The sequence below is a fragment of the Rhea pennata genome, chromosome 2, assembly GCF_028389875.1.
Source record: "Rhea pennata isolate bPtePen1 chromosome 2, bPtePen1.pri, whole genome shotgun sequence".
Taxonomy (NCBI): Eukaryota; Metazoa; Chordata; class Aves; order Rheiformes; family Rheidae; genus Rhea; species Rhea pennata.
Window position 1 is genome coordinate 130059167 of NC_084664.1, and position 68365 is coordinate 130127531.

At 38.7% G+C, this 68365-nt stretch overlaps 2 protein-coding genes and 1 long non-coding RNA gene across 5 annotated transcripts in view; 1 reads left to right on the plus strand and 2 right to left on the minus strand.

The window, feature by feature from the left end:
• Positions 1 to 2268, minus strand: part of LOC134137423 (uncharacterized) — a 2967-nt gene extending 699 nt beyond the window's left edge. The window contains exons 1-2 of the long non-coding RNA XR_009957691.1: positions 2164 to 2268; positions 1648 to 1725 (exon numbers count right to left, since the gene is read on the minus strand). This is a non-coding gene — a long non-coding RNA (uncharacterized LOC134137423). The remainder of the gene's footprint in view (positions 1 to 1647; positions 1726 to 2163) is intronic.
• Positions 2269 to 8472: 6204 nt separating this feature from the next.
• CHCHD7 (coiled-coil-helix-coiled-coil-helix domain containing 7) lies at positions 8473 to 13005 on the minus strand. The gene is made up of 4 exons (XM_062570352.1): positions 12846 to 13005; positions 10216 to 10288; positions 9554 to 9652; positions 8473 to 8702 (listed from the first exon to the last, which is right to left on the minus strand). Exons 2-4 carry the CDS (start codon positions 10267 to 10269, stop codon positions 8601 to 8603), a joined length of 255 nt encoding a protein of 84 aa, XP_062426336.1. The 5' UTR covers positions 10270 to 10288; positions 12846 to 13005; the 3' UTR covers positions 8473 to 8600.
• A 187-nt stretch (positions 13006 to 13192) lies between these two features.
• Positions 13193 to 60141, plus strand: PLAG1 (PLAG1 zinc finger). Of its 3 annotated transcripts, XM_062568215.1 has the most exons (4): positions 13193 to 13394; positions 54320 to 54419; positions 57821 to 58179; positions 58760 to 60141. In XM_062568215.1, exons 3-4 carry the CDS (start codon positions 57938 to 57940, stop codon positions 60021 to 60023), a joined length of 1506 nt encoding a protein of 501 aa, XP_062424199.1. In that variant the 5' UTR covers positions 13193 to 13394; positions 54320 to 54419; positions 57821 to 57937; the 3' UTR covers positions 60024 to 60141. The 3 variants fall into 3 exon arrangements, 2 of the variants coding, with proteins under 2 accessions (XP_062424199.1, XP_062424200.1); XR_009957497.1 differs by lacking the exons at positions 54320 to 54419; positions 57821 to 58179; positions 58760 to 60141 and adding exons at positions 39513 to 39901; positions 42025 to 42540; XM_062568216.1 differs by lacking the exon at positions 57821 to 58179.
• The last annotated feature ends 8224 nt before the right edge of the window (positions 60142 to 68365 follow it).

Sequence of the window (68365 nt, forward strand, 5' to 3'; positions counted from 1 at the left end):
AAAGCATTTTGTGAACTCTTCTTGTCCCATAGCAGCCCTAAAAGAGCTGAAGTGTTAAAGTATTTATTAATGTAATTGAATCTCAGGGTTTTGAACGTTAAAATTTAAAGGGCAGAAACTTGAAAATTGCTTTTAACACATGGGTATGTAAAACCTACCACTGAGTTTACTGCATTTCTATTCCTCATACTAGTATGCTCACAGCACTCAACTGTAACACAACTACACCTCGGTGTAAGATGACCAGCATACTGTCAAGACTAAACTGGAGATACTAGGAACTATCTTAAGTCTTGGTTCCTTGCAGGTTTTAGCTGCTTGCCATCTTAAGAATCACAGCCCTTGTGCCCCTAGGTTTCGAAATCTAAACCCTTTCTTTAAGCACCATCCCTCTGGTTTCACCTGCGGTAGTTGCTGTGGCTTCAGCATTTGCTCCCCATGCTTTGCTGCTCACTCAGCCCCCTTCTGCCCCAGGGGCAGCAACACTGTTGCAGCCACACAGTGAAATGCCAAGGAACACACTGAGCTGAAAAGCAATAGCTGTCCCTCTGCCTTTCCCCCTTTTTCTGGGGGTGTTTTTCAGCTTCACACATTCCCCAGGCTCATGCCCTGCACCAGCATTCATGGTGGCACAGCAAGGACCAGCTGAGGGGCAGGGACAAGGGACTTGGAGCAGTAATTGCTGAAGGGAGTCAGCAGAAGTGCAGCTATCAAATAACGTCCTGCAGAAAACTAGATTACCTCTTTACCTGTCATGTAGAGCAACACAAAACCAGCATTTCTTGGACTATCAGTAAAGACTATCTGAATTCATTAACTGCTAGAACCAAAGTACTGAACACCGATGATGCAGGATATCTCAAAGTCACAATGTATGCCATACTTCACGATCTGTCCCTTCAGCTTTATTCCTTCCTTTTAGTACCTATGCACGTAAGGAAGAATTGTATTGTTAGAATATTCCAGTGCAGCAAACTTACTCAATTCTATTAGGGATCCAAAATCTGGAGGAAATACCATAAACTCAATTCCTGCCACTAATTCTCATGTGCAAATTTGTTGGCTTATCACTTAAAGTTACATGTGACTCTATAGCCAGTGACTACTTAGCTGTCGTATTTTTATTATATATGGGTCTCAATTCTTGCTTTGAGACATGTGGACCTCTATTTTAGTGAGAATAATGCAATATCTTTTTTAAAAACAATTGCAATATTTCCTCAAATAAAATAGTCTTCACAGAAATATGACAGTTTCCAAGCTTGAGCTAATCCTGTATCTACTACTAGTCTCAATTGGTCTTACAAGCATGAATTATGTTTAGTATTTAGCAAGTCCCTCTTGTATCTTCAGCACAAGCTCTCTTGGACATTTTGTACATTGGTACACCATACATTTTCCTATTCTCCTTGCAACTGCTTTCCATATTGGAACAAGCTCTAAAGTATAAGTTTCTTTTGCTTCGTTTTTTTTCTATTCATTGCTATAATGTGAAATAATATATTTTGAACATAGAATCCTGATTATTTGATTGACAGTAATTCAATTTTATAGCATGCATATAAAACAAATCTGATTCTTGACCCAAAGAATTCACAAGTTGCATAGTTTGAAGCTAAATTTCTTATTAGATCATCCAAAACTTACCTTCAACTGCTTGACTACTGAAAAGTAGTCAAATAAATCTTTCATTTTCATCCCAGTAAGAATAAATTGAAAAGATGGCTGTTTGGGGAAAAAAAAAAAAAAAAAAAAAAGTTTGTTGATTAGATACTTTCTATTTTAAACCTACCAATCTATAACACACACAAGAAAATATCTGGCTGCTGCAAGAAAGGTAAGGCAAAGCATGGTGTTTTGCAGTGACTGAGGTGATTATTCTTAAAGGGCAATGAATGACATTGATATTTCTTGGCACAAAGGACAGGTCTTGTGACAGGAACCCATCATGTGAAATGTTAAAAAACAAATTAAAAACTCGTAACCCAGCATAGTTAGGGTGCTGAAGTATAGGAATTTAACAGCACCTTTCCAAAAGTAAAGGCTGAATTTAAAAAAACATTGAAAAAGAATACAAACTATATAGGAGAGTGTATATACTGAAAATACTGAGTGCTGTACATAAAAGCACTGTATATAAAGAGCAGGTAGCCAGATACATACATTTCTGTGCTGCTGAGGACATCAGATACAAGAGCTTCACTAAAATGGAATGAAAGCTGTAACAAGAGAAAAATAAAATAGAATGCAATATTTGTAGTGGTATTATCATCAAACTATTTTCTAGGTAAAATCCAAGTCTGCCATTAACGGAAAATGTATGTTACATAGCAGCTTCAAAAGTTGGACCATTGCTTGAATCTACTGATGTAACCTAGAAGAAAGATGAAAGAAATTAAATAGGCAAGGTGCTTTTGAAACTGTTTGAAGATGGAAACTCTTAAAAAACAGTAGAGATTTTAATAATTTAGACACACTCACTTTTGTTGCAGGTCCACATTCTAAGTTACTTAAATATCAGAAAGTGTTCACAGTGCACAGCTGCTTATTAGAATAAATTAGGGAAAAAAGATAGCCCACAGGTACTAAGACTTTTGCAAAAAAAAAAAAATAGTGTAACACAATAGAAAAAAATTTCAGCAGTTAACACTTGTTTTTTTAAAAAAAACAAGGAGGTAGATTGTGGAATAATTCTGGTTAGATTTAAGTAGTGTAAAATTGGAGTCTCAGATAATCTATTCAAATTTAACTTTGTTAAAAAAAAAAATAGCAATCATGAAATAGGTAGACTGTGAATAGGAATTATCCTTAGAGGTATATAGTACCTAGGAGTTAGTGTAAATCTTCATTTACTTAACAAAGGGGAATAATGTTTATATATAAAGCCTAGATATAAAAAATTATTTTAGAAATAATTTAAAAAAAAGATGTTTCATAGAAAAACAGTATATGTCCAACAATAGCTATTTTATTAGCTTAAAAAAAAGAAACATCTCTCCTAACTGGTGGAAGAGCCATGACACTCCAGCTTGCCTCGCACTTTGTTAGACAATCTGTGTGTATATAAAAGTACTCCTGCAGACAGCATCAGGAGAGAGCACTTCATATTAAATTGCCCTCTTTTTTTTAAATGTCTCTTTGGAAGAGATTAACTTGGGAAGGAATTGCTAATAGTAATTAGGCTGTCTGCCACATTACTTGAATGTCAGAAAAACATTAAAACTTGTTGAAGCTCTCAGCCTAACAAAACTCAGCATTATTTTTACTTTTTCTGGAGTGCCGCAGCTGTGTATAGCATTCTACAGACTAATAAGAAATGGCAGGTTGCTGCTCAAGGAGCTGACAACCTGCATTAGACACAAGGCAGCACAGTATGACAAATGAGACCGGAAAGTTTTTGAGAAGGGGCTACCAGAACTTAAAAAACACTTTCACTAGCTAGCAATTTAGTTTTTTATATGGATACACAAATATTCTTAGAGTTTGCTGCTAGAATAGCCTTTTCTTTTTATCATAAGAAATTAGCTACAGAGTGTGCTTTCAGGTAGGAGTGGAAGCACTGCTGTAAGTTTTAGATGGACTTGTAAGAGAAAAATTCAGTTGACTAACACCTGTATGACCAGGGAAGATATTCCACTCAGAGCTAGTAAAAATCAGCTTGTGAAAGAGAAGACTAAGCAAAAGGTAATTGGAGAAAAAGCTGTAGAGAAATAAAACTTGAAGATGAACTTTGAACCTCACGCATATATGGAGATCATGAAGTTACAAGTCAAGTTGGAAAGCAGCATAATTGATAAAAGGAAAAAAGTAATACAGAGATTAGGACATGAGACTATATTGTAGCTGAGAAGTACAAAAAACACAGCAGAACAGTGTCCACAGGAAGAAGTTCAGCAGCATCAACATGAAGACAAAAGACTGAAATTGAAAGCAATATAGAAGGAAGAGACAGGCAGTTAAAGGGATTTCATATTACCTACATTCAGCTTAGCACCTTGGGCGTCAGAAAGGAAGTAACCATATATGACTTAGGGATCATTACGTGGAAACTGTTAAACTTGGAAGTCACTCAAAAAAAGAATTTGAGAAAGGAGGCATCAATTCAGAATATCCTTGAAAACTACTTAATTAAAACTCTTCGGGTTTTGAATATGTACAATATAAAAATATACTATGCTGTATTCTAATGACCTACTGCACTTAGTGGATATAAGTGCACTATATCTCTACATTTCTCTATCAAATATGTTGTTTTCCCTTTCCTAATATAGTCTGCTTGTTCTGTTTTTTTTTTTTTTTTTTTTTTTTTTTTTTTTTTTTAGTTTCAATGCTTACAAAAGTTTTTTGCAGTCACCTCAAGTTCTTATTAAGCTACAGAATAAAAGCCTGCAATAGTGTAGAACAGTCTTCTGGCACAGTAACTCTTTTCTTAAACTCCCCCCACCCCCACTGATTAATTTTTCCATCACTACTTTGGAAGACTGACTTGAAACATGCAGAAACCTTTATCCTGGGTTATGGGTACCCTCCAGAGGCATTAGAGCAGAATTACATTGCATATTCTATGTTCATCCCATCTGCTCTGAGCAAGTTTTACTGAAAACTTAAATACATATGCCCTTGGTCATATATACATGAGTCAAGAATAGCTTAAAGCAGGGATCTAAAAGTTTTATTCAGAGAAGACCACTAAACAGATGAAGTAAGGCTCAGGGCTGCTACACAGAGCACTTCCTGCCCAAAGAGCTCTTCAGGGCTCGAGAGTGGAATGTCTAATACATTCAAGAGTGCAGATTCATCCCAGTTCTGGCAGCATGAAATGTCCAAGGCCAAACATGCAGTGGCCTCACCCTGCAAGAAAACTGGTAAGAGTAAAGGGTACAGACATGAGGTGAATATTCACCTAGGCCTGGCAGAGAGCCTGTAGCTGCTACTGCTTCAATACTCAGCTACTTCTGTCAGATGACCAAAAAATATTGTTTGCGGACCATAATACAAGATTTTTAAGGCTGCATGAAAAGCCTTACACTTTCCAAACAATAGTTTAGATTCCAGTCCTCCTCTTTCCTTTACAGGACAATGCCAAGCTTCTTTCTGCCATATAACTTCTGTGACCTTGGTACCAAGAGGATAAAAAGCCTACCTAAAGGATCAGCTCCAGGAGTGCAGTGGTTTTGTTTTCATATGATCTTTCTGTTGTGCAACAGCACCATCCAGCTGTCAAACAAGAGTGAAACATCTTAGCACCACTATCCAGGTTTGGTTTTTGTAATACTTTGTAATCCAGAAGACAGAGCCAAGATGAAGAATTCTAAACCTATTACAAAAATGGAAAAATCTTCTCCTTGCTTCTCAATGAATCACATTAGTCCTTTTATGTTACATGCCTGTATAAGAACTCAGAAGTGTGCTTTAGAGAAATTAAGAACTCAATCCAGTTTATTTCTGTTCAGTAAGACTGGCAATCTGTGTTTCAGTGAAGTGTAGAATATAAACTCTCAGATATGAGGAAAAGACCATTATCTTCAGCTCACAACCAAAGACAATTAATCACACTTCAAAAAAAAAAAAAAAAAAAAAGAAAACAGGGAAACTCAACCATTGCATATGTAAGAGCCTATGTTTCAACTACCACAATTTACCACTCTGAGCTTCAGTAGTAAATAAAATAAAATAAATAAAAAAGACAGTAACCTCCAGGGAGGGAAAAGACATACCTAAGAAGAGACTTAACTAATAGGATAACTCTTGAGACACATTATGGCATGAGGAAGAAAACTTCTGTTTTCTAAAAATTTTCATTATAAAGTTGTATTGTTTGAAAGTAACTGTAAGGCATACTCAATGAAAATACATGAGTAGATCACATTCTCCAGACTAGGTACTACCTGGGAGTACCTAAATTAAACCCATTGGTTACTGCCTAAATTGTCCTCCAACATTCACTGATAAACCAGTTTTGCAATAACATCCTAAAGCAGTTTACCACACGTACTCAACAGATTAGAAAGTCTTTGGTATCAGAGACCGTTGTCATTACTTGTGCCTTAGCGCCTTAGCCTGTCCCATGATCTCACCTCAGTGTTGTTTCTTGTTTGTGTGGAGGAAAGAAAAAAAAGAAAAAAACACATTGTGGGTATTCTGAATCACAGAATGTATATCTATTTTTTGATTTTTTAAAATCCAATAGTTTACAAACATCCAATACACTCTGCAAAGCAGTACAGGCTTCTTAAGTCTAAAGATGCATCAATCTTCTATAAGAAAGCAAACAGAGTGGAGACTAGTAAGTAAAGAGTAGCAAAAAGAATTTGTGAGTGTGACAACCTAGAAAAAAAGGGGGGGGGCTTTTCTATACCCAGAAGGTGAACTAGATATGAAAACACCTGTGATTGTAAATTTAAAATAGTCATCTCACTTCTCTCTCATGCAAGGAAGAATGAGCATGATCACTTTAAGATGATACAGGTTTTTCACCATGTATTACTAAAACATACAGTAGATTTATGTGTACGTCCGTAAGAGTGCAACAACAGGAAAACAGCAAGTACTAGAATAGTAACTAAAGCCATAGGAGCAAAGAGAACATGGCAGAGATGCCAAATGACAAACCTGTGCCAAGTGGGAGAGATGGCACCATAAGAGAAGAGACACAGGAAGACCACAAGATTCCAGAGACACAACCCTAGGAAAAATGGAGCAATCAGCTTTCTGAAGACTGAATGAACAGATCAAATAGAGACATTGCCATTAAGGAAAAGGCATGGCTAAGCTGAATAATGAAAGGAAAATTCTGCTCTCACCAAGAGAGAACATACAGAAGTCTTCAAAAAGAGGACCTGTACTAGAAAAATCACTCTCTCCTTATGATGTAGTCCTGCAAGGAACAAAGTGATCAAGAAAAGGGTGGAATAAGATTACAAACTGAAGAGCTAGAACCAGTGATAGAAAATTTGGGCCAAGCAGGCAAAAAGAAAACGCTGTTAAGTAGAAGGGTACTGAAAGAATTTGGAGGTGATAAGCAAATTAGAGCTTTTGAAGTTATTACAGAAGCTTCTTCTCCATACAACACAAGACACGATAAACAATGACAGCAGAGTTCAAAGTGCAAGTACAGAGAAAAATCACTTAAAATTAAGAATTTGGCAACCTTTATTGGAAAAAGACTATTTCCCTCAACAGAGCCCATTAGAGAATTAGCTACATAGTTTGGAGGCTGGACAGTTATGCACTGGGAGCTGTATACTCAAAAGGCATAGAGTTACACACTTTCCAGTAACAGAAGAAAAGAGTATGATCAATCCACTGCTGAAACTCAAGTGAATAAGAACAGCCAGAAAGAAAAAGGAAAAGACAACATTACAAAAAGGGTAATGAAGAGAACTCATCTCCATTAGTTATTCCTCAGATCAAACAACAAGGGGAAGGTGGAAACAAAAATCCCACTAAGCACAGAAATAGGCCTCTAACGGAAAGAGATGAGAGGCCAGCCAGAAGGAGGAATTGGAAGCCATGAAGTCTTTCCAAAACACTCTAAATAGATACAACACTTTTACACCATCCTCCATGAGGTCAGCCAGAGTTCTGCCAGTTTCACTGCAGTAAGTCTTAAAGGATTTCACATGGAACTCGAGCTCATGACAGTGTTTTTTCCTCCATTTTACCACAGGGTGTAATTTTAAGCCAGAACACCAGAAAGTAATCAAGGTAATAAGGCAGTGTTTCACTAGATAGCAGCTTGATTACACTTACTAATTGTCCAGTTTAATTAAGGAATCAATCTTACGTAAGATTAGAGTTCCTGTTCAAACTGTATGAGTCCTGTATGAGTAAAGGTTTCCAAACTGAGGCCATCAGCTGTCCAGAAAGTCTTACACAGATGTACTATAGTTAAATCTGCAGTGTCACTCAGAGTATACATTTACATGTCTACTAGCTTCCCTCAAGCAAAGTATCTATTTACTATCCAGAGAAGGTACTATTACTACTCAGTTCAGATCGGAGTTTATCTTCAACTTCTCTAACCTTGTAACAAGCAAAGTTTACCAAATCTGATTTGTAGAAAGCTCCTGCTTCAGTGATGAGTGTAGTTGTAAGTCTTCCTAAGGACAGCTTGTTACATTTGGGGTTTTAGTTCATGAACAATCTTATTCAAACCAGGGACATGGAATAGTTTGCATGAAAATTCTGATGCAATCAAACATGAGAAATGCAGAACAATCATCAGAAAAGCTAGATACAAGAAATCCGCTGCAAAATCTTTCTAGATCTGCTTTATCCTTAGAACTATACTGCAACTCCCACTATAACCCCTTTTGAACAGACTTTTGGGGAGTCCCATTAATTTAATACCATTTCATAACAAGTTAAGTTTCTATTTCCAAAGTGTATAGATATAAGTTGTATCAGTACCCACAGTTTCCAGGGAAAGACCAAATTCCCATGAGGGAAAGTATGAACAGAACTAAGAAGTTCTATTTCAAAATTCAAGAGCTTATTTTAATTCCATATACAACTGTCAAGTTGCCAGTCTAAGTAGCTTGCTGCTGACAAGTCTTCATATGTACAGTGAGAAAAAGTAAAACAATGCAAGTCTGTAGTCAGTAGGGCTTCCCTATTGATTCCAATATTTTCTTTCTCTCTTCTGCCGAGGGCATCTCCGGTTTCACACCATTTCTTCTCCTTTCCATCTTAATATCATGCTGAAAACAAAAGAAAGTGAGAATGAGAACACAGATTTCTGAAGTCTTTGCCTCTGAGCTCCTACTGAATAAGGTTCTTCGCAAAAGAACTTATATATATATCAGAATCTAGATACTCTAGATCTGATTAGCTGATAACTTAAACTATGTACTAGTGCAGCTAGTTATCTGATGGTTCACCTTGCTGCTTCAGTATACCATGAAATCAAATACTCTTAAAGAACTACAGTATTCCCATGACACCATGTCAGACTAACATACAATTGTCTGGAAACAGTTTTTTCATGGTTTGCGCAGGTATTTAAATCAGCTAAAGAGCTCTTTACTTGCAAGGCATAAACAAAGAAAATAGAGAACATTCAACTGCAGTTAGTTCCTCATAAGACTTTTCTACCCAGAAGGAGAAGGAAATAAGGACATCAGAGATGAAGAATGAAATCTAAGCTTTATTTTAGGTTAAAGAAACATGACCCCAAAATAATGGAAAACTAGACAGGCATCTTACCTCTGATAGCTTTCCTTACATCAATTTAAAGAAAAACTTTTTACTAGAAGTATGTGACAGATTCAGCAGGAAACATATCAGGCATTGTAAGAACATTCACTTACAAATCTAAAAGGATAAACTTAGGAGAGCCAAGTAGAATAGCTTGATGTACATCTGCTTAAATCTTCCAGCAGGCCATATTAAGACCACCTAGGAACTATACCTTGGTCTGTAGGTCACTAAGAACAGGAATAGTCAGCACCAATTAAATCTAAAGAGTTCAGAAAGCAGTATATCAGAAGTAATATAGTTAGAGCAAAGTATAGAGTACATTTCCAGCTCTACTCTGCTTAAACCTGCTTACCCAGAATTTTCTGCAGCTTTTGTACTTCAAAAAATAATCAGTACACATATTCTTGTCATAGTTGTTTTCATCCATACATTTTCTAGAGGCATCTGTTTCCTTTAACAGGGAAAACATACTTCAGAGCTGAGAGAAGTTACTGTATTAGAAGCATACAATTTCTAAAGAATCACTGAATGTCTATGAAGATAAAAGGCAGCTACTCAGATGAAAGATGAATATTATTGAGAAGAGCAGGCTACAAAGCATACCACAAAGTATAGTAAGCAATCCCAAGCAATGACTTCATTTGGAAACAAAAATTAGGATGGAAGTCCGCAGGATAGCTCTTTGTAAAGATGCTTACTATAACTCACAAAAGACTTGAAATGAATCAAGCTTATCTAATCAGGATTTTCAGCCCTTATTTTAAGGGCAGAAAATTTCAGAAGATTTCCACCAGCTGCATTACTCCTATTTATGAAGAATTACTGGTTGCCATTTCACACTTGCTACAAAGCAATTTTCAGCTTATTCCCTCCATCACACTTTGCTTCAAAGTCTTCAAGAAACTTCCTATGCAAGATACCTGTGCAAAAGTGCTATCCATAGTGCAATTTCTAAAAGAATTATCTTAGTATTTTAGCCTGGAAACGTATGAGCAGAAAACAATTTGATCTTACCGCTACACATGGGTTTATATCATGGTCTCTAAGTTGTTGCACATGTCTGGACATTCTAGATGGACACTCACACCTTGGTTAGAAACAGAAAAGAAACAAGTTAAATACGTATTTTGTTGTATTGGAGGATTAAATTTGAATGTCCTTTTCAGCATCTAATGAAGACCTCAGTTCCACATATGAGTAGGTTATTAAAAATTAATGCAAAACAGTTGCTTTGCAAAACTATTTCAAACAGGGTGGGGCGGGGGGAAGAAAGCACTGTAACAGCAAGACAACTCAAAACACTTTAGTCCATCACCAAGATGATTCACTCCCTGTAGAAATTTATTGGGTAGTAAGCAATCATGGCAACCCTTATACCAGCCTGTCACATTGCTGAGGAAGTGACCATCTCTAGTATTTTGGACTAAAAGCTACATGGAACAGCCAACACTTTAGACACTCATACACTCATCCTTCAGTTAACAAGACTGGAGAACACAGCAAAAAAAAAAAAAAAGAAAAAAGAAAAAAGAAAGAAGAGAGAGAAAAACTCCACAACTTCCCCACACCTGTGCCTACTCTTTGACTGGATCATGATACCTGCATCCTTTACAGAGCTTTCCCAGAGGTACAGAGGCCCTCTATTACGTTGCTGTATCAGACAAGTATTCGACAACAGAAAAAGCTGTTTTCCTACAAGGAGACACCCACTTACAGCATGGTTGACAGCCTGAAACCTCATTTTTGACCAGTTTTGGTTTGACACTGAGTCTAGGAACCATGAGCTTGAGAGACAGTGAAAGTCCAGTGCCAAGAGCCTAAGTTGATTCAAGACTGTACTTGATATCATGAGCAGATCCTTTGTGACTTCCCATGCACCTCTGGAAGAGATGTGGTGGTGGCAGAAGCAGCCGTTCCAAACGGAGATTAACAAAAAAGTTAAATGAATGTTTACACATGACTGAGTGACACAGACACACAGAACTGAGGAAAAGACAGTCCTTAACAGCAAAGCCAAAGTACAGTTGACTAAGGACAGCACCTTTGCTTCATCTCTGTTTTTTCCTAAGGTACTGCTCCTAAGCCTAAGCTAAAATGTGTTTCTGGTCATATCTGTAATTGATTACTGCAGACCTGAATTAAAAAAAAAAACAATTTTGTGCAACAGCAGCTACCAAAAAGTCAAATACTGCTGGCAGTTATCAATAGCATCCTAGATGACGGGTTCTTCCTCTGATGGAAGTAAGCTAAGCAAATAAGCCTTAATTTTTACATTTAGAACTTAAGTATAATCTCCTACCAGTTGGAGTTTTTTTTTTTTTTTTTAACTCCCTACTGACACAAAGAAAATAAGCAAAAAAAGCATATCACAATACCTCATCTAAGTCAGTACTATGGACACAACACTTTTGGGGAGAAGTTTGTTCACATTCAGTTGTAAGTCAGTGATACATTGATTTTAGAAATGTTAGTAAGTACCACCAAAGTATGTTTTAAGGCATACAGAATTAGACTGACTTCAATCTACTTCTCTGAAAGATGATTCCCAGATGATTTGTGGATGTCACCAGCACTGTTCATTATATACACTGGAATTAACATTTTCACCCTGATTATGCTATTAGAGTCTGAAGCACCCACATCTAGGAAACAATGCATTGAATACACTGAACACCTACCTAATGAACAGGCAGTTTGGGTTCCCATGAAGCTGCTAAGTTCAGAGTAGGCAAATGCTTAAACATGCACAGCACTATTAAAAGTCTGATAGTTCCTGTACACATTCCCTCCCCCCCTCCCTTTTCCAAAGCTCTTCAGAATTTGAAGCATTATCAGCTAGGGAGGGCAAGCAGGTCACATTCAAACACTACCATTTGATTAAATTAACAGTTTGGCAGGAAGGGAACTTTTCCCCCAGTTTTCACACATCTACATGCTTCCCTTCCCGCTTTAAGATTACAGGTCTGAGCCCAACCACAACCAAGCACTTGTCTATTCCATAGTTCTTCATTACGTTTCAGCACGTTAACAGTCATGAACTGTGCCACAGAGAAAGGCACTTGCTGCTAGCATTCTCTAACCCTAAGGCTTTTCCACTTCATAAACCATCAGGATATTTTCCATGGGGTCCCTCTATTGAAAGGGTTTTTTTAAGCATATATTTACACAGAGCATTGCTAATTGCTCTGCAGTACAGACCCGGCTAATTAAACTTTAAGCCTTCGGGCGAAGGCTGCACAGAAACCCCTAGTGCTTTCACCGGTATTACGACGGGGAAAATGGAGGGGGGAAGGAGGCAGCGAGCGGGCCTGGCCGCTGCACGCTGGCGAGCCGCAGCCTGCCTCAGCCCCGGGGGAGGGCTGGGGGCCGAGCGGGGCTCGGGGGGCCCGGGGCGGCCGCCGCAGGCGACACAAGCGCCCGCCGCCTCCCCCGGCGAGGGCGAGGGGCCCGCGCCGAGCGGCAGCGGCGCGGCCGAGCCCGCGGCGCCCCCACCGCCCCCCGCCCGCCCCAACCGCCGCGCCGCGGGCCCCGCGGCGCCGGCTCCGCCAGCCCGGCGGCGGCGCGAAGGGGCCTCCGCGCGGCGGAGGGGGCGCGGCGGCCGGGCGCAGCCGCGAGCGGCGCGGGTGCCCGGCGGCGGCACTCACCTCGGTGCCCGGCCGCGTCCGCGGGCGCAGCGGCGGGAGGGGGCAGCCCCGTCTCCAATTCGAAAGACGTCAGCGGCTCGGGCAGCGCGCTTAAGTACGGGCGCAGCCTACCCCGCTCCCGGCCTCGCGGCTCCCCCCGGCCCAGCGCCGCCGCCGCCCACGCCCCGGCGGCGCTGAGTGGCACGGCCCGGCCGCCAATGGCGGCGGCGGCGCGCCCGCCCCGGCCCTGAGCGGCGCCTCCTTCCACCAACGGCGCGGGCGGCGCGGGCCGCAGGCGCCGGCGGCGGGGCGCGGCCGCGGCGCTGAGTGACGGGGGGAGGCGTCCAACCCGCGGTGCGTGTGGGCGGCGGGCGGTGTGGGCGCGGCGTGTGCGGCAGGCTGGGCTGCACCGCAGCGCATACACTACAATGGCTGCTGGAAAGACGGGAAAGCAAACAATTTCCAGGCCCGCCGCGTCCAGCCCGAAATATGGGGAAAAAATTACAGAAAAATCGGAGAACACTGTAAAGGGTGGAAACGGGGCGCAGAGGGGATGCTGAGGCTCCCGCGGTGAGTCTGCTGCGGGTTTGGGGGGCAGGCGCCGGGGTTTAGCAGGGAAATATCAGGGTTATTTAAATTATGAAGGGGGAGGAGGAGCAGGAGGGGGGAGAGAGGAGAGGAGCAGCGAGCAGTGAGGAAAAGTTTGTGTTAATCATCCCTCCCTTCCATCCTTCTTCCCCCGTCTCCCTCAGCCCCCCACCACCCCGCGTCGGACCCCCCTCGGGGAGCGAAGCGGGAGGGGAGGCGAGCGGTGCCCCCCGTCTTTCTTCCTCGGAGGGAGAAAGAGATGATTTTTCAGAAAAACCTCTCTCAGGAGTTTCCTCCACTCCTCCCCTCCCTCCCTCCCTCCCTGCGGCGCTATGCTGGTTCGCGAGAGAGCGGGCGAGGCAGCGGTCCGCCCGGGGGACGGCAGGAGGGCGCGGGGTGCCCGCCGCCGACCCCCGCGGCGGGCCGGGGCCGCGGCCGGGGCCGGGGCCGCGGCGGCGGCGCGGGGCAGGAGCTGCGCGGCCGCCCCCTCCCCTCCGCGGAGCCTGTGCTGTGAATGCAGTGACAGCGGCGAGAGCGGCGAGAGGGAGCGGAAGACATTAGAGACCGCGGTGCCGAAAAATGAGGGAAAAAAATTAATATAAATTCACCCCCCGCCTCAAACCGGCCGAATTTCGCACAGAAATTTCCCCCGTGGACCCGGAGACCCGCAGGGTGTCCCCCGGACCTGGCGGCTCCGTCTTTGGGGGGATCCGGAGGGACTTTGGGGCACTCGACCCCCCTTTGCCTGCGTTTTTTGGACAAAAGTTTTTTTTTTCATAATAAAGAAACGAATTTGCCTGCTCTCCCCCTCCGAGTGGCCCGGAGGCTTTTCCCTTCCCCATCGGTGTGTGTTTAGAGAAAAGTGTGAACCCAAGTAAGTGCTGAGTCGCGTTGCATTGGGGAGGGGGGTTTGCTAACTGAAAGCAGGAGAGATCCGGAGAGAGAGAGAGAGAGAGAGAGCAGGGACAGCTTGTTGTCAGTATCATAAACAACCAAAATGGAGGGAGAACTGAGGCATATAACAAAATAAAAATCAGAAAAAAATGCCAAAAAATACTTAAAAATCGGGGCTGCTCCCCCTTTTCTTCCTCAAGGTAACAGAATAAAACCCGTGTCCTCCCGAGCCCGTTTTAAGGTTTCAGGGAGCAAGGAGTTAATATTTATTATTTTTTTTTGTTGATGAATTCTTGGGAAAGGCAAAAGCCTCTTATAACTCGCCACCGACAATGAGAAAACGTGAAAATCCCTTTCAGGAGAAAGAGGTAGGGGGAGATGATAGTGCAGAAAGTGCATAACTTTGGGGTAATGTCGAGTGATCCTAGATAAGATAAATGCTGCATATGCTTCTTTATAACTTCCCTTTTTAATGCTTTTTGTATGTTTGGGGGATTTTTGGAGATGGGGGCTCTTTTCTTTTTCTCTGTCCTTTTATTTCTTTTTTTTTCTTTTTCTTTTTTTTTTTTTTTTTTTCTTTTCGGACCGGAATGCAATGCCTTTGTAGTGTCACTTTCCTGATCTAATTAGGATGTGTGAAGCAGAGAGTAAACCTTTCCGGTTTATAAAGTACGTTTTCGTTGCCTTTCAATTTCAACTTTTCCTGGTGGCTCCCTCCTCTATTTAAACTGGATCCTTCAGAGGAGTATGGGGTTGAGGTAATGCTCCATAGGGAGAGCCCAGAGTGCTCAGAGTCAGGGCACCTCTTCTGCAGCTGGCTGCTGGGTTCCCTGGCATGCTCAGTTCACCTGTTTGTGTCCTACCAAGAATGTATTCTGCAGTCTCCTCGTTTTATTTATATAAAATAATGATGCCTCATCTTGCCTCACACTGAAGTTAATGCGAAAGTGCTGCTGATGTTGGTTCCACGTGGGATCAGGGACATAGCAGGGCATTTTAAAGAGACAGCTTCTCTTTTCCTATAGTTATCATCACCTCTGCAGTACCTCTGCCTCGAGCAAAGGGATGGGTTGCTGCTGTTGTTGCTGTTGTTTTTTAAACGGAAAGATGTTAAATCAGCCCTGGTCTGATAAACTAATACATCTCGATAGGGGGAAAACGTGCAGATTCGTTTGGATCAAAGCATTTCTTTTGTGGATAGCAAGTCTTCAGGGGAGTTTTCTTGTGTGTTAATTAAAATGCTGTGTTTTGGAGAGCGTTTTTTGGAATTGATGTTGTAGAAATGAAATAGTCTCAGGTTGTTAATATTAAAACCTGGTGCTGTTCTGCTAGGTCTGAATCCTCTGAGAGGAGACCTGTGTGTATAATATGATTTCACTGGTGTTTTGTAGTAGCTGTGAAGTGCATTATTTTTACTTTAAGTAACTTCAGTTTGTTGGAGACACTTGAGTTTGTTCAAAAGTATTGTAGAGCTTGTACTATACTTAAATCTTCTGAACAGTTCCAAAAGTTTTTGAAAATAGTGAAAATAACTGCAGGTTTTAATTGGCCAAAATGGGGGCTTTTTAAAAGTACACCTTAGGTGTGTAATTAAAACATCCCTTGGAAGAATTACCTCTGGCTTTGTTTTTTATTTAAAAAAATCATCTCAGCTGTGGTCTAGTTTCAAATATGTGTGTGCATACATGCTTTTAGCATGTGTCTTGGCTGATAAAATTTTTTGCTTAATTTTTAACTTGTAAATGTTTAACTGTAATGATGTGAAATGTTCTGCTTGTCTGTATTACCTCCTAAGTATTTTAATTTTCAGTAAAATGTCCTATTAAAAATTAACATAATCTCTTAATATGGCAATTGGATATCTTTATGAGGAATTACAAGGTTTCCTTTACACATGCTTTGTTTTTGTAGCCTTTGTGTTTAATTCTAGATTAAAAATTGAATGCAGGTATCTGGCTCTAGAGAGGGAAGATAGAGTACTGAACTTGTAGGGAGGCTATTTCAGCAAAGTCTTGATGTTGATATAATTGTGATAGCCCTCTGTGTTCAATAGCATGTGTTCACAAGTGATCTGTACCTTTTCTGCAAGTGTGACTAAAGAAGCTGTTGTACAGTAGTTGTTGACGAGGACAGTCTTGTGGTTACAGATTTTGGAAGAAATCTCAAAGTTTTCCAGTGACTCATAGTTGTGAAAATTAAATCACATCAACTACACTTAGGCTTGAAAAAAAGGCTCATTAGGGGAGAAAAATTAATCAATTTGTATAGAGGAATGAAATTCAACATTTTTCCAAAACTATTTTCATAGTTTGGAGGTGTTTTTTGTAGTTAGTGAGAATCCATACTTTGAAGTTCTTTTCCAAATATTTCTTACACTGATTTTTCTTTTTGTTGACTGAAGTTACATTCTCTTGAAATTTATAGAAATTTGATGAATTAATAACAGTGTGCCATGTCTTGGCATTTTTTAATATACTGAGGTAGATAGTAGTAGATGTACAGAACTAACTTTAATAAACTAATTAATGGTTAAACTAGTTAATGAAAATAATATTTGAGAATTCTTCAAATACTGCATCTATCACAATCAGTGGCAAAGTATTTAATATGTTACAACATTTTTACTTATTAAGTACTTCTAAATCATTAATTTTATAATGCTGAAAATAGTTATAGGCATAGTTGTAGTTATATGATCATAACAACATGTATGATATATGTGTTGTGGAATGTATTTCTTGACTTGCAGTTGTGTGTTACAAAGTAAATGCAGTAAATCCAAGCATAGCATAAAATTCAGGATGTAGGGAAGAGGAAGAGGGAAGGGTGTTCTCAAGAATTTGATACTCTCCTAAAGTAGGTTTAATTTGAGGGTATAATCCAAATGCTAATACTAGAAGATGAATATTGTTTAGGATTATTTTTTATAAACTTGATTACTCTGCTGATGTACAAAACTGAATTCTTCTTAGAGGGATGATGTGGTGCTTAATAAAAATAGTAGTAACTTTCAAAGCTTCCTTGCTTCTAAGAGTTAAGATAATCTTTTCTAATATATATTGCTCTGGTTCTATACATGATTCAGTAAGATTTTCAAGATTTTCTAAAATTCAAACACTTAAGGAAATGAACACTTACGAGTTGTTGTTGGCAAAGTTACCCTAGATTTTGTAGGTAAACTGAGGAGTTCTAAAAGTATTGAAACCTTTTGTAGATATTTATCAATCCTATTGAATAGGGTTTTAAAGTTATTAAGTACAGTATTCTACAACAGTTCAACAAATGAAGGAATCTAAATTCTCATGCATTAAGTTTTCTTGAATGCTTAGTTCAAAAGTGTTTCTTGGTGTGTACATTTTATTTAGTAATTAACATGAAAAATTTGTTTTCCCGTGTAGATCTTTGAGAGTTAAATTAAGAAAACTTTTTTTAAAAGTTCACATAGTTCACAAAGACAGTACATACAAAGTGTAGACACTTCTAATGGTCGCCCATCTCTGCAGTTAGTCAAAATGGTGCCCTGAAGTCTCCTGCTTTTGGGATTGTGCATATGTTTTAAAATTAATGGGTTAAAGAGGGCACTGCTCATGTTCTAAATAAACTCTTGTTTTTAACTGTTTAAGGTTATTTTGTTAAAATAGATATTTTATTTCAGAGTCTGAAACACAAGTGGTTTTTTTTATTATTTTGTATCTGTAACATCTGATATTTTTAAAAGTAGATCTTCTCAGCAGACAAATAACTTTTGGAAAAGTTCTTAGACTAGTTTATCTGTTTACCAGAGGGGAATATTTTGGAAAATATGAAGTGTGTTAGACAATTGTCAGATGCAGTGTAGAGTTAAAAGCAACTAGCAGCCACCTCCACTGAAGTGATAGAACACTTGGTTTCAAGGAGATACTCTCCAAATATCTGCAGCTAGCGAAGATTTCGCTTGCATTACTTCCGAGATAAATGTACAGTATCTATGCACTGAACCACTAACCATCTTTAACCGATTACCAAATGTTTAGGTAGCCTTAAAAACTATTTTTTTTTAATAATTCACATATGAGAACAAAGTTACATTTTGTATTGATCAGATGTAAAGTGTTTTAATTTCTGAAGTATAAGGGAATTTTTTTTGCATTTATCTGAGCATCTCAATAATACAGAATTGTGTATTTTTCCAGTTAATCAAAAAATCACATCCAGCACTTAATTAAATGTGTATTGATTTTTAAATTGTGTGAACTTGTAACTTGAATGTAAATCACATTGATTAACTCTCATTAGAATCACTTGTGCAGCTTTCTATATTTAATTTCTATTTTTTCAAGGAACATAATAACCCTTTATCTGAAATTGAATAGATGTAATTACTGATGAATTTAAAGTGAGCTGTTGTCCATCAGGCATCAAATGTGAAAAGCTCTAAGTTATACAGTTATGAAAACCTGTTATTGAATAGAATTGATCACCAGTACTGCAAGTTAAATTTTACTTTTATATAAACATAATTACTGCAAATTAAATTTTACTTTTCTATAAACTGGCTTGTTAAATTATTTCTTGTCTACTTTAGTGTCAGTGTTCACCTACTATTATCTCATCTTATTAGGGATGAATTAGCAGAAATTAATAGAATTACATTTTTTAAAAAAATGTTGACAGGACATAGCATACTTTCAAAAATAGTTATGTGATAACAGTTATAAATGATGGGGCCTTCTCATAGAATATATTAAAATAGTTAGTATTTAAATAGTTCCTGGATGTCTTGTAAACAGTTATTGCAGGATGATGGCATTAAAAGTAACCACAGTATATAGTGGGGATTTGAAGTGCCTATGTAATTACTTGAACAGTGAAGAGTGGGAGAGCCTATATAGCTATTCTCATGCTGAAGGAATAAATCAATTTGTATTACAATCTTCTCTACAATAACTTCTGTTCCTTTTCTAATTCACTTGCTGTTCAGAGCATAGAGAAAAATTGTTGAATGTATTAAAATATGTGGTCATACTGATGGACTAATTTATGTATGCCCAAACCTGATGGTTTCTGTAGATTTGCAAGGGCATGAAAAGAATAGAATATGGCACAGTGTACATAATTGTATTTTATTTATTTAAAGCAAAGATTTAAAAAAGGAAGTAAACTGCTGTAAAATTAAAAAAAAATGAGATAGATAAAACAAATGAATACAGACAAATGTGGCAGTAATACACAGAGCAGTAAGTCAAAACTCTGAAATAAAATAGCTCAAATCCGTTTTGAGAGGTTGATTGGGAATCAGGAAAGCTAAACCTAGAATAGCCATCAAACACAATTAGAAATAACTATGTAGAGTAACTTGGAAAAAGGCAAAAGGTGGCTGTTACAGTAAACTGAATTGTTATAATCTTCTTTTGCACTTAATGTGCTAAATACCTCTCTCAAAGGAGAATATCCCTAGAAATCAGATTAGAAAGTGTTTAAAGGGAATTATTTGTCAAAGTTGTTTTTTTACTGAAGTTAGGATAACTAATAACAATCTCTCCCATATTGTTGTAAATAATGCTTTATTTGCTATTGTTTAACTATACAGGTTGCACATTGACTATAATTTACTACATATTATACAGATAATTCACCTGGAAGCCTGACAATGTGTGTTGCTAACTTCCATCCTAAAAGTTTTCTTTATGGTTGTGGGTCAGATTACGTTTTTGAGACTGCCAAATCTACAGTATTTCTCATGAAATAAGATGTAGCCAGCTGGTTTTGTCTTATTCCCATTTACTATGAATTGTCATGTAATCAAAAGCAAGGAGAATGTGTCACAAAGCTTATCTGCTCTGTTCATTCATTGAGTAATTCATATACTACAGGATATCAGATTTATTAGGGCATGATTTCTTAAAAAAGCACTGCAAATCATTTGAATCTGAATTAATGAGATCTCATTACACTAACTGTTTTAACAGCAAAAACCCTGTATATGCAAATGAGAATATTTTACTATACCAAGTATTTGTCAAGTCTAATGAAACAGTGTTTGTTGTGTGGTGTATGTATTTATCATGAGTGTTACCTATATATATTTATATTTAAAGGCTTGTTAGGGAGAAAGGCATGTCATTTGAATCAGCTGTAATAAAGGAATTGTTTAGAAAAGAGACCCTTTTGAAAAGAAATCAGTGATCTTATTACCCAAAAAAACAAAAATAAAAAAAAAAAGGGGGGGGGGGGTTGGGCAGAAAGAAAGATTCTGGCAGCATACTATTAAATTTCAATCAAGCCTGTATGGTTAGTAATAAAATGTTTACAAATGTGTAAATACTAAGTTTCTTCAAACTTATTGTCACATGTGGAGTTTTAATTTATAATAATTGTGCATTTAATACAGCTGCCTACATTCAAGGCTTAACAATAGTACAGTATTTATCATACCTAAGTAGAGATACAATATAAGTATGTAAAAGCAGAAATTGTCTACAGCCATTTTTACTTTTTAATAAGGCAGTACACTACAGAGGTGTAAATTTGTGCTGTTCACTGCCTGTTACCAGTTATTGGAGCTCTTCTCCCCAAAACATTTTAAGCAAAATGGGTATTAAACTAAAATAAAACAAAAGTAAAAATTCTTTCAGGGTTTTCTGCTCAGTTTAAAAATAAAGATTATTGAGGCTATTTTTTTTGTTCCTTGGATGTTACTGTGGTCAATACACATTTAATTCGTCTCATCTAGGACATTAAGAAACTATGAACAAAGTAGCTTAAGAAGAGCTTCGGCATTAGCAGGTAACAGTAGATGGCAGTTAATTTGAATCTGGTAGTTCTTTTCTTCTTCTTCTTCTTTGACTTGACATGGTTTGCTTTAGTTCTTCAGAGTGCTGAAATTGTGTTTAGACTAAACCACTTCTAATTATACCCCAATGCAAACATACAGCTTATGGCTATATTTTAATCAGTTTCAGAAAAAGTAATAAAAATATTATTGCATATGTCAAAGGATGGTGTTGCTACATGCTATTTTAAATGGTGTTTAAGTACAGTTAGAAGCATACCAGTACAATGAAATCAGTTCTATTCCTAAACACCAAAGTTACATTTTTTGTTATTTAAGAAGTTACTCAGAATCATAATGTGTTAATTACCCTAATTATTCAGGCTGTTTTTAATATGTATTGAAATTCTTTTAAAAACTATGTATGAAATATTTATATTGAAATAGTTTAATTTCTCATTACTTGTAAATGTAATGTTTTCCAGTTGTAATTTTTAAAGAATTTTTGTCTTAGATGCATGAGTGTATTCTTTTCTTTTGTATCGGGACCTAACTGTTTTTTAACTTATTTTAAACTCTTGTTCTCTCAAAATCAGTTTATGGCCCATTAAAATGTTGATATTGATCATTTTTTTACTACAAAAATTGTGCTATGGAGTAATTAACTTATGCTGCTGATGATACAAGTATAAAAATAACGTACCATGGAAAACTTAATCGTAGTGGTATTTGAATGATGGGAACAGCCCCAAACTGGGTGACTGTTAAACTAGCCTGTGAGGAAAGATGTCAGGCTTTGCAGTATTGTAGCACTAATCAAGTATGTGGTGAGCAGTATCACTGTTTCTCATAGGAAATAACCAAACACATGTGTAGCATCGATTGCTGTAGAAGGCAAACAGAAATCTAGATTATAGTTTCGGAAATGATAAACTATGGAATATGTTTCTTTGGAAAAGATTGTTTTTAGAGATCTCCTCTGTAACACAATCTTATTTTACCTTTGAGAACTTAACTACTTCAGATTATTTGAGAACAAGTAAGTTAAGTCCATCTTGAGTAATACTTTTGAGATTTCAGTGCAGTTTTTATCTATGCATCATGTAAAACAAACTTCGTACTCTTCGTTATGGTTAAGTACTTGTACTGAAAGGGAAGTGCATTTGAGCTGATTAATTTGATTGGAGTAGAAAGGTGTTTTGATTTGGGAAGGGTAAATATATGTGATTCTCTTCTATTTTTCTGAAGTTAGCCTAATATCAGACATGAGAGGAGGCTGGATCTTTTCTCAAGCCTTGAGTGAAAAGGGAGGTGCAGTTAGGAAGGGACTCTGCTGACTTAAGTTGCTGGCCCTCAGTCTCTCCAAGTATCTGCCCCCTGTGAATTGGTAGTTTCAGTCAGACAGCAGTGTTGCACCTTTGAAACGTGTCATATGTTCAGTTATCGTGAGATAAATTCCACAGTTCTTCTTTAGGCAGACTGACTTCACTAAAAGTTTTGTCTGAATAAGGACTTGAGCTTTGTGTTGCTTGTTATAATATAGGCAATGTTTCTATCAGGTGTTGAGCTAGAGGAAGTCTCATTTCTCTGAACAAACCCACAGAGACTTCACAGATGCCCTAAACTACCCTTTCAGGTCATTCCTGTTACAGTTCTAATTGTTACACTGCACTTGTATATAATGTAATCCTTTCAATAAAATTTCCATGTTTTATCATAAAGGATGGTTTTATGTAGATGAGTTAACAAAGAAACGTAAAAGCAGGGAGAAGTTTGCTATCAAGTTGGAAGTGCTCTGTAACTATTAAATTAATTAGTGTTTAAAACACATTTGTTTCATTGCCGTAGTGAGACCTGTAGTTTGAAGAAGGCAGAGCTTAGCTGATTTGTCATTTCTGCCTCCCAAATATTGGTTAAAATTTGTTACAGCTTTTGCTGCCTAATAGTGCTCTGAGTATTCTCCATACATATATAGGCAAACATTTTGTAACTTAGGCCTTTGTAGGAAATTCAAGAGGACTAGTGATGGAGCTCATGGGATGTTTGTATCCCTCTTGTGGATGAACTGCATTTAGCAACTTTGTAAATTTGTGATGTGGTGTTATATTCAGGGGTGTGTCTGAGAGAATACATAGTCAAAAATACATATATCCTCACTGTGTATAGCAGAGCTAAGTCTTAAGAAGTATTCTACCCTTCTGCTTTGGGTATTTAGACAGGTTACATGGAGATAAACGTTTATTCAGGTGTTGAAGAAGTCTATTTCTTGAGTTTTGTTAAGAAGTACATAAGAGTGCCTGGCAAAGTTATTAAATGGCCTAAACTACAGAACTGGTAGATGTAAGAGGGAGACTTTTTTTCCTGACCTTGAACAGGAAGAATTTTTGCATGGTTCCTTGGCCTCTTCAACAGTGGCTTGTTGCAAGTCAGAACAAAGAAAATTGAAGAAATATTCCAAAAAAACACACATTGCAGGTTCCTCTGGCAAAGCTTAAAAATCCAGTTGAGTGCTGATAAGTCCTTCTTCACTGTGACCTGCAAAATATTCAGCCTGTCCTTCCTGCTCTCCAAATATGATCATTTCCATCTATCAATTTCTAGGTAGATCCTTAGTAACTACTGTAGAAACTGCATATTCTGTATTCTGTAGACTAATAATTTCAGCCTGTCTCAGAACAGGAGATTCATGTTAGAGTTGAAACACTTCCCAGGAACAAATGGTTTCCTTTTTTTTGTTTGTTTGTTTTTGGTTTTTTAATTGTTACATGTCTCCAGACTGAGGTTATTTCATGATGGCATTCATGAAAATGAGTGATCTTTCAGGTTGTCAAGAACGAAGCCATTCAGGACTTTGTAGGTTAAACCTAGTATATTTTAGCACCTCTTTGAAACTAGTCATCATTCAGGATACATCAAGAACAGTCGTGTCATGTGCTACTCAGTGTGGCATGCTGCTTCATGATGGGACTGCAATGTCCTGAATTTGGAAGGAGCAGATCTGCACTGGAGGTTTGGTCATTCTCCATAGTGTGAGTAGGGATCTGCTTTACTGTGGGTTTTGCAACAAATGAATTCTTAGAATAAGATTCTTCACTCACCAACATATTTTCTTTTTCTGCAGTGTCAAAAATGCACATTTCAGGATGATTTTTACAAATCTGTGAGCTTAAAAGGGCAATTAACGTAAGCCCATATGAAGTTAGAGTATTTGAAAAGCACAAAAATCCTCTAAGCGAAAATCCTGGAAAAATATTTAAGACTGTCTTTAAAGCAAATAAAAATAACTACCACACTAAAGCAATGATATTCAGCAACCAACTGAATAAAACTTAGATGTCATGGGGGTTATGGCTTCATTTAGCAACAGCTTGAATCCCTCAGTAAGGGAATGTTTGTGTAGTAATACATTTATGAATATACTATATAATGTACATTTAGAAAAATCTATTTTTCAGTAACGAAAAACATCAGAACTAAATCAAAGCATTTTTATATGCCATTTCCATATACATCTATGGCATTTTTTGATGTGAAAAGCTTCTGTATCTCAGCAGTGTATCTCAGGTACACTGAGATATTCAGAACCCTGCCCTGTTTGGTACTTGGAGATGTACAAACACAAAACTCTTACACTGCATCACTATATACAGATAGTGTATGATAATGTGCTTCCTAAGGTTAGTGAGACAGTTTGTTTTCTTTTTTTGTGACTCTGAATTCAGAATTAAGTGTTATGTAACAATATGTAACCGATTTAGTAACACAAAGCACTTGATAATCCAGTATAAGATGTGTATATTGCAGAGCTTTAATGTAAATATTGTGTGGCTTTAGACTTGACTTTCTAGTACTATAGATTGTACCCAATAACAAAACTATTTTATTTTGTCAAAATTACTGTCTCCTTGTGGGGTACTTGCCTTTAATATTGAATTCTGGGTTTTTTTTCTTTTTTTTTTTTGCATAGACTTGTGCTCATGATTTTTCCCGCAATTGAATACAGATAGCATTGCGCTTCTGCTGTGATTATTATACTTAGCACCTCTGACTCGGCAGATCAAAAGTTAAGTTTATTGAAAGACAGAATTGATATTTCATAATTTTTTTAGATCACTTAAAAATAGCTGCATCAAAAGAGATTATGCCTTTAACATACTAATCCACTAAGCCTTTATACATCATTCTCTAGTGAATGTTTTATACTAGGCAGCTGTCTCTTACTAGAGGCCATTTGAAAGGTTTCAGGTTATTACAGAAATACATCCATAAGCTTGAATTCTTAAGAGGAGAGGCTTCTTTAATATAATGTATAATATGTGCACTACCAAGTTGCAGCCTCTGTTTCCAAGAATTGCTTTATATATCAGTATGGTATGGTTTTAAGTACTCTGGACATTTGCAACAGATTGTTGACAAAAAATGACATATGCTGAAAACTTCTCTGAGAGCGTGTGTGGGAGGTAACAATTCCTAATTTTAATACAGAATATTATGTTGTGGTAACCAAATATCTGAATGGAGTGCTTTACTGATTATGTGAAAGATAAAGAAGGGTAAGAATTTGTGTTAGATGCATTGAAGACTTTGAAGCTCATCTGAAGTAGTAGTTTCAGTTGCTAATTTTGTCCCAAGTTTGTCTGCTGCTTTGTGTTTTTAGCAGTTGCATTTTCTTCATTCAATTTTTGTAATTATATACCAGACTCTGTAAAAGAGTCAAGCAAACATGGAAAACAGTAATACTGACTTTGCAGAAAATTCTGTAAAGTGCACAAAGAGCAACTGAAAAATACAGTTCTGTCTAATCTTTTGACTTCAGAAATCCTTGGTATTATTTGTAAGAATAGTGGATACAGGTATGTATTAGACTGACATTTGACTACAGATTGGCTGCCACTTTGTTCCTCTGTGACTAAAATCTTTTAGTTATTAAGGATGAAGACAAATAATTTGCATATATTTAGGTGAATTATGGTGTGATTACAGTGCAAAGCTTGCTGAGAGAGCTTAGCAATAACCATTTTCCTTTACTTTTACATATGCTAATTCAAAATGGTACAACATGAGATAAACATTTAGTTTAGTTATTACTACTTGATGTTCTATTCTGGCTAGTTGTAGAGCTCTACTTAGTGTTATCTGACAGGTTAGACTATTGAACTTGAAAATCTGCTGCTGCCTGACTGGTGAGCTGGGATATCACCTGCTGTGGTATGCCATAGGCAAGAAGTCTGAGAACATTTTGAGGCAAACTTGGCCCTACTTGAAACTAATAGTTAGGTAAGGATTGATACATTTCTTAGTGATACAGTAAAACACCTTCTGCAGTTTAGGCCAATGTGTTTTTGAACTGGAGAAGTGTGTTTCATATAATCTGAAAGACTTCTCGTCTTTGGTGGTATTAGCTCTCTAAATTGAAGTAAGGTTCTTTTGTTACCCAAGTAGTCTATGAAAAGTACAACCACAGCACAACATTTTGTGTTGTTGATCACTTACATGTACAGCCATCTGCAAGGAATAGTGCAATAGTGAGAGACAGGGAGTATGTGGGAAAGAAGACAGCACAGTGGGAACAAGTAAAATGAAACATGGTAGGGCCCACACTGAGTATACAATAACAGCTGAAAGAGCATCATCCTAACAGTGTTCTGTCGTAAGGCTGTGACTAGTTGTAGGTTAAAATACTTTCTAAAGAGTGCATATAGATTATATTAATAATCATAATATTTTCAACAAGGAGTTTTATGTTTCAGACGAACAACATACTGTGTGGAAGTAACTATGCTAATCTTTATGTAGATTGATTTTAAATAGACTGTGGAATAAGATTGTGTTCCAAACAGTCACAGTTTAAAATCCTGAAAAGGAAGGAAATGCTGTAAATTGTTTTGTTCTGAAGCTATATATCCAGTTTTCCCAGCAGATAGGATACTTCATTCTTCTAAGGCAGTATTTTCACGGAATAATTAGCTGGAGTTACCTGCATTCAAATTAATTCCTAAAGTTAGCCTAATTTGAGTGAAAATGATAATGCTGAAAAACAGCACATAAATCACTTTTTGCAGCTGGGTTATTAACTACATTAGTAGTTAAAGTTTTTTAACTCACCAGTTTTAATTAAAAAAAAAAAAAAAGCTGTTTTGTGTGTGATTAGGGTAGGATATTACTCAGTTTATATGTATGGCCGATACAGAAAAGAAGAATGTCTCTAAATTCAGCAAGTGGTGTGTGTTGCTCTAAAGGCAGCAAGTGACTCATGTGACTGTCTTAGCAGCTGGGCAGCAAGATTAGAGAGCCACTACGTACACACTCTCTTACTGAGGGGTCCAAGCTATTGCTAAATGAAGTTGTATTTCAGCCAACAATGGAATAACTGGCATAAGAAAATAAAGTAAATAACCTTATTTACCATAGTGCAGCACTTAGTTTAGATGGTCTTCAAAGTAAAAAAAAAAAAAAAAAAAACTCTTTCAAGATATGTATTTAGCAGATTTTTGTCCTTTTTGAAACAGCCTAACATCATATGTGGTTACATATTAATTGTCCCTTTAAATATGCAGACTTGTAAAAATCATCCTGAAATGGCTGTTTCTGACACTGCAGGAAAAAATGAAAATGTTAGTGAGTGAAGAATTTTATTCCAAAGAATTCATTTATTTGTAGAAGTACTAAAAATATGTTTGTATCATGAAGTATTTTGATTTGAACTGAAATTGGCAAAGCGTATACTTCTTGGTCACTTGCTAATTTGAAGACTTATTCATGATGTTATTCCTCATGTATTTCCTAATTGTAAGAATTTATGAAGTTTGTTCCAAATTGTCTTTAAGTTTTCCTGGCATGCCAGTATGGATTAATGGAATAGTACTCTTTTTATTTTTTCCTGAGTTTCTCTAATCTATTTTTTTTACACAGATATCTACCTTTCTTAAGAAAGTTGCTAAGAATTTATGAATGCTTTGTCATTTATATTTACAGCTACAGAATGATTTATGACTAGTAGTCATGAATGTAAACTCAAAACTGTCACCCTGCAAATACCTCTGTAGAAGTAAACTTCATAAGAGCTTTCAATCTTGAGGACCAGAAGACATAAGCTTGCATGTTACGATCAAGTAAATTGATACAGAAATCAAGAAGACATGAATATGGAGCTCTTTGGTGCTATTTTTAGTGTCAACTTTCAGACCAGAATTATGCTTTAAAGATGAGAATGCATTTACTAAAGAGGAGTTTTTATATTTAAAAAGACAAGGCAGACAGGAGGTCAAGCCCTTGATAAATTCATTATAGTGAAAGAATACCAGAAGAGTGTGTGTTCCTAGCATTACTCACTGTGTCCTACTGCCCTCCAAAAGATTAAACAGTTTGTTTTTCTTTTTGTCTGCTTCAGGGTCTCTGGATTTCTACTTTCTCTCTTTTGCTGTCTAGTAATGACTTGTTTCCTGTATTGTTAATCTCTTTCATGTTTATTCCAAGTTTGTGCAGCTTTCCATACTAAGAGTTTTCATTTGTATCTCTGAGATAAAAAGAATAACATAAAGTAGGGTTGTCTAAAATTGTCAGTGCATCTGAAAACTACTCTCTCAAAGTGAGCCATTATTTTAATAACATTATAAAAACATCTTGTTCATCTGTCCCTTTTATTTTTGCATATGTTTATGTTTCTTTGTAATTAAGTCTCTTATTCATTAGTATTTTGAAATCTTTGATTCATAGGAATTCTTCCATTTCTTATTTCTTTTGATTCACCATTTTCTGAATATTTCCTTACTACTTTTTTAATACGTACTATTTTCCTGTACCAAATTGCTTTTCTTTTTTTCCTACTCTGCTTTCATCGTTTTTCAGTCACACATTACTCATCAGTTGCAAAAGAAAAAATGTTTGTGTTATTTCTGCACTGCTTAGTCTGATGGTGCTGTGTGACATAGGAGTACCAGGCAATAAGGAGATACTTGTGTATTGATAAGTAGCTTATGGATAAAGTGCTAGCATATTGTGGCCAAAGATATACCTGCAAAATATATTGATCCTGTGAAAACAGTAACTGCTTGTTTGCTTCAGTGGATTCTTGTGTGCTGTTCTTAATACTTCTCTTGAATTTAAACAACAAAAACGTCCATCTCCCCAAAAAAGCTTCAGATCTTGGGTTTTGGTGTTCTGTGTTGTATGTGACAGCAGTTTCTGGGGCTTTGACCTCTCTGGCACAGTGGAGGAACCTCCACAGCTTGTGCTGAGCTGCTTCCCTTGCTTCTTCAGCACACTCTGTTTGTTCAGCACACCTTTTGCACAGCTGGGAATATAATACACAAACTGCTGCCCTGAGAGAATATTTGTGTGAACTTGGACTTTGTCTTGTTTGCTTGTTTGTACATTTCAGAATTATGCACCAAATTTTTGAGCTACAAATTTCGGCTGATCCCTGCTGAACCAAAGGGGAAGTGTCTTCTTGTGGTTCCCAAGGAGGAATGCTCTGAAGCTACATGTAGCCAAAAGTACAGTATTTTCTTTAATGAATTTGATTTCCCAATGGCCAGAGGGAAACAGCCAGCCAGTAAGAACAGCTCATGCTTATGTGAGATTGCCTCCTTTAAGCTGGCATCTTTAAGAAAGATAGGAATTGGAAAGTATGAAATGAATGGGCAGTAGCTTACTCAATACAGTCCTTTTCTTCCTCGCTCCTCATGCAACTCCATTCTTGAGGGGGGGATCATCATTGTGTTTCTATCTTAGAGCTGTTAAAAAACATGGATATTCTGAAGGAAGTTGAGGGGTGATTCTGAAGCTGGTTCTGTCCTCAAGAAAATTTTGTGAGTGTTTCTGTGATGGTGTGTGCCACCTGCCCAATATGCTTGCTGACAGGAAGACCCACAACTGAGAAAAGGGAAAAAAATGGTTTGGGGAGAAGTTGCCAGCTGTTTTTGAAAAGCTCATCCTGTACTCTGTGATAGCATTTCTAAAGGCTAGAGCTGCAGTCTCACCACTTTCCTTGCACCAGTGGAGATCTGGCAAATTGGCTGAAAGTAATAAGCTGATCTGAAGAGACTCTTTAGCTCTTTAGTTTCTGTTATGATCGCGGTATCTGATCCTTTTAAGGAGTGATGAGCTTCCCAGTGACGAGAGAGAATTTCAGTAGCTGCCTTTGAAAAGAGAGAAATCTTGGTTGTGGTATCCTCTGAGAAAGAAAGCCTTCTGGGGCAAGCTTAAAAATAAAGCCTAGGAAGGATTGAGGCCTAGATAACTAAAGCACTCTTCTCCAGTAACTATAGATACTGTAGTCTTTCACAGGAGAGCAGTGGACAGGAAGAATGTTTGTTTCTAAGCAGTGATGTCTGTGTAAGAATAAATAGAACTAAAGGAGGCCTTGGGAGTTGTGTTGCTTTGTTCCTGTCTTTTAAAAAAATATGTATTTAGTGTCCATTTTTAGGATTCAGGGTACTAGGGCCTGAAAAAGAAAACACAGCAGGCATTTGTCCCCTGACAAGCTTACAGTGTTACTTTGAGAAAAAGAACATGAGAGGCATGAAGACAAGGGGATGAAGTTAAAATGCTTGCAGTTACATATACACATACTGTTTAATTTTGGGTGTTAATTTAACAGCAGTGGCTGCCACTACTGCTGTTGTATCAAATAGTAAAATCAACTGTCCCTCACTTAGGCAAAGCCAAGTTATATTACTCTTAATCATTGCCATGTGCACTCCTGGTCTATCCTGCTTTTCAGGCCCTAGATCACTGAAGGAAAATACAGAGTGGGATGCTAGTTCTCAGAGCTGTATGCATCCTGCAGATGGGAGCTCATAAGCCAGTTTGCTGGCTGGAAACTTATACATGGATCTTGACAATGGAACATATTTATACAGAGTTCTGGTATGCTCTTTAGTATGTTTGATGTTTTGCCTCAGGCTCTGGATACTTTAAGAAATCCTGCCCTTCAGCCAGTCTGTACCCTTGTGAAATACCTAGTTGCTTGTACATGGTTTCTGGCTCTTGTGATGGAGAGGCACTGCTTGTCCAGCATACATCATGGCATTTGTACCATAGGCACTTCAATAACAAAACAGGAGAGCCTGCTCTGCATGCACAGGATAAAATGCAGCGTGAAAACAAAGTAAATGGCTCTTGTGGTTTTCTGAGAATTAAGTTTCTGTGGCATTTTTCAGGAGAACCTGTTCTGAGATTACTAGGACTAGTTTCTGAAAACTATTGTCTTTATAATCCATTTAGAACGCAGGAGCGGAGCAACCATATAGTGATAGCTTTCCCAGAGTAATCTCTCAGTCTCCAGCAATTTGCTGGTCAAGAGTTTCCTGAACCAGACATGGTATTTCTGTGCTAACTAATCCTTAGTGGACTTTTTCCATGAACTCTCCCAGTGACCTCTTGAGCCTTTGTAAGCTTCGAAGTGTCTAAAGACCTTGTTGCAAGAACCATAGCATAAAGATGTGAAGATCCAGCATCTTTTCTTCTTGAACTTGCATTCTGGTAATTTCATTTGATGTCTCCAGTTCTTTTATTGGAAGAGGCAGTTACTACCAGTCTGTTCACCTTCATCTGTCAGTCTCTACCTATTTTAATGCAGATATACTGGCATTTCAGCTGATACCCGTTATCTACATGTTTATTGATTCCTTCAGGGGACTCCACTTGCTTTGTGGAGCTTGAGATCCTGTTCCAAAAGTTGAGTTGTCTCTTCACTAATATGTCATACTTATTCATCTGTCCCCGCCTATTCTTATTAAAGTTTCTAATGATTTGACTGATGTAGATGTTGAGCTTATTGTTCTGTAGTTCTTAATGAAAGTTGGGAGTTGTTAGGAAAGGAATAAAAACAGGCAAGGATCCATGGTGTGTCAGTGTCTTGAATGCTGTAAGTGGCTGTTGCCTTATCTTGTCATAGGAGATATACCTAAAATGGAGAAAATACACGACAAGGTGATAAATACTATCAAAGTAGTGAAACAGCTTCCATCCAAGGAAGGCCTAAGTAGAGTTGGACCTTTCAGCCTGGAAAAGAGATTACAAAGGGAAAATTCATACAAGTTTCATACTGTAGGCAGAAGGTCACCGGGGAATCATAAGCAGTATAGATGGGATGAATGAGGAACAAAATCATTCACTGAGGGGAAGAACAAATCAGAGAATCACAGAACGGTTGAGGTTGGAAGGGACCTCTGGAGATTATCTAGTCCAACCCGCCTGCTCAAGCAGGGTCACCTAGAACATGTTAGACAGGGTTGCATCTGCGCGTGTTTTAAATATCTCCAGAGGAGACTGCACAACCTCTCTGGGTAACTTGTTCCACTGCTCTGTCACTCTCACAGTAAAAAAAGTTCTTCCTCGTATTCAGACAGAACTTCCTGTGCTTCAGTTTATGCCTGTTGCCTCTTGTCCTGTGGCTGGGCACCACTGAAAGGAGTCTGGCCCCATCCCCTTGAGACCCTCCCATCAGGTATTTGTATACATTGATAAGATCCCCTCTCAGTCTTCTCTTCTCCGTGCTGTTCAGGCCCAGCTCTCACAGCCGTTCCTCACAGGGGAGATGCTCCAGTCCTCTGATCATCTATGTAGCCCTACGCTGGACCCTCTCCAGTAGCTCCATGTCTCTCTTAAATAGCAGGTGACAGGTTCAAAACAAGCTGAAAGAAAGTGGTTATTAATAAAACATGTAAGGAAGCTGTGGAACTTCTTGCCATGGGCTATTAAATCCATCTGGCTTAGGAAGTGCCTAAACTACAAATGATGATACTTTCCCAAAATACCACATGCTTGCCCTGTCACACACTTCTTCCTTGTGATCTGCTGTTGGCTGTTGCTGGAGCAAGGATGCCGGGTGGATGGACTCCTGGTCTGCCCCAGTGGGACCATTGCTATGGTCTGATGAGAATTTAGGGATTCGATCACTGCCACTGAGCCAAATGCCTGGCTGTCATAGGCAACCGTATCTGTCTGTCTGTTTGTAAACTTGCATAGATCCACTTGCAAACTAATTACATTTTTCTGCTCTTCACATCCTTATCTTTTGGCATGTGCACTTAAAAGCAAAGATTTTTTTTTTTTTTTTTTTTTTTTTTTTTTTTGTTCAGAACCCTTTTAATTTCCAGCCTAAGCTTAGTCATAGTAAACTTACATTTATTCTTTATGCCGACCCTACCAGTTTCCTCTCTGGTGTATTTGTTAAGACCTTTTGTGACTTCTGTCCGCTGTTTTGTTGTGATACACCAAATAAATCTTTTGTGACTATGTATTACCAGATTTATACAGGGTCTTTTCAGCAAGATCTTGCTAGTCTGCCATAATGGCATCTCTATGTTCCCTTCTGCACTGGAAATACAGTTGCTTTTTTGAATCATAATATTTTCTTCTTTTCTCAGCCAGCTTTCACTAGTGACTTATATTAGCTGTTCATAGAATGACTATACATAGATTTTCTCCTTCTCTATTACTTCCAAGTGATGATTCTTCACCGTTCAGCAGAAATTATTGTCTCTAGGTGGTCTACCCTGCCCTTTATTGTTACTTTCCGTCCCATGTCTGTGTCAGCTATCCTTGGCATTTGTCAGTTTTTCCTGGAGGCTGTTTCAATCTGTGCCGTGCTGCTGATGCCTTGTAGTTTTGTATTTTCCACAGATTTTTGTATTGTTCATTTATGATTTTTTTTATGCCCTTAAGAGAAAATACTGAATCAAAAAGGGCTGAAGACCAATCTTGGCAAAATTCCAAAATAACATCCTTTCACCTTTCAGGAAGAAATCTGTTCTCATCTCCTCTTGAGCTGCTGCTTTTCCTGCTTTATGGTTCTTGAACTAACCCCTGTCATCTCAGCTCAACAAACTGCTTCTCGTGGTAGTATATCACCTTTCTTACTGAGTTAGATTAGAACTGTTGCACTTCTTTTGTCTAAAGAATATGTTGTCATGTCAAAGAAAGAAGTTAGATCTTTGACACAGTTCAACTCTTAAAAATCAGCTAGGTTTTATTTTATTTTCTCTTTACCTTCCTGTTTTCATTCTTTCATTCTTTTGTACTCCAAGCCTTATGCCATGCTACATAATGCATTGTATGTCCAGATCCCTTTTCCCACCTTTCTTTAATATTGAATTGAGGCAAAATATTTATTTGGATCTGATGCTGTTCTGAGGCTCTTCAGTCTCATCACGTGACAGCCATGCTTCTTGTTAAATCAGAAGGTAGATCTATTATTTAAATGTGAAAGGTAATGCTAATTGCTGTGGGAGCAGTGAATTAAAACAGTTGCCCACTGCATCTCTTTGTTTTTAGTAGTTATTCATTGTAGGTATTTTGGTACACTTCGTTCTGACCAAGCTTATTTTGTTCAGTTAAATATACATGCCTCTGATAACGAGTTTAGTCATTTAATACTCTTGTCACCGCTAGTTAGGTGAGAGCATCTTGCAGTGCCATGATGCTCCTCAAGGGCTGACCCGTTGTGCTCGCTCTGCTCTATGGGGACTGTACCCTTGCCCCGCTCTCGGCTCTTGTGATCACGAGCCAGAGGTGATGTCAAGTCTATTTCTCTTTATCAGGTACTAACATTTCTGCTGTTCCTGACCCTGGACTGACACGCAGTGTGGTCAAAGACAAGAGGTTACAGGAAATCCATAGATGCAGTTTCTTGGTGATTTACACTTTGAGTTAGGCCTGCAGTAGGCCCTGCTTTTGCCTTCACCTGAAATGGCTCTTCTCTGCACCTTCTCTCCTTCTGGCACCAGGCCACTTCAAAGGCCTAGGCTGCGTGAAACAAACCACGTTTTTTGTAGGGTTAACTCTTGGCTGCTTTAGCTCCCCAACCTGGTACAGTGTGTGGTCAGACAACTGCCAGTGTGAGAAGGAAAGGGAGGAGAGGGGAAGCCCTGGAGCTTAGTTTAAACTGATTGAATGTGGAGGCAACTCCAAAATAACAATGTTCTTGTCAGCCCTTGCTCCGGGCTGATAGTGTGTCCATATCCAACCCCAAAGCGTTAGCCAAAGTGCTGTGCCAGAGGTAGCATAACCTGCCGCAAAGTCGGTTGTATTAGCGTGACCAAGCTTTCGCTGCAGAGCCCAGCCTTCAACTGAGCAGTAGAGGCTTGCACCCAGCCTGCTTGGGGTGATGGCACGGCATGTCTGCCTCTGCCCAGCAGCTGACCTGCAGTAAATAAGACGCTCACTTTAGTGAGTGGAGTTAGCTAGTTGTGGAGATAGCGGCTTTTGCCTTTTTCTTTGGGGATTGGATACAGAGATGAGAAGGTAACTGCTGAGCGATTCTTTAGTGTTTAAAGAAAAAAAGGTAGTGTGGCCTCACAGTGCTGGTTTCTGTGGCCCTGTAATTAAAGTGAAGTGTAAATATGAGCCCTCTCCTTTGCAAATGCAAGCTTTTGGGGAAAAATAGTAAAGTTTTTGTGCCAACTGTGGTGGCAGTGATATACACAAAATACACATAGCTGACTTATTCAGAGCTCCTATTTGGGACAAAGACCAGAAGCACCTCCCTGCTTCGGTAAGCTAATGATTTTAGAAGGAGACATGTTGAAATCCTCAGGCCGTTGTGCCTGTTCTTGTCAGCACTGAGCCTTTTTTGTTAGCCATTCTGTCCCATAACCTTAACTCTTTCTGGCCAATTTGTACTCATCCCGTTAGCAGATGTTTCCCCCAACACTAGTCACGGTTGCAGCTTGTGCTAATTGGCTGTGCTGGGAGAAAACAGTATGTTTGGGGAGGCTGGCAGGTGACATTCACCAGAAGTAAGTGGAGTGTGTGTGCTCAGTAATGTGCAACAAGTGTGGTTTAGTAAGACGAGCTTCCAGCTCTCTGCAGGAGAAGGGGATGTGTAGCCTGCTTTACTTCTGCACACGCCTGTGATATGATGGGGGCAGGAAAGAAATGCAGTTTCTGCAGCTGAGTTTGTGTGTTACTTTCTCCTGAGGTCTTAGTGATGGAAGGCTTGGGTGGGTGCCGGGCTTGCAAGATTTTTTTGTTTTGTTTTTGGTTTTTGTTTCTCTCTGTGTGTGTGTGTGCGCGCGCTTAGGAACACTGATAGTGTGGGCCTGAGTCTCCACATCTCCCTCGCCTGCCCTCGGCTATTCAAATGTGGGACAGTTGCAGTCTGAAATTTGTGGTTATCTGTTATGACTTAAAAATCCTACTAAGACAAGTGGTGTACGTCGCACCAGATCCACTTCAGGTATGTCTATAGTTGCGTGCAAAAGTTAGACCAAGTGTCTTTTAAAGGATTAGAGGATATTGTATTTTAATTGACTGGTTAATGGTAGGAAGTAAGGCTGCTAGGGAAATTTTTTTTGAAGAGTCCAAATGCAAAGATCTTGTATTAAAATTTATCCAGTTGTTCAGCTTTTCTAAACAAAGTTCGTAGGTCATAGAAACAAGTGCTATATGAAATTTCAGACTTGGTGATTACCTGCTTTTCTTTTACCGTTTCAGAAGGCAACACAAACTATTTATTTACTGTTCTTTACTGCCCAGATATGCCCCTATTAGTTTTTATTCATCTATATACTGAAGTGTTTGAGTTTTTATTTTGTTTATTTTTATCCATGCAAGCCAGGACAGTCTTCAGAGGATTTCATTGCTTTTTTTTTTTCTGGATGCTTTCTACTTTTAGATTTTTTTTTCTTTTTTCCTAAGAAAAGGTGACAGTAGCAAGACTGTAAATAATCCTCTCTGTGTTCAAATACCTTGAACAGTGAATGTTACCTTGCACATCGTTAGCATTGCTGCCTTGCTTCTGCTTTGCTTCACTTATCTTTTTAGGTCCTCTCCTCTTCTTCACAGTATTCTCTGGGTTTAACCAACTTTATCTGACAAAGAAAATGGCAGGGGCCAGGGGTGGGGAGGGGAAAGAGATTTCTTTCTTATAATTGTCCAGTTAAGAGAGCCTTGTTGTTCATAATCCACCTATAATTTGTCTATGTTTCCTCTTCATTGCTCTTCTTTTGCCCCTGTCCCAGCTCGTCTTCATCCCTGTCCCTCCTTCTTCTGCGATCTTGGTTTGATTTTGAGAGAAGCTGGGGAGATGTGGTTAGTTGCCAGAAGAGCTCAGTTATTACTTCTACAGGGAAACTTCATCCTGTCCAACAAGAATGCTATTCGTAGCCTTGAGGGCTATATCTAAAGGGCACAGAGTTTCCACTCAAAATTTAAGTAAATTAGGTTATGTATACATATTTGTTGTGACTTGGCAAGTATCCCAGTGCCCGAGGTCTTAAAACACACTCAGCTATATTCAAGGCAAGCTCAACTACATGTTTCAAAAGATGCTCTGGAGAGATGGGACACTGCTACTTGGAATTCACAAAAGAGTTATCCTCCGTAGATCTGATATGACATAGGAATTCAGACTACTGTTCTGTCTAGTCCTGTGTGTTGTCTTGATATTAGCTGCTGTCAGATGCTTCTGTAGTCAATATCATTATAAGATACAGGGAAGAAAAATTCTCTCTTAACTCTCTGTTGGTTTGGATTTTGTCTTGGAAGAAGAGGATTTGTATTATTTTTCTGAAGCCCTCTTAAAATCATATTGTAATTCTGGATGATCCATTTATGTGTATATGTTGTCTTCTGGCAGTAAATTTCACAGGCTTATACTTTGTTGTTAAAAAATAAAGTGTTTGTGTTTATTAGTTTGAGACTTGCTATACTGCGGTTTGATTGAATGTCTTTTATTAGAACAGAAGAAATAATGTGCCCAAGTTACCCTTCTGCAGGTTATTTTAGTAGTATTATCTTGTCTACTTGTTTTTTGTTGTTGTTGTTGCTTTTTAAAAAAAGGCAATTCCAAAATTCAGGTGCTGTAGATATGTAGAGAGCGTCCTGAAGTTAAAACAGCCGTATTTTATGAAATTCTGTTTAGTATGGCACTTCTCCTTATAAGGTCCAATGACCAATTGTTTTGATTATTTAGAGGGAAAAAATTCCATGAGAACTGTTACTGAAAATGACTAACTTGGCATTAGTGATCTGTCGCTCTCTTACAGCATTTAATGCAATACTGAGCTTAATCAAGATAGCTGAAATACCCAGTTAGCCGCTAAGCACTTCAGCTGATGGACATCTTAAGATTCGTATATGGCCAGTTTATTATATTTTCCTGTAAATTGCTAATGATATTTCTGAATAAATACTGGTTTTGTTTGTAGTGGTGTCTTCTTGACATCCAATCCTTAGTAAATAAAGAACAGCCTGTATAGAAAGCTTGAACACTTAATTCATAGTGCAGAACACTCTATGGACTTTTGCAGTAAAGAACTGAAGTGATTGCTCAGGTCTTGCCATCAGAGAGGTGAAACCTTTGAAGGAGGATTGTAACGCTGTGCTTGCTGTTGGACAGTGTGGAGAATCTGCAATAGCAGCGTGGGTAGAGCTGTGTGTCAGAAACTAGGGACTGTCGTGTCAGATTGCAGGAGAAGAGAATGCTTGGCAGGGAGGGAGACGGATGTAGCTGAGTGGTTTTGCCTCTTTATTTAAGCAAGGTTTGGGAGTTGATAAAAACACCCTAGCTGATGTGCAGTAAATATTAGCTCCTTTTGCTCAGAATTACAGAGGAGAATGAGAGAGATGGGACTAGGATTTAGTAGATCTGAAATATCTGTTCACCTGACCTGTTCTTCTGGCACCTCAGTGACTTTGAGAAGACATACTTGAAAACAACTACTACAGTTGCCAAAAAACATTTGTTATCTATTAGAGTAGGCTTTTAAAGTCAGAGGCTGACAAGTAATGTTTTGCTTCTTTTTTTTAGCCTTCTGCATGATATTCTTCTTGTATATTGAAAGATTTCCACTAGTGAAAGAAACTGCATGAAAGAAATATTGCATTTTCTTATTTTACATCCTTTTTTGCTTTTCTGAGTATGGAAGCATAGTATTCACTTAAGCAAATAGTAGGTAGACTTGTTTCATTGTAACAAAAGGGAGGTAACGGAAAAGAGGTTCTAGGCTGTCTATCACTGGGAAATAATAAGCGCAACTTACTATGGCTTTGTCTACAGTAGGACATTACTTTGAAAAAATCCATGTGTCTCTAGGTGACACTCTTACGGTGTCTTGGGTCCATGCTGAACTTAGTTCTCAGGGGTTTATTAAGAAAGACTACTTACTACAGTAAGTGCAGCAAATGCAATAAATGCATTTTGCCATCATTTAATTTACACTCTGAGGCTTCTGTAAGTTAATTCCTGTTAATGTGATATGATAGAATTTCTATACTGTATTTTTTTTATACCAGCGCATTACCCATGTTCTTCATTACTCTAAGATCATGTTGATTGGAGGTAAATGGTATATAAGTGTTGGCAGGCAGCCAAGACTACTCTTCCTTATGATGATGGTCATGATGAGTTACTACAATTATGAAGAGTCTGTAAAGACCACACACCTCTGATTCATGTATGTTTGACCCTACCCAGATAAGAATCATTATAGGACGGACTTTTGCAGGTCACTGCTTGTATAAAAGAAAGTGAAAGAGCACGCCTAAATCTGGCTCCAGGGATGAACCAACACAAAGGACCCTAAAGGAAATAGAAGACCAAGAAACACAACGGGATTCTTGAGCAGCATCATAAATTCTCTGGACTGTTTTGCAAATGACATTGCCACCAAATCCAGGAATGTGATTTTTTTCGGATAGTGCACAGTGCAACAGCAGGACCCCAAGATACGCATGTGAATGCCCAGCAATTAAAGCTCGGTAGCATCACGAATGCCATGCAATCTGACCAGGCTGGGGCCTGGGGCTGCAGGAAGCACTGTGACTCATCAGGTGGGAGCAATACCCAGGAAGTAAATACGGAATCCTGCAGAGGCTGGAGAAAGAAACCAATCCAGTAAGTATTGCATGCTCAATTGCACAATATTTTCACAGCAGGATTAAGCTACTTTTTCTGAGGTAGGGCTCTCTGGGTCAGGTAGTGGCTCTTCCACCTGCCGTTGAGCTCAGCAGTCCTCCAGCTTAGATCAGATACCTCTTTATTTAAGTATTGGTTTCGTCCACACCTACACACAATCACTTCCTGGCCATCTCCAAACTTCTGTGCTCCAACTGCTACCCCGATGTGCCTTCATTTCTGTTACCCTGTCATCTGGAACGCAACAGCTTTTACTATGGATATCCCACTCTACCATCCCACCTCACCCTGATCTTGATGTCAAATCTAGTACGTTCTGTTTAGTCTTTACTGAGCTAACTTAGCCCAATTATGAACTTTGGTTTACTGAAGGATATCTTGAAATCTTTATTGTGTCAGCTCGTTTGTACCTCCATTTCTTTCCCTCCTTTCCCTCGCTACCTGAACACTCTATCCTCTGTGTAAGAGATCCATCCCATGGGGAATGGCAGTAGGTTGTCTTCACCGCCTAAGTCTTTGCAGCTCCATCCCAGGGCTACCTCGCCCTATTTGGTAAGGCTGGAGTTCTCTAGACAGAGCAAAGTGACCCTGCAGGTGGTGCTGATGCAGCCACTGAGCACCTTGCCCTCTCACGATCTTCGCTGGGGAGCCCCAGGACTGCGGGGAAGGTACAGAGCTGGGAGGAGAAAGCAGCTCTGCTAGCCAGCTAGCCTAACCAGGTGTCCTAACCAAGCCACAGCAGTGCTACTGCTTACCTCTAAGCCTCTGCCTTTCTCAAAGAAAGTGCTGCGCCCCTCACAGGGTGCAAGAGGAAGAGAATTTGGAGAGTAGGGAGAAGTGCGTATCCTGAGGGAGGCACAGACATAGAGGACAGATGGAGCTACATGGAACTCTTTACATTTCTTGCTCCTGCACCTCTTGTCCCTGCCCTCTGCCCATGTGATCAGTCCTTCAGTTCAAGAAATACAAATTTAACCTCTTCCTAGGGTCATCTGTGACATTTGTGCTGGTGACATAAGGTTCTGTAGTTTTATCTTTTCAGTATCTGACCCTGCAAATACCACAACTCTTGGCCACACTTCATGCTCATGCCTTTTTCAGATTGAGTTTCTTCTACTCTTGTTCCCCACTAAGTTGAAATAGTGTCCTTCTCATCAGTCTCATCTTAAAGCTTTAACGCTTTATTTCTTTGCAATGCCAGTTCCAAATATAAGTTGCATTTTTCTGCCTCCTTTCTCAGCTGGGTCTTCTCGTTTCCTTTTCACCAATTGCAGTCACCCCCAGTTTTGGCTGTGCTGCCCCCTGCTCCAGACCTTGGTCGTGCATGGGGTGTTTATAAATCTTAATGCAGTTTCAGATATAAAACCGTGCTCAATTTTTTTTCTGGGATTGAATTTCAGATTGCTCTACTATTTTAAAACTTTATAGTGGGATTCTGTATATAGAACAACTACCATAGAATTTTCTTAATTTTGCAATATGGTTTACAGTAGGTGCCAGAAAATGGGTGAAAAGGGAATGTGCGTGTGTGTGTGTGCGTGCTTGTGTGGGGGAGGTTTGACACAAAAATTGAAAGGTAAAGCAGGGGTTTTTTTTGTTGTTTTTTTTTTCCTTTTGGAAATGTTCATCTAGCATTCTTAGACTAAGCTTGTTGATAGGTAGCCTTGCAGTGTGTTATCCCAATTTGCCTGTTGTCTTTATAAACGAGGCCCTTGTATCTCCCAGAAGTTTGACAGAGATTAATTCCCTCCAGCATAAGGAACAGCAGTTATGAATGTAATGTCTTATGACTTTTTTTCTTTACAAAAAAATCAACCTTTATTTTCAAATGTTGATCCAGCTGTGTCTTACCATTTCAAGTTTTAAAACAAAGCAACCAGCTTATCTTGCAACATACGTCCCAGAAAAGCCTATAACAGTATATGTAGTATGTGAAAATAATTTGAAAAGCATCTTGCATTTTTGAAGAGAACAAGGTGAAAAGAAAATTTGTGAGGAAAGAATTTGAATTTGGTGATGAGGGAAACTAAGTAGCATTTTAAAAATAGAGTTTATAAGGAGTGAGGTGACTAGTAACATTTTTTTTTTCTGATTTTTCTTAGCATACATAATGATGCAGCCCATATGAAGAGGGGAATTATTAGCTAAAAGATAGCTGTCAGATTTCAGAAGATAAACGAAAGGTGGATCTGAACCTTGAAATTGTCAGCTCAGCTCAGAAGGAGCCTGCAAAGGCAAAGCTGTGAAAAGAGGGTTTCCTGGAGATTCCTGGAAGATTGAAATGGATTATGTGATTCTGGAAGGAGACAAGATGCAGGCAATACAAAGGTGCTAAACAGTTGTAACAAAACACTGATCAAGCACTGTACCCCTACCTTGCAAAATGTAAAAGACATTTCATATTGAGACCACTGTTTCAGCCAAGCTAGTTACAAATGTTTCCTCACAGTATTCAGAATCTTATGCACATTATCTAAAGGAGCACTCCTTGTACTGCCTACTTTGTTTTTGTGGCTATTATTTTTTCATTGAAAAAGCACCATCAACTAAATAAATAAATTGGTTTCCTAAATGCCTGTCTGAAAAATGAATTCAGCATACAAATATTGTAATATTCATCTCTTCACAATGTTTAAAAAATAAAATTAAACTGAAATATACCTTTGTTTTGGTTGCAAATTTCTTATTACTGCAGAGCTACTTTCCTTTAGTGTAGAAAGAGCTCATGCATCTTGTTGGAAAGCGCTTTAAAGAAATACATTCTCTAGGACTCCAAAAAGCATCTCCATTTCATGTTTCCATCTGCCCTGCAGGATTTTTTCCCATAACATGCATGAAACATTGATGCATACCATACAGTCATAAGACTGTATTTTTATTCCATCATTTTTGTCACCATCTTCCTTCCACCTTTCTGGAATCCTGCCACACTGGCAGTCTGCAGCTGTTCAAGGCAAAGTCTTGCATATGTTTTTTTCCCATCATTTAATGCAGGCTTATAAATGAGGGAAGCAGAGGATAAGCTAAGTTGCTTAAGAAGGGAGAACTCTTCATTGCACTAATGGCTTGGATTATAGAGAGCAAAAATTACCTTGCAGAACAGAGGTCTTTGATCACATACCACGCAGTATTAGTACTGGTGAATGCCTACTGTGATAAACTGTGTCAGGAAGGACTGTTGTTGATGATGTCCTAAGCCTGTGTGTTTGGGGGAGGTGTAGACAGGATAGGGGGGGCAGGTTTGTGTCTTGCAGGCTGTTTTGTGCCAATTGGGAACCCTATCCCTTCAAAGCTATCTGTGACTGCTGGTACAGTGACATGACATGGAACAACCTCCCTGTGCTACTGTGAGCCTTCCTGATTCAGTTGCCCTGCCAGTAATAGGCTGATTACTCATGACTAATGGTAAAGATGTTTGGTGACTATCTACGCGGTTATGACATTTCATCACGCTGATAGGAGTTCCCAGATTAGTTTTCTATTGGTGCAGCTCCAGGGCAAAAGCTGTACAGACTTCTAGGAAGTTCTACTTTTGCTGCCTGAACCTAGTATTTATTGCCAGTCACCTGAATCAAAAAATTGTGCTCCAGGTGACTGTTCTGGATACTAACTGCCTGGCTTCATCTCCTTCCACTATGTTCAATCATGTGTAGCTGTAAATCATGCATGACTGCTTTTAACCGTCCATAAATTTGACATCAAATCTCAAAATTCTTATAGATTCTGGCAGGCATCCCAAAACGCGCTGCATGACAAACGGGAAGAAAGCGCTGTGAATGAACCACTTAAAGTACTGAACAGGAAGCTGGAGCCAGTGCAGGGCTACGTACTTACCTCCTTAGCAAGGATGCTCTCCTAGCAGAATGGCTTGGAAATACTCTGTGAAATGTTTGTGATCAGAATAAAGTAATTAGTGTACATTAAAATCATTGTGTAGACAAAGCTGGTACATGTGACTTGAATTGAAAGTATATTCCATACTGGAGCTGTGCAAGTTGTGAAAGGCCTATTAATAACAAATTTGCTGCGCTTACCGACCAGTTCAGAAAGGATTTTGTTCTGTCACTGGAGATTGTCCTTTACTCCATGCTCTCTGAATGCTGTCTGCCTGTCTGTCTGTCTCTCCCCCCCCATGTGTACAAATAATGGAGTATTACCTGAGGCTTAATACAGCAGAACCCATTGCATCTATCTCAGCATATATATTTTATTTTTACTCTAAATATTCTGTATCTCCAGTTATCCTTTCCTAAGGTTTTTGTATTTTAGCTTGTAGGGTCATTTGATACAATCATTCAGCATCAGAGCTACAGCAGTAGTAGCAAAGGCCATCTTGACTAAATGTAAGTGATGCTTTTTATTTAATGTAAAGCTATAGTAATCTATCAAGTTATTTTCTTTTCAGATAGAGCAGCAGTTTCTCAACAATAGGGTGTGTTAGAAGATTTGCTGCTGCTTGGAAATTGGACATTCTTTCTTACTTTTTGTCTTTCTTTGGGGGTTGGGATGAGGGGCAGAGGAACCGCAGAAATCAAGACCAGCATTTTAATTGGAGTAGCACCAATAAATCATATGAAAATCCAAGGTTACAAAAAAAAAAAAAAAAAAAAAAAGGGCTAAACCTTGTCACAGTTTTCACCCCCAGGCAGTGTTGTTCAGACTGTGTGATTAAGGGCAGGACTGGGCTTCTGCTACGTTCTTTGGACTGCTGTATAGAGTTACCATGTAAACTCAGTATGTGGCATATGTGCTGGAAAGACTCCCTTTTCTCTCAGTGACTTTATATCTCTCCATTTTGAGTTGTATATTTGTCTCAAATGTGAGTCTCTGACCATCTAGCCTAACCTCTCTCTGGCTTGAATGTGCCACTGCAATTTTTCAACACTTCCTCACACCATCTTGCCCTTTTTGGGGCTTGTGTTAGCGATACAGGTAAGCATTATCCTTGTTTTACAGCAGGCAAAAATTGAGGTAGGATAGAGGATTATCCAAGCCCAAATGATCAATCACTAGTTGGATTATTGTAGTCCAGTATTTTCTGACTCCTAGTCCATGCTTATTTTACAGACTTTGCTATTTAAAACCTGTCCCTGCCTTCTGGCACCCCGTTAATTTCTCCAGTACAGCCAGTTCCTTTGTGCTGTCTGCATAGCAGACCTTCAAGTGAAATTACTGAGCTCTTTGGTAAGTTTTACTTTTCCAGCTTAACTTGTGAGCACAGCACAAAGTCGTATGACTGGTGGCTGCTTTTTCCTGTGCTATGTCAGCTCTGACTACCTCTAGAATAGAGATTGCTAGCTGTACAAAATTATGTTGTATGCTGAAATTTGTGAGTGAGAGCTTGAGTTCACGAAGGTCATTGTGATTTCCACCTACCAGACTTGAGCACCAGAACCCCTTTTTCTTGACTGGTTATTGAAACTGTTAAAAACATCTTATGTTATAGTTCAAGTTACAGGACTGTCTCAAAAAGCAAAACTTACAACCAGCTTCCTGTTCTATCTTGTCATGCTCTACAACCTAATTATATTGTTTAAATTGTACATCCTAAGGGGTGCACATTTAGAAATATCTTCTGAAATGTAGTATGTAAGATCACCATTTCAAGAAAGGTCAGGGGAACTACAGGTCCGTACTAGGCAAATCTGAAATCTGTGTAAGGCTATTTGGTAAAAACTATAATGAAGAATGGAATGGTGGCCACTTGGGCAGGTATGATTATTTGGGAAGAGTTAAACTAGCATTTGTGAGAGAGTCTCGCCTTAAGGTTCTAGTGGAGTTCTTTGGAGGCATCAGCAAGAACGTGGATACTTTGGTTTAGAAAGCCAAGTAAATTGCATCAAAGGCTTTTAAGGAAACTAAGCAGCCATAATGCAAGTGGGAAGGTACTTGCATGGATGAGTGACATTAAAAGATAGGATCAAAAGGTATAAATAAAAAGTCAGTTCTCAATTAAGGGAGTGTCCCAACTTTGTTCCACAGAAGTCTGTGGTAGTTCATCCCATTCATAAATAATGTGGATAAGGGGATGAACAATTGTGTAAGTAAGTTTGCTATGAGGAAGAAAGCCAGCTATGAAGAGCTGTAGAAGGACAGTGCTAAGGGACTGAGCAACAAAGTCAGAGATGAAATTCAGGTCAGATAAGTGAGGAAGAACTGGTCAGAACAGTCCAGATTTCTCATATGAAATGATGAATTCGAGCTGGAAATTACCACTCAGGAGTAAGATTTTGGGATTGTGGATGATGATTCTGTGGGGTAATCAGCACACTGGTCACCAAAACACAGCCTAAATGTTCGGAAGATTTAGGAAAGAAATAGAGAACAAAATGGAGAATGTCATTATGACAGTGTATAAATCTGTGGTTCACATGCATCGAATACTGTGTGCCATTTTGGTGCCCTCATCTCCAAATGAGTATGTTAGAGATGGAAGAGGCTCAGAGAAGGGTTAGGTCAGCAAGACTGATGAGCTAAATGGTTTGGCTTCCTTGTGGGGAACACTTATGTGAACTGGGACTTCTGTCTGGAGAGGAGATGACCTGAAGACGATGACATAGAGATCTGGTGTTTGACCAGAGACCTGCAGAGGAAGGGAGAGGATAGTCTGACCACTGCCTTTCAAAGCAAGATCGTGTAGTTACTTAAAGTTAGCTTCAGAGCCTACAAAAGGAAGTGGTAGTGTGCAGGGTGACCTGTGAGGCTCCTTTCTGGAGAGTGCTGTAGGTGTTAGAAATTGATGCGACTTCCAAGGGGAGCCTGAACTATTGCTTGAAATGGTGATTTGCTGGGAGTTGCTGAACTAATAGAAACCACACCTGGTTCTGGAAGTCCCTGATGTCAGAATAGTTGAAGAAGGGTATTAGAGAGAAATATTAGATACTCATGACCTTTTTCTAACTCTTCCCTATGTATCTACAGAAGATAGAAGACAGAATATTGGGCTAGATGAACCTTTAATCTGGCCCATACGCCTATTCCTGCGTCCTTACAAGATCCTAGGAGCGCCTTGCTTTACTTCTGGGAAAATGGAAAATAATACTTCTCACTTATATCAATGAATTCATCTTCATGATAGTGGTATATAGTCTGATAGGTACCTTTTGGAGGTTTGTTATGTTTACATATCCATGTACAGAATTTGCTTTTGGTTAGGGTTTATAATAAAAATGACATGTTTCTAGATGCAAATTATATAGTAACCAAAAGTTTGCTCTCACAGAAGCATCATCAGTTTAAAAATAGATTTTGGCAGGTTATTCTAAGGGTTTTTTTTTTTTTTTTTTTTTTTTTGATTCAAAAGTATATAAAAGCCCTTTTGCAGATTTTAAGCATTCTAACAGTAATTACACCACTGACGTTATTTGTATCACAGCCTCTCCAGTATTTTTAGGAAACACATCTATGCAGTGCCATAGAGATTCTTAAAAAGCCCATAAAACCGCAAACATCAGATGGGTTAATTCTAGGGAGCTCTTGTTTCCTTTAATTTAGTATATAATCGGGAATCCTTTGGAACATTTATTAACCAAAACTGAGCTCTCAAGCTTTAAAGTGGACCTAAGTAATTTGAAACATGGAAAGCCTACAAAAAGATGCTGGATAGTATTGTGATTTTTTTTTTCTAATTACAGAGTATTAGGTCATGATAAAATAAACTTTCATAAATTCCTGTTCTGCATTTCCAAAAATTAAGAAGAAGAAAAAAAGCAGACATGGTAGAGTATTTTTTTAATATTCTGAAAAGGTTATGTAATATTCCTTGTACTGTAGCATTTTATAAAAATAAGTTATTTTCTAATATTCACATACTAGTAATCCAAAATTTTGTGACCTTAGTACAGCTTTAAAAATTGCGAATAGTCTTATGATCATGAAAAAGAAATGTTGTTTTGGAGGAAAACCTATATGTATTTTCATAGAATGGCTGTCCCATAGCAGCTTAGTTTTTTTTTTTTTTCCCTCCAGATGCTCGTCTTCTTAAATAGTAAGAGGTATGTATATTTTTTAAAAAGTTTAGCAGTGGAACCTGTATACTTACTGCCCAGGTAAAAAATGGTATGGGCCATTTTAGTCCATTCATTTCCCTTGGTACCCCTGTTTGACGCTATTTTGAAAGAGATGGATCAGAGTCCCCCCCCCCCCTTGATTTTATGCAATTCCAGAAAGTTTATCTGTTTTGCTAAGCAACAAAGTCTTTGGTAAAATTTTGGTAAATATCTTAATTCTTGCATTTTTCTACTTCATACATAGTACTCTTTACAGCATAATCACTGTTCTGCACACGAAAGAGATTTGTACTGTGCCACTAATAGAAGACTAGAATGATTGCATGCTTCTAGTTTCAGTGGTTATGCTAATTCATTGTGTTTTAGCTGTTAGGCAGTCTACCTGGGGGCTAAGTCTGATGTGTTATTATCTGTAAGTCATTCTTATGTTTATACCTAAGATCACTGGGTAGATATTTTCATTGTTTTGCCTGTATCATTCCATTTTTTTACGTTAGTTTTCTTAGGCAATTCTCCTGCTATGTTCTTGATTTTTTTTATATTTTATTTTCCTGCAGTCTGTATGTGCCCTCATTGCCATCCATTCACACTCACTCAGCTACTTATGTATATTGTAGACTAGAATTTGAATCCATGGAAAAGGATTCTTCTGAACCCATCTTCCTATACTCTAAGGAGAAATACTGAAGTTCAAGATAAAATATATACAGCCTTGTAAAAAAAACAAACAAAAAAACTTTCTTTTTCTGATTAATTTGCATATGTGAATGTGCCCACTTTAAATGAAACACAACACTGCTCTACAGTAGGGCCAGCACCTGCATCTTTGAACCTTTTACAATAAATGTTGTCCAAAAATCCAAAAGACCAAGTGACTTCACTCATCTCTCAGTTCTGTCTCACTACCTCCATGACCCCAGTGTAGATCCTTGGGTTTTTTCACATCTCTTTGTAAACTTGTGAGGGAACAGCAGGTAAGAAAGCTCCAACTGATTCTTTGCTAGTAGAAGGTAATATATATGTTAGCTTCCTTCTTCTCTTTACCTCCCATACAAAAGTCCAAGATGGCCAAATGCTGGGCTCCAAGATTTGAAATCTGTCCCTTCTGCCATTTGGCAGTGACTCATTTATAGATAGTCGTGCCAGGTGTCTTCTTTGCTTAGGGGAGAAACATGTGTGTACATGTTGCTTACTGTTCATATTTCTTTCAAATTACACAATAAAGCAGGGAGAAAATTAAGTAAAGTACTACTTTGTGAAACTGTAAGTGCAAGCCTCTTCTGGCCTAGGTAAGGCCACCTTCTTGCTAACAGTCTCACTCCAACAATGTCCTTTCTTCCTCCTTCAGTCCTCCAGGATCAAAGTCTCAGCTTGGGTTTCTGTATGTAGCAGGACGCAGATCCTCCTATTACTCTCCCTCCCACTGCCTCACTCCAGTGAGCAACAAATTGCAAAGAGTACAACATCTTCCTACCAAAGACTGGATCATCCACCTAACCTAGGCATCAAAGATGAACAGGGTTCACTGACTGTTTCTATTAAAAAATGGCATGCTGTTCAAATATCAGGTAGCCAGTTGAGAACAAATAGTGACATAGACCCCTGCATCAGAAGGGGTCATCAAGACTGAGAAATGAACTCCTAATGTCATCAATACTTCAACATCTTTGCTAGTCAAGCATGGATTTTTCTCATCTGCTTGACTGTTTCTGTTAGTGGGATCAATTTTTCCAGTAGAGTTCCTCCCTTACTGAAAGTTAGCTCTCAGCTAAAAGGCATTTCTGAAAGTCCCAGACTTGGCAGCTAGAACTTGTGCTACCCATAGCTACTTTGAGATGAGCCTTTTGCTATGGAAGTCCAGTATTTTTCCACGAGGTCAGAGGAACTAAGACCTACTGCTTCAAGGTAACATCTGGCTCAGTGCAAATGTGCAGTAGGCACAATGGTCCTTGATCTAGGAGCAATCTTTGAGCCTTTCAGGGCAGTATGTCCTAGCATGCTGTTCTGTAGAGACGTGTAGCTTGCCATTTGTGCCTTCAGCCCTTTCCAACAGTTGGCCCAACAGAGGTGTCCAAGAGGATCGGAGTCAAATCTTCACCTTCCATAAACGAAACTGCCTAATGGGAGGCATGGAAAGCAGCAAGTCCTGCCATTGAGGAGACTGAGTGGTGATCTTTTTTTGGTTGCCTTAACTTGTGAGTAGCTTCCTTGATCTTCAGTAATTCTGATGACATTTGCACAATTTTTGATAGCCCTGGTTGAGACACACAAAGCAAGTGAGGCGTTTTTTTGTTCACTTCTGCTGCTTTCTAATGAGGAAACTGTCTAACTGCCCTTTTGGCTTTTCTGTTCCAAAGTAAACAGTCACATTAATTAACAGTTTCTTTCTTCACTTTTTCCTTCTCCAATATGGCTTCTCTCTTCCTCCAGTTTAGCTGCCCCTGCTGTCTCTCACCACTGCTGTCACCCTGGCTGTTCGTTATATCACAGAGCAGATTTTCTCAGTCAGTATTCTTGCTGCTCTCCCATCCTAACAGTGTATGGCTTATTAGTCACCTGATACAGAAAAGAAGAAAAATGGTTATTTATGCTATAGTAGTTGTGGTTCTTCCAGATGTATTCTCCATAGAGGTTCCACAAGTGATCTTTTGTCCCTTATTCTGAAGGATACTTTACTAGTGGCAAATTTTAGACAGATTAGTTTGGAGCTGCCCAAACTTAGTTTGCTCCATTATCACTATAGCAGCTGCAGCTCCTGGCTTTCTGGTTGCACATGTTCATCTCCTGTCTTCCCAAACCAAGAGGTCAGTCTGTGTTTCCACTTTCCTATCTTCACAGCCAACTTGCAGGTAGGACATCAATCCCTGCCCATTTATTTCCCTCTTTGTGCCAAAGTAGGACCTAGTCCCTTACAAGAGGCACAGCGAACTTGCCTGGTCCCTCTCATCCAACATCCAAAATCCTGAGACAGGAGCACAGGTTCAGGACTGCCAGGATTACAGCAGACACTGTTTCCATGTGGGAGCAGGCACTGAAGCTGGAAGCTGCCACTTTTCAAAGCAACAGGTTGATGGTAGTCGCACATATAATCACATATAATGGCTCTTACCTGCACAAAGGTTAAAAAAAAAACAACAACAATCAAAAAAAAAAAAAAAAAAAAAAAACACGGAGTTTGGAGCTGCTGCTGTTGCACACCACATTAGGTGCCCAGACATTTGGTGCCGGGTGCATTAGATGTGTGTAGCGCAGTCTGGGAGCTGCACATCCTTTGGTCTTCTGCCGTTGATTGTAATAATCATGAGGGTTCACAGTCACGGCCTGGATGGACATTATTGTCTTCAAAGAACTTGATCTTGTTCATGTGAGTACATGCTCACCGGGGATCTGTGTGGACAGCACTTCTTAAAGAATCACAGTTACCATAGGGTAAGTAATCGCTTTTCATTTTGTTTCCTTAAAGAAACATTTAAAACCAAGAATGACTCTGTAATGCCATTGATATCTTTAATTCTATCATTATTATGACTGATGTTTCTAGGACCATTACTCTGGTTTACAAACTGATTAATTTCAGTAGTTGAAACTAGATTTGCTCTTCTGTATAGAAGATTCAATGATACTAACTGGCAGACCCTATATACCCATTACAGCTGTCTTTGAAAGAACATAACTATGAAACTAATGTTTTCCTCTATTGTGATTGGATACTCTAAAGAGGATATGAAATGCAAGCTAAGAGGAGGATTGTTGGTTCTATTCATTTGATGTCTTATTATCATTTTACTTTATGTATCAAATCATGTTTTAAATCATTTTCAAGTGCAGCTGTTGTTTCAGATTCTTAAAAATTACTTGCAAATTTTGGAAAGGGAATATTCCTCCTTATAATATAAAAAGTAGGAATAATTGATTTTGCTTAGGACTTTAAGGATTTTTTTTCCTTTGATTCTTTAGATGTAGAAAATCAGGTACTGACTAACCTAAAATTAGTTGGAGAGTTAATGAAACTATTGCCTCATAGATAATAGAAAAACTGGCAAATTACAATCTCATAAATTATAAAACAGAAGAGTAGAAGAAGTCTCTTTTGTTATTAGTTTCCATGTAGGTTTTAGGCATGTACCTGTGACAATGCATTTTGCAGTGTGATCCTGCTCTACTTCATGTGGAGAATAATCCAAACTTTGGATGTCATTAAAACTTGTTCCTAACTCATCTGGCTGAGAAGAAAACTTAGTAATACTGTAGCTATAAGCAGTTATAAGAATGGTACATCTTTGTCCAGCATTCTGCCTCAGAGATTTTTCGCATCAAAAGCTTCTGAGAAGGGTGGTCTAAAAAATGTAATTGTAATAGACAACTTTGGTATTCTGCCCAAAAGAGACAGTCTTTTAACCAGTAGTTGGTTTACTGCTGCAAAGCATAAGATTTTTTTTGTCTTCTGTTTTTGTTTTATCCCACCAAAAGTAGCAGATGTTTTCATTACTCATATAATCTTCTCCTCCTCTATGTGTATCTTATTAAGCTCTTTGATTTAATAATGGTCCTGAAGAAGCTGGGCCCAGATCCTGGGCTAATTGTGGGTATATCATTCCTCTTATCTGGATCCACTGCATTGCAATGTTGCTGTATTTCTAAGGTGGTAAATATGAGCATCTGACCTTCCTCCTTCATTCCATTCAATGCTTTAAATACATCTGGCCTTTACCTTACTTATTTACTGATTGGAATTGTTACAGTTTCTCCTGGTATGATAGTCTTTCCATACCTCTGATGGCTCATCTCTGAGTCCATCTGTTTTTTTGCTCAAGATACCTTAGATATGTGGTGAGAATTTAACATCATAAGCATTTAAGAGAAAATGTTCAACAGGGTTGATTATAGCATCTTAAATAGAATTTATTTATTTATTTATTTATTTATTTATTTTTCAGGAAGTACTCTCAATACCAGTAGTGGAGGGACTAAATCTATGAGAACTTAGTTCATTAAATTTATGTGGCATTTTAAAATATTGGCTATTTATTGTGGACTACTTGAGTAGAAACATCTGGATAATTAAGTTTTTCCTTTTTGTTGTGATAATGGGAGATGTTGAGATAGGCATCGTAGGGTAACTGATTTATAAAGGTTTTGCTGGGAGAGGGACTGAGGAGTCATCATCATTTTTCTCCAAAATAAAGTGAATTTGGGACCTTCAGAAGAGTAGGTGAGTGTTGTGTCCCGTCTCGTATGTTCGTCGAGAACAAAGGTTTCAGGTTTCTTTGGCTGCTGGAGCTGTTTGTACTACTTACCTGTATATAAAAAGCCCCAAATAACTGTTCTTAGCCGTCAGTAAGCTTCCCCCAGTTTCTGTGAGGCACTTCTGCCTTTGATATGTGTTCAAGCATGCCGGTTCACTCACATACATGCTTACCAGCAGAGGAGATTGGGGCTGTGCAAAATTGAACTCAATACCAAAATAAAGAATACTTTACTGGAGTGAATGGGAAATAAGAAAGTGTTGGGGATGAGGAAATGCTCCATTATTTCAAGGCTTCTGCCACATATCATGAGCCTAGGAGATGCGCTTTCCTTGGGGTTTTGTCCTTAGGTACCTGGAAGAGTTGAAGGAGATAAAGCTCTCCCCTACAATGAGGCACTGAACATGTTTTCAGTATATACCTGTGTTATCCAGAAGGCCTTCTAGCAAGAAAAGGAAGACATATTGCATATTTACAAAAGAATAGGAGAAGGGAAATGGGAGAAATTATGGAAATTCCAGCAAGGCCCTCTGGATTTGCTCAGGCACACCTAGACTTGCCCTGTGTTGAAATTTACCTGTAGCACATACATCGTTAAGTGGCTTTTTTTTTTTTTTAATTAATTTTATTTTCCTTTGCAGGTCACCTTTTAAGCTGCTATTTCCTGTATAATTAAGCAGAATGAAGGCATTAGGTTCTAGTAAAGTTGGGCCTAATCCAGAAATCTTCTCTTATTCAGTCTTTTCTGAGTAAGAAACTCAAGTCTGGGCCTAGCATTTTATGTGTGTTTCTTATTATTTCTAGATTATTTGTGATCTGTGAATTTCTTGGTTTGTTTTTAACTTTATTGAAAACTCCTTTGCATTTGTCTAATTTTATCTGTTTATGTGTTACTATCCAGCATAGCATTAGTTGAAATGATGTAAGTATACCTAAAGTGCATAATTGCTACTGATAATGCAAGAACAATTGATTCATACTGTTTATAATTAACAGTATATAATGTTTTGTGCATGGGTTGGATCTATCCCTTTTAACTTTTCCTTGCTGATTCTTTCTGACCCCTGGTCTTGCCGCATCCCAGGCTTTCTGAACATGCTGGTTTCACTAGAGCCTAGTCCATTCTTCCTTTTGTTTTTCAGACCAGTAAAAATGGGAAGTACTGGATTCTGGTTTCCTCCAAGAAGAGTCAGCGGAACTGGTTAAGACCAAAATCTGAGGACTTTAGTGGGCAAACATCAGGTGTGCATTAAACAGAAGCTGCTTTAATCGTGCTTTAAGTATATGCTTCTTTAAAATGGTGTTATATATGAGCTTTTGTGTAATGTGCTTGCTATATTTGATACTGCATATAGTCATTCATCCTGCAGTTTTGAAAGCACCAATAAGATTGAGGATTGTAAGTGATAATATGTTGAGACACAAACAGGCAATATTATTCATAAAATTCTTTCAGCTGGTCTTTGGAAAGTGTAATATTTGAGGATCAGTGTTTTTTTAAGTTTTATCTCCATTGCTCAGTCTATACATCCACAAGAAAAAAAAAAGAGTGGTTACTTGCTATTCAGAGATCAATAATGAAGTTCTTAATTACCTCATCTGTAGAGAAGTGATACTGAGATAATAGTGCATACATGTTTTTAATAAAACACTATCGTTGTCAAAGATTGAATCTACATTATATTTGTTGTAATAATGCATTTTTAAGGACACTTAAATGCAATTCAAAGTCAGCTTAATTAATTTTGATCACAGAAAAACAAACTTGAATTCCTTATCCTCATGAATGTTCTGACTTGCATCTGATACAGCAACTAGGTTACTTGAAGTTTTGTAGCAGGTGAAAATAACATTATATTGGCCTGAATATATGATGGCCTCAAAACTGAGGTGTGATCCTCATATTTAGAACAGACACAAAAAGTTGTCCAAACTTTGACAATTAAACCTTCTACGCTGTTCCACAGCAAACACTGCCTCTGGCCTCGCATCAGACCCTGCCCATCGCCCTTCTGCATGGCCTAATATCCTGCGTCTGCCCAGCTCGATGCATGCTCAGTTCCCGGCTGCCCTACTACAAGGTCCTACAGCTTACCCCGTCCTCCCGTCCTTGCATGTTCCCAGCCCCTGTGCAGTGCTCCCGCACCTCTTTGGCCCCACAGCTGCATCCTCGTTGCCTGCGTTGCTGCGCCCCGTCCATGTGGCAGCTCAGCCCTCCGCCGTGCCTCCTGCCCCTGCCATCTCCTTAGCACAGCGATCGCTTGCTGCTGAACACCGGACCCGGCGCCGTCACGTTAATCCCGCTAGCCCAAAGCAAACCGCGGGCTTTTGCTGCTCCTCCTGCTGCCCCTTCTCAGGCTGGGCGTGCATTTGGCAGGGAGGCTAGAGGGGGATCCTGGCCCTGCCTTCGCCTGTTGACGCGGTAGGTGGTTTCTGCTTGGCTGACTGCCGGAGCTGCTGCCCTGGCTGCGCAGGGAGGTCCGCTCCCTGCGGCCGGTCTCCTGTGCGGTACAGCTACGCCACGTGCAAGCATCAAGTGAGCTGGGTTTCCCCTCGCCAGGGTTTATTTGTCAGGAGAGGACAGGCTAAGACCTGTTCATTCTATATTCAGGCCAATATGTGTAGAAGACCAGAGTGTTAATTTGCAGGAAAGTACTATTAATTTCTATTACCAGATTCTGGTTAAAGTGTACATTGAAAAATCTTTCAATCTGTAAATTTGTCAAACTTTTACATGGATCATATCCTCCTTTTGACTACACCTATTTTTGTTGCAGAAACACATTTTGGTCTCAAGTTTCCAAATAACTGTTTCATTTCTTCACTCACGAACTAGAAAGTTCCTTGAAAGAGAGGAACTAAAATTAAGCTGATTCTTTGAAGGCTTGTGCATGTTCCCACTCATGGGGTGGTTGTCCTCGAGCTTCGTCCCATGAGTTGGAACAAGTCAGAAACAAGACTAAAATAATAAGGGTCCTTAAAGAAACACCTTTTCTGTGTCTGGATATCTTTAAAAAGATTAGTGGTTTCATACAAAATTTGGGGGGAGGGGGAGAAGGGGGTCTTACGAAATGTTTGTGATTTAAGAATGTAGTGTAATCTGCTATTCAAAGATTATAGGGTTTGAAAAGTAGCAGATTTCCATCTTGATCTGCCAGTATTTCTTTCCTCTTATTAAGACAAGGGAAAAGTTATGGGGAGGCGGGAGGAAGAGGCACAGACAAAGACATACTCTGTATATGCGTTTCAAATGGAAATCTCAATCCGAAGCATTCATAAAATGCACAGGCAGATATTAAAGAGGCACCTCCCCTTCCCCCCTCGCCCTCCCTGCCCCAGCCCTCCTCGCCTCCCGCACACCGGGAAGCACGCGGCCTTGCCTTCCTCGCAGCCCCTGCCGGGCTGGGGCTATCGCAGCGATTATTGATTTTCGCACCGCTTGCACCCGCGCGGTGCCCTCCTCGGCTCCTTTTCCCCAGCGGTTTGCTCCCCGCGTATGCGCCACGCGGAGCACGGGCTCCGCGGGGCAGAGCGGGCAGCTGCAGCAAAGGGCCACGAAGCCGTCCAGCCTCCCCTGGCTGCCAGCGGGGAAGGATTTGTTTTGTTTTTCGGGGCAGTGGCGTGAGGCTGAAGCAGCTGTGGCCTGGTGCTCCTCGCCCGGCTCCGGCCGGCCCCGCTCCACCTGTCCCGACAGCTGCCGGCTTCCCCGGCGCTGCGCGGGGGCAGCCGGGCCGGCACGGGGGCCACAGCCCCGCGCAGCCGCCCGGCCTGGTTCTTGCCAACGGATCGTACACGATCGTCGGACACCTCCTTTAGCTGGGAGTTTGGCGCGCGGTTCGTCACGCCCCGCGCGGGGCTGAGAGCCTCCCTCCCGAGCTGAGCTAACCCTCCCCACGCGCAACACTCGCATCTTGCAGTGTAGTGTGAGGAGCACGGGTGCTGCCAGGGTTGCGCTGAGAACCTAAAAACTGTGAGATTTCTGTTACTGCTGTGACAAGTATTCATTAGCCGAGGATAAGTTTAGAGGAGAATTTAACCTGTCATTAAAAATTATTGGAAATGTGTACATTTTGTTAGAATACATACATACATGTATATACAGTAATCAAAATGAGCTGGTATACCAGAGAATATGAGCTGTGCACCCCTCAGACAGACAAAATGTGTAACTGCTGCTTTTCATGTAGATTTTCAAGCCTACAGTCATATTTCAGGACTTAAAATTTTTCATTTTGATAACTGTGTATGTGCATGTGTTTGTGCATGTGTGTGTGTATGTACAAACACCACAGGCACAGCTTTAATTCCTTTGAAATCAGAAGCTGCCAAAAGCCATCTTCATACGTTCTGCAGTAAGTTCTTTGTTTGATGCCTCCTGTAATCTGGCAGAAACTTTGCTGTTCTCCATCAATGCCTGAGGGGAAAGATGTGAGGTGTGATTTCAGGGCATATGTGGATCTGTTCATCCTGAGCAATGCGTTTTAAAAGTTGCAGCAAATAGTGTAAAGAAACCTACAGGTATTACATTAGACCAGCTGAACCTAATTTTATTTTTAAGTTTTATTCAGAAGCATCACATAGCAAGTAAACTTCAAAATCTAAGTTTAGTTACAAACTAGTTGTTTCTTATTTTTTTTTTCCAGTCCCCTTTTGCTTTCTTTTACGACCACATGAAACTTGAGAAGCCATCTAAAGCTAAATCATTTAGTGGAGTTGGGCAATTCCCAAGTGTCCAACAAGAAGGCCTGGTTTAGGCTGCGATGGCCACTGTCATTCCTGGTGATTTGTCAGAAGTAAGAGATACCCAGAAAGTCCCTTCAGGGAAACGTAAGCGTGGTGAAACCAAACCAAGAAAAAACTTTCCTTGCCAACTGTGTGACAAGGCCTTTAACAGTGTTGAGAAATTAAAGGTTCACTCATACTCTCACACAGGAGAGAGGCCCTACAAGTGCACACAACAAGACTGCACCAAGGCCTTTGTTTCTAAGTACAAATTACTAAGGTATTAAACTCTATTTATCTTTCAGATTATATTATCTATTTTATGTTGGCTGTGTTAAGCCTTGTAAAAGTATATATTTGTGTACGCCTTCAGCTGATTGCAGAGAGGATATGTTAATTAAAGTAGACATGGGATTGTTTCTAGAATTCTAAATTGCAGTACATAAGTTTACAAGCTAATGTCTTTGATTTTGTTTCTTAATTTGTTTTCTGTTTTTGTTTTCTGTTTGTTTGTTTTTTAATGAGAATAGAATTTTCGTTTGTATAAGGAATTGTCACGAGAAAAGAGTATGGACTGAAAAATTTTTGGCTATGGACTTTTACACAAGTACTGTCATACTTGCCCGTATACCCCTGTTACAGTAGCTAAAAACCACCAAAAACTAAAGTGTCAATTTAAGAGAAATGGCTCATGTTTTGCTATATTTTAATTTGTCAAACTGTCTTTGTAGTGTCATGCTTTCAGTTAAAAGGTTCTGTTGCAAAGCAACCTTAGTGTAGTATTTAGCTGCCATTAAAAGATGAACACATGTGTCTTTTTGATCAAAATAATTACTTACAGAATATATCTGTGTTTAAAGGCATATGGCTACTCATTCTCCTGAGAAAACCCACAAGTGTAATTATTGTGAGAAAATGTTTCACCGAAAAGATCACCTAAAGAATCACCTACATACACACAATCCCAACAAAGAGGCCTTTAAGTGTGAAGAATGTGGAAAGAACTACAATACCAAGCTTGGGTTCAAACGTCACCTGGCTTTGCATGCTGCAACAAGCGGTGACCTCACCTGTAAGGTATGTTTGCAGACTTTTGAAAGCACAGGAGTGCTGCTGGAGCACCTAAAAACTCATGCAGGCAAGTCATCGGGTGGAGTGAAGGAGAAAAAACACCAGTGTGAACACTGTGATCGTCGGTTCTACACCCGAAAGGATGTCCGTAGACACATGGTAGTGCACACTGGAAGAAAGGACTTCCTCTGTCAATATTGTGCACAGAGATTTGGGCGGAAGGATCACCTAACACGCCACATGAAGAAAAGTCACAACCAAGAACTTTTAAAGGTCAAAACAGAGCCAATGGACCTTCTAGATCCCTTTACCTGCAATGTTTCTGTGCCTATTAAGGATGAGCTGCTTCCAGTGATGTCTTTACCTTCCAGTGAACTGACATCAAAGCCATTTACAAACACTTTGCAATTAAATCTCTACAACACTCAGATTCAGTCCATGCAGAGTTCTGCATCTGCACACCAAATGGTTGCCACATCATTACCATTGGGAATGCCTTGTCCAATAGATATGGAATCTGTCCACCCTTCTCACCAGCTATCTTTGAAATATCCGCTCAGTTCTACCTCATACGCAATTTCTATGCCTGAAAAAGAACAGCCATTAAAAGGGGAAATTGAAAGTTACTTAATGGAGTTGCAAAGTGGTATGCCTTCTTCATCCCAGGATTCTCAAGCATCTTCATCAAAACTAGGGCTGGATCCACAAGTAGGGCCGCTAGATGATGGGTCTGGGGAGGTTTCCCTTTCCAAGAGCTCCGTTTCTATTAGCGAACCTCTAAACACCCCATCATTGGACTTTTCTCAGCTGTTCAACTTCATACCTGTAAATGGCCCTCCCTATAATCCTTCCGTTTCAGTGGGAAACCTTGGAATGAGTTATACGCAAGAGGAGGCACATTCTTCTATGACTCAACTTCCACCACAAACACAGGATCCACAAGATCCTAGCAATAGTATAGGTCTTGGGTCTCTGCACTCATTGTCAGCAGCATTCACAAGCAGTCTAAGCACAACCACCACCCTACCACGATTTCATCAAGCTTTCCAATAGGATGTACAAAGCTGGCTTATTACTGTCTATTTGTAGAAATGCCTTAGGTGACCATTTTTAACTTAGTGCCTACGATAAGACATTATAAATTCTCTACTTTTGTACAGTACCGATCTCATGAAGCCAGTAAGAAATTTAAATTAACTTTTTAAAAATGTTTTGAAAGTGTTTATTCTCAACTGTTTACTTTGTTTTTTAAAAAAGTCTCATTGTATTGTTTTCATTTTCACTGCCAATTGACACACTTAAAATATTCAATAGAAAGTCATCCCTACCAAACTTTTTACACTCATACTTTTAAGAAACTTTTTCAACTGTATCAGTCCTTCTGTTTTGTTGATTTCAGTGGTAGAACTACCATTTTTACCTTTTATATACTTTAATATTTTCTAATAATCCAGTTAAAATATATATCGCACAGATTCCTGAAGATTTGGGGAAAAAAATGGAACCTCCATCCCTAATCCCTTTCCAAAAAAAAAAAAAAAAAACTTCCCAAATGGCAACATCTGATCTGTTCTATTATGACAAATCTAAATTTTTAAAAGAGATATATAAATCAGATTTTTCTGAAAATGTATGTGTATATATACACGTCCATATATACACATGTACATATATATAACATTTTGACTTGTATTGAAGTCATTATAAAAGATGTTAAGAATTTGGCCATTTTCTGGCTTAAATTGCTGGGGCCTGTTAGAAATATTGGAAGAAAAGACATTTAGTTTAATTTTTTAAAACCATAATATAACAGGATTTGAGAGAATCTCTGCTTGCTAAATGACAAATGTTTCCAGTTGAAATTGGAACTGTGTTGTGCTTTCAAGACTCTGGTAGAGGGAAACAGGCAAAAACAATGGCTGATCTTGAAATATAAAAGTGTTGTAATTTAGTAATGCAGAATATTTTGTCGCAGTTTTTGTTTTACTTCTTAACTTGCTGTTTTTCTCTTTAGTAGCATAGAAAGAGTACTGCATAGGAATCTTCCAATAGTATATTCACATTTGTAGGCATCAGTCTTCTCCCAGCAGCCACCGCCAAAGGGTGGATCAAGTCCAGCCAGAAAGTGTTTATCTATTGTCAGTTCAATACTAGTGTGCAGTCAGAGAGTGAATGTAAATTTGCAAATACCATTTTTTTTTATTGGAATGATTTTTTCAGTTGTGTTACATGGTGTGTTATGTCCTCCTAAGCAACAAGTTAGATGTTAATCACGCTTTCTACACCTGGGTACTTGGTTAGGGACATTTTTCCCGTTGCCAAGATTTAAAGACAGGACTCTTAGGAGTGAAGTAAAAGCATATTGCTTACACCACTTTTACCTAATACAATATATTCTATTCCCCAACCCCTAATAACCAAAAGAGGAGAAAAAAAAAAGTGCTACATGAAGGCAAACTAGATTTGCTGTAATTCAATACTAACGTTCTTTTCCTTGTCATTTTTGTACAAGGAATTAAAAAATAGAAACCAAGTACATTAATATCTCTCAAACAATAATGAGTATTCGTATAAGGTTTTAAGTGGTTAAACTAAATATATACTTCACAGAAACAAAAGTTGCTCCCATTTAAGGAGCTTATGCTCCGGATGTTTTATCAGTAGCTCCTACTTTTTTTTTTTTTTTTTTTTTTTTTTTTTTTTTTTAATTCTAGGAGCAATATGCAGGTGTAGTTTTACTATTTTATACATATGTGTATTTAAATTTTATTACTGAAAGATAACATTTTTATAAATGTGTTTGTGTTCCAAAGGCATTAAAATAAGGATGTATTAATAAGGAAAATACCTTTTCAAATTTTGCAAACTACTCCTAGATTTTGAGCTTAGGAGCATTTTATTTCAAAGTGGGCTTTTAGCTCTGCTTCAGGACTGCTTCCTCTGGTTTCTATGAAACAGATTGCTTGCTTACTTACATCTTTAGTTGAATGATTTGTTCAATATTGCTTTTTTCTTGTCACCTTTTTAAAGGAAAGAAAAACACTTACAGACAAACAGAACACAAGGCAAATGGAACAGAATGTAATTCTAGTTTAAATCAGCAACCACAAAAGCACAGAGGAGGAACTGGGTTTTATTCTCGATCTCTCACATCAGTTGGAGATGAAGGTAAATGGACTTGGTTCCTCCGGTGGGCTATGTCCCGTGTGGAGCTGAGCACCTGCCGCTGCCCCTGGAGCCCAGGGGCGTAGAGAGCGCTCGGCATCTCCCGGTCTGCCCATCGTGTCCGAGACTGTCAGGCAGGGGAGGCGTTTGCAGCCTTGATGGACAGGGCTGTTTGCTCTGGGCACCATACGGCTGCGCGTACACACGTCACAAATTTCAGATCTGTCAGGAGTATCTGTTCTGGCGCAGAGGAAGTTACTTCTTCAAGTGTTGCAAATTAGTTTAATCTTTGCTGCCACTGCCAGTGCAGGATATTCTGACAGACTAATCGCCACATTGCTGAAGGGATTTGATGTGGTGTATCTAACATTTAGCGAAAGACAGTGCCATCTGTTTATCAGTCTCAGTTGCTGATTAGACTTGATAAAAAAAAACAACAGACCCTTTGCCAACACCCATTTCTTAGTACATAGCCAGAATCTCTACTACTTTCTTAGTGCCTTAGCTTCCTGAAAAGGGATTGACATTTCACTTCAGAGTTAGACAGACATTTCACTTGAGAAACAGGGACCTCAGACAAGATATTGAACCTCATTCAGTCAGGGTTTCGGTTGGTGGCTACGTTAAGTATGTTTGCCACTGAACTAGGATGTATGATTACGTGGAAGCGGATCGACACTGTAAGCAATATTCACATGTTAGTGCTTTCGAATCTTACTTAGGCGAAGTCATTATTGGCCACTACTAAAATGTCATTTTTTTAAACCCTGTTTTCTAGATTTCAGATTGATTCTTTGAGGGAGGGGGGAGGGCTGGCTGATCATGCACCACTCTTTGTGCAACTTCTAAACTTCTAGTAAGGTTTTTTTTTTAATATATATATTTTTGTGTACTTGTTGCTTGTGCTTTATTTAGTAGTAAATTGTGGAATAGAGTGATTTATTGTTAATTTGGCAGTAGCGGTTTTTAAAAACCATATACTGACTGAAACATGAGCCAGAGCTGATTGCTTTATTAAGCTAATAATGAATGTTAAGAGTACATATCTTCAGGATCATTTGCCTAGTGAGCTAAACATGTATTATAGGCCAATATTTTTTAAAATAAAGCTTGGTCAACCTCTATGTTACACATATTACAAGATATAGCACTTTCAAAAAGAAAACCTAAACCTTTTAAGAAAATTTCTTACAGGTTATGCTTTTTATTATAAAACCTTTTATTATAATTTGTTTCAAGTGCCATTAGATTACATATATGTAGGCCTTTGGTATAATGCTTTGTGTACAAAATGGTAGACATTGTAATTTTAAACAGGTACATTTTTACAGTGTTTTCTTATCAATTTGCTATATTGCACAGAACCAGTGTGTCTTTCTTAAGGGTTTTACAATGGTTTTTACTAGGTTTACATGTTTCAAACTACACTGTCTTCTACTGCCATTTTGAATACCAGTCAAAAAAAAAAAAAAAAAAAAAATCAGAAGTTCATCCTCACCAATGTCCTCTGGAGTTTCGGATGATAAACTTGCAAAAATCCTTAACGTGCAGTATCTGACAGATTTTTTTATCATATCTTATCATCACTATGCTGCTGTCTGAAGTTAACTTAGGGCCTGATCTTGCATCCGTAAATGTCAAAGGGAGCAGGATTGCATCCTTGGTTATGTCTGTCTCATACACTGGTTTAGCAGCTCCTCCTATGTTCTTCTCAGTCTATAGATAAGCCTCTAAAATACATGTACTTATCTGCTATGAAGTAAATCGTGTAGACTTAGCTGTCCATCCTGCATCCTCCCAGTGTAGAAGTAAAACCACAGCCTACTTAGAATTACACCCAACAAAGAAATAATACCACAGTAATTCAAAGTGTGTTTGGATAGTCCCAAAGTTTTTATGTAATAAGGGTGTCTTATTTTGTTGGAAGGCAGTGTCTTTTGATAACAGTTATCTAGCCCTGGAAGTGACACAGAACTATTGCTAATCATATGTAAACACTTTTCAGTATAAGCTTCAGTGGTACAGTTGAACCAGAGTGAATGTTTATCTCCTCAGAAACACTCCTGCAATATTGTTATATTGGATCATGCTGCTAATGTAACTTGGGATACAACTCCTCTCATGGTGCTACAAACCTCCCTGTCTCATTCAGATGTATTTTTACCCATAGAAAAAAGGACTATACTAGACCTATAGTTGTATGATATATTTTTATACTGTGACTTAATTTGTCATTAATGAACTTTGTACAACACCACAATGTATTCATATGCACTTGCAAAAGTAAAATTTTGGACATGCAAATTTAAACGCTGACAGCCCAGCTCTTGTTCACAAAAGTAGAAGATGACTGTTAGTTAAAATAAAATGTGGGCTTTTTATATGGTGTGGAGTGAAGAACATACTATATGTTACTAAAAGCCTTTGACTTTAGATAAAAACTGGGAAAGTATATTGGGGAATGATGATACACCCAAACCAGACTCGGATTGCTGAAATTATATTTTTAGCTAGTGAAAAAATTGTTTGGACTTGTATGCTAAAATGTTTTAATGATAAAAGTTTTGAGTCAAAAATAGAGAAAAAAGAACACAGAAAACCCTGCATTCCAGACTGAATTTGTATATGTTTCTTGCATTTAAAATTTGCTATCCTGTGATATGGGAAATTGAGTTGCTTATCATGTATATGTACTTTAAAATGTATTCACAAACTACTGTTGTATTTGTATAAAATATAGACAAAAAGATTGCATATATATTTTTGTGTATAAGCTCTGTAAAATAGCAATCACATTATGAAGCTGCAGCAGAACTTCATTTTAAACATTCACATCCAAAGAAACAGACTATTTATTGTCCACATACCCTGATTATAAAATATACCTTGCTGCTATTAAACAATAGTGCTGCAGCTTCTTGTGGCCTACAGTGTTATGTTTGCTGTACAAAAATATGTGAACTCCACAAAATATATCAATAAAATTACAGAATGGTTTTAGTTAATGAATAACTTATGCCTGGCATTTTAATAGATAATCTTGATCTGCACGTTTGGAATTACAATAAGTAATTATAGAGTACAGGAATTACAATAGTAATAATAGAATATACTCAGTTTGCTGGGTATAATTACTTTGATTTTGCAAAGGTATAACAGTATTTCTAATTTATGACTGGTAAAATGTCAGTTTTTCAGAAAATCTTACAGCATAAGTATCTGCATTTCATGATTTCACCAAGGAACAAATTGGATGATGCTAATTTATCTGTGACAAGACAGATCTGAATTGAAAGACGCAGTTGAGCTTGCCATCAAATCGCACTTTGAAACTTGCTGTGAGAAACTGGAAGGTGAGTTTGGGGTTTTCACAGTGGGACTGGTCATTTGGAAGAAGTAGGTAAGTTATTCTCCATCACTTTAATGGAAGTAATTTATATTGATTATTACAGTTTTATTGTAAATTATGCAGGTTTGGCATGTGTTGGACACAATGGATGTGTCTCTGAAATGTTACTGGGAGAAACTTCTTTACGTTGCCTTGTCCCACAGACCTCCTGTCTGCCTGGATCGTTGCAGTTGAAGCCTAAGAAGTCTGGCTCCGGTGCGTTGAGACAAGAGCAGCCTACACAGAACTGCAGACAATTGCCTCTGTGCTGGTTCCATATAGTAGTTTCACTATCGTAGACTGTTTGACTGGAAAGTAAGAGACTAGCATTTGCCACGTGGCTGTTTCAAATTCATTTGATTTTGTGACTGTATTCTGTTAATACCTCAGCACTGTCTGTGTTTTCCTGCTTTTGGGTTCTTCTATTCAAATTCTTTAATTTTTAGATTCTTCCTGTACTCTAGTCTGAGATAAATTATTCTTCTAGAGAATTGTTGGCTTTTGCCTTCTCCTTACAAGGAATTTTTCCTTCCATGTTTTCCCTACCTTTTTCCTCTGAACAAACTGAGCACTTCTGTGTCACAGGCTTCTAACTTGTTTGGGAGGGTTGGCCAGATTATATTAAATATGAGTCAAAAGCTCTACAAAAGCTCTAGAGCTTTCCCTCTTGACTTCAAAGGTTTCTTCCAGGACTTGTTGGAGGAGTTATACTGTCTAAAATTCTAGCCATGACTAGAACCTTGAGTCTTCTTATGCAGCATGTGAACTGGCAGGGCCCAACAGGGAAGGATATTTTGTGTATTTTCCTTTCAGCATATTCTTACTGCCTAAAAGAACAACTAAATTCTTCCTTCTCTAGTAACCAAGTGGGTACAAAGTCCAGGTGTCTCATCTCTATTCTTGGAAGATAAGAGTCAAATAAAATGGTAAGTTAAAGGTTTTACTTATGTGGTGAGAGACTCTTAAGCTCTGTGAGTTTATTTTCTCATCTTGTTTCTTCCTTAAGGAAGGAAAGGGATTATGCATTGTTGAAAAGGACATCTGGAAAGATCACTGGAGTTGTACTGAACAACAAGCATTTTCCCCCTCTCTTGCTCTGTTCTAGCCACCCTTTCCAAAACTCACACTGGGAAGTACATCAGACAGGCAACATCTTGACTAAAGCTGTGAAGAATGAGATCCCAGTATCCTCTGTATATCTGCTCTCACTGTCCTCCAGCAATGGAAAAGAAAGACTATTCTAGTTTCCCCCTTCACTTCCTTTTTTTTTTTCATTCTCATGTATCAGCATGCCCTGAGATGAAAAATGTTTTTCAGAAAAGTCTAAAGCAGTGATCCAGAGCTGCTGCTGGAGTAGGAGGAGCTGAGCAACCTACATGGTGTTGGCTTCCCTGCTTTGCAAATCAAAACATTGTATTAATCAGATAGAAATTAAGTTTTCCAAAGTGGCAGTTGCTGTAGTTGGCACAATAAGACTTTGTGATCATAAACAGGCAGCAAGTAGGTCAGCAAGATAAGCTCTATAAAAAAAATTAAGGCTGTACTTAAAAGTGTTTTAGAAGATTAACTGCTACATATCATTATTAGCTATATCCTTTAGCAAAGAAACAGCCACTCTGTATTTCCATTTTCTAGCACAGTGGATATAGTGATGGTAAAAATGCTAGACCATGGAAGTGGTATGAAGTAATATGTTCCAGCTCACGTGTTATATGCCAGGCAATTCAATACAAACTTTCTCTAACACTAAACACAACATAACACAGTATGGTGTGTAACATCTTGCCCAGTATTTTTATTTTACATAATTATACTTACTTGTTTTAAGGGCCTGTATGTCTTTAAGGACTTAATGTTTTCAGAGCGACCTGTATTTTAAAAATGCAGTTAACAGTTGTGCATTTCTTCAATGTCATTCTCACTCAACAACCTTGTCTTATTCAGGGATATTTGTGCCGTAAGGTCACCAGCTACCAAGTTAGTTTGCCTAAGAGTGGACTGAAAAAGATACCAGCTAACAGCTGAGCACTCTGAAAACTGGACTATAACAATACATACTGTGGTTAGTTTAGAAATCATTTGCATGGATCCTTCGTAATTTGTGTATGCAATTAATTTTAACTGTTGCACTAAACTGCAATGTATAGAGATGAACGATTTGTTGTGTCATTTTCATGATCAGTCTGAACTCTGCTTGATGCATGTAAAATAATGAAAAGTACTAGAATAGTGACAGTTTCAGAAAACCAGTATATTGCTTAAGCTTTTATGTATTTATGTGTGTATATATATATGGGGGGGAGGTAAGCAATCAAACCTACAAAAGTTGAGAAATTAGTTTTGTTTTGTTTTACATCAAATAGTTTAAGTCAAAAGCTTTTGTTTCCTAAGTCCAAAAATGGGTCATGTGGTTTGTAAAGGTATTTCCTAGTTAATACAACATTTAGTTTCCCAAACAAGTATTCTTCCAAATACTTGATTAATCTATGAGAGACAGCAATTTATCTGCAGAGTGCACAAACTTCTACAAGGAAGGTGTTTGTCAGCTATCCTTATGTAGTATTAGATACAATTTCAGTAGAAAAGTTTTGTAGGCTGTGCAGTTGAAATTAAGCTTATCTCAGGCTTTTGTATTAAATTGTGACACACAGAGTCATGGGTAAGTCCTTAAGTCTCCTCACAAGTACTTAAATTGAAGGTGAAAGTAAAACATAGAATCTGTATGGGTAGGGAAGCATGCCATAATCAAGCAACATCCAAGCTATAACATATCAACTATCAAACAAACACTAATGACAAGTAAACATTGATGTCTGTCACCTAAAAAATGTATCTCCTCTTT

Bases quoted from the DNA above. Each gene is read 5' to 3' on its own strand.
- CHCHD7 (XM_062570352.1), bottom strand. From the start codon at position 10,269: ATGTCCAGACATGTGCAACAACTTAGAGACCATGATATAAACCCATGT. The intron at 9,653-10,215 runs GTAAGATCAAAT...TCCCTGTTAAAG, and splicing joins ATATAAACCCATGTGTAGCG to GAAACAGATGCCTCTAGAAA. The intron at 8,703-9,553 runs GTAAGCAGGTTT...TTTTGTTTTCAG, and splicing joins AAAGCTGCAGAAAATTCTGG to CATGATATTAAGATGGAAAG.
- PLAG1 (XM_062568215.1), top strand. From the start codon at position 57,938: ATGGCCACTGTCATTCCTGGTGATTTGTCAGAAGTAAGAGATACCCAG. The intron at 58,180-58,759 runs GTATTAAACTCT...CTGTGTTTAAAG, and splicing joins TCTAAGTACAAATTACTAAG to GCATATGGCTACTCATTCTC.